This window comes from Mercenaria mercenaria, unplaced genomic scaffold, assembly GCF_021730395.1.
Source record: "Mercenaria mercenaria strain notata unplaced genomic scaffold, MADL_Memer_1 contig_3442, whole genome shotgun sequence".
Classification (NCBI taxonomy): Eukaryota; Metazoa; Mollusca; class Bivalvia; order Venerida; family Veneridae; genus Mercenaria; species Mercenaria mercenaria.
In genome coordinates, this window is record NW_026461580.1 from 1 (window position 1) to 67,177 (window position 67,177).

The 67,177-nt window shown below is 35.7% G+C and overlaps 1 protein-coding gene across 1 annotated transcript; it reads left to right on the forward strand.

Moving 5' to 3' along the window:
- The first annotated feature begins 23,247 nt into the window (after positions 1–23,247).
- LOC128553061 (uncharacterized) lies at positions 23,248–45,993 on the forward strand. The gene is made up of 4 exons (XM_053534173.1): positions 23,248–23,312; positions 32,565–33,218; positions 34,268–34,404; positions 45,853–45,993. Exons 2-4 carry the CDS (start codon positions 32,612–32,614, stop codon positions 45,991–45,993), a joined length of 885 nt encoding a protein of 294 aa, XP_053390148.1. The 5' UTR covers positions 23,248–23,312; positions 32,565–32,611.
- The last annotated feature ends 21,184 nt before the right edge of the window (positions 45,994–67,177 follow it).

Below are 67,177 nucleotides of genomic sequence, written 5' to 3' on the forward strand. Positions count from 1 at the left end.
CGCTGATGACGTCAGAGTAACGTCGGCACTTCCATGCGCTTTTATGCACATGAATAAACACATATTTTTTCATTTATTTGATCTTTAGTTTGTTATTTCTCGGATATGATAAAAAGAAAATAACAAATATTATCATTAACTTATATTTACTCGAGATTATGTTTGAGAGCTACATGTATTAGGTATTTCATGTTAACAATAGTGAACGAAAATCAGTCGCGGACAGGGTCATATCATACTATCCTAAATAAATGTGTTAATTACGCGTGATTAGCAATGGCAAACAGTCCAGTTTACCAAATTTTGTAAAAATTGTAGCAGGTGCTAAAATGGACAATAGCAAAACTATAGGTATAATTTACACTTTAGTCCATATGTACGGCGCCGTTGTCTAGTCGTAATGCTCTGTATGTCATAAACACCCTACTTTTAAATTTAAATTGGTAGTCTAATTTAACATTTTTGTATTAATTATTTGAACATTTATTTTAAATTAGTATTGATGCCTATTCACATAACATGCTGTCGAGCAAGGTAAAGGCTGCAACATATCTTATAATCATAATGTAGTGCTCTCTAAAAAAGAAGATAGAAATAGCCGACAAAAATAAACACAAATCACGTCATTCTTACCGACGTACATTTTGGCTTAGTTAAAGTTTAAACGCCGTGTTTTAACACTATTTCAGTCATAAACACGCAGTCAGTTTACCTTACCATCTCTCTAGGAAAGGACCGGTACTAGACTCACAACTTTTTTAGAGGTCCCAAGCTGTTCCTTATAAGCGAGGTTTACTGTACTGCTTCTTCTGTAAATGACTGAGCAATTAGTGGTAAAAAGGATGAAATGGACATCAAGTAAAGTAGTTAAAAATGACTGTTTTATTGTGCAGTTTAATAAATTCATGCCTGTTCACACACATAAAAGTATAAATATTCAATACACGATTATGCATAGAAAGTTGTGCTACAAAAGGAAGCAAACTGTTCCCCTTATCAGCACAGTTTGAAAAAACTCCTTAAAGGAGCTTGCAAAGCAAAATAGAATCGACAAAAAAATGTTTCATTTAATAGTTTAGTATAACGACGGCTCAATAATGGGCTCAATAATGTTGTTCAGTAAAAAAGTCAGGACAACATGTACATTTATATTCACTTCATGCTGTTGATGTATACCAAGATTCAATTCAGTTGGATGGATTTGTAGGACTTAGTTCACGATGTGACGAATTAGTTCGAGGTCAAACAGGGCAACGACCCCAGAAAAAAAGGAATTTGTAACAGATTTAGCAACATTTCCTTCCTAAGGACACATTCATTATACACACTGTACGCCAATACAGCATCTTAGCATGAACAAAATATAACAAGAGTGCCAGGATGTTAGATATATGCCCGTCATGTAGATGTTACAATTAAACATTTTCTGTACAAAACTGTAAGTTTGGTAGACAGTAAGCCAAAACAATGACATATCCAATTCTAACACCCAGGATAAAAAGTTCAAAGAATAATCATTTTATAGTAGCTACAAAGGGAAGTAAGTTTTGCTTTTTTAACTCCACAAAAAACTCCTTACCAGGAAGAGGTACCTTAAAATACACCTAAAATGTAAAAGTAACACAGGAAAATGGTCTTGATTTTCCCTACGGTCAATAGTAAAAAGTTACCATACATATATTATTTATAGTGACAACAAAGAGAAGTTAATTCAAAAAAATCTAATTCCACACGAAAGTCTTTACCAGTTAGCCAAAGGTCAAAACACATCTAAAATTGGATGTAACATGCGTCTTCTACTACAGAAAAGTGGTCCCAATTTTGCCCTAAGGCTAATTATAAATAAGTTACAATAATAGCTATTTATAGTAACAGAAAAGGAAGATAATTTTAAATTAGGGACCAGGTTCTAGTGCATGACATTCCATCTCATGATGATGAACTTTTTTACCATTTTACATCAAATGCATGAAGAAGAAATGCTCCGGACAAAGTCAGTTTTGTACCTGACTTTTGGCCTCCAAGTGCGACCTTGACCTTAGAGCTAGGGGTTTTGGTCTTGCGCATGTCAAGTCGTTTCATTATGGTGAACATGTATGCCAAGTTATCTAAAAATCCCTTCTTTGATCGCAGACTTATGGACCGGACACGGAAAAAGACTCTGTTAACCTTTGACCTCTAAGTGACATTGACTTTAGAGCAAAGGTATCTGGGTCTTACGCAAGACATGTTGACTCTTTATGGTGAACATTTATGCAAAGTTATTTCAAAATGATTTTATGGATGGCAGAGTTATGGACTAGACACGAAACAGACTCTTTTAACCTTTGACCTCTAATTGTAAACTTTACCTTGGAGCTAAGGGTCTGTGTCTAGCAAATTTACATTGAAACATCACAAGTATGAAAGAATTACATTTTTTCTACAAGACAATATAATAAAGTTACAACTTTTATGTAGAACTATTCTCAGAGAATTGTAAACAATACTGTGGCTGTAGATGATTTATCAAAATGCACGCTTCTAAACTTCCATATTCATAATGTCATTAACAGTTGTGAGGCTTCAAAGTATTTTGTAAATTAATATAAATCAATATTTTCATGCATGACAAATATTGTTTTTCCCATTTCTTGATATTTCTTTTTCTGATTCCTCCAATTTGTGTCTGGAAGTAAGATTACACATCTTGTATTATCCGTGTAGCCATGTCACAATTATTATGTAGAATAATGTAGAATTATGCTCTCAAAATTGAAGGAAAAAAAACAAAAACAATATTGTTGCACTGGACACATATTTTCCAGAAGAGTACACCTTTCTTAACTTCCATATGCATTATGCAATTAGCAATTGCGAGATTTCAATGTATTTTGCACAATACTTGATATTTCTAGTCTCTGAATCTGGAAATATGATAGTACATTCTGTTTGATCCATCAAATAGTTCAATTTTTGTTGACCAATGCTTTGAACACTTGTGGCCCAACAGATGATCATCTGAAATGAGAAAATTTAGTATAAATCTTACATGTTTTATATGTTCATAAAAACCCCAAATTTCAGAATGTAAAATCTTAGAATTATAACATTATTAGTCTGACAGACATCATGAAGAAAATGTCATTAAGAAGTGGAGAAACAGTATCCTACACAAGTAATAAAGACTTAGACCTAGCTATGAATTCTAACAGATGATATATATGTGTCTAATTGTCTTCATGCATCTTTATTTTCAACTAATTCTATGCACAGGATCAATTCATGTCCATAATGTATACTAAATTTCTTTTGAATTGTTTGAAACTGTGAGTAGGCCAACACAATGTACAAGTGTATAATTATGATATTTTAAAGGTAATAACTCAAAAAGTAACCTGAAATTTGTTCATGCCTACTTCATGTTGATAATTTCAAATCAACTTTTTTTTATTGTGACACAATATGAAAACTGTAGGAAAAAGAAATATAATATTTTAAAAGGGGGCATAACACCCCTAATTTAGATTTTAGACTAAAATAGATAAAGGCCATAACATTTATGGTTATAGTGTATTACAAGTTTTAAGGGTATTGGATGCAAAGTGTGGGAGGATCCGAGTACATGAAGGACAAAAGAAACTGTAATATTTAATTCAAAATTCTAAAATGGCCATAATTTTAGGAAAGGGTCATCAGATGTAGAATTTATTATAGTATGTGTATTTCTTAAGCTTGGCCATGAAGTATACAATGATCCATTTGAATATGATGGAATCTGCAGAAAGAGTTTTAATGCACAAGGTATGAAGGAAGCTGTGAAAGGATAATTTGACAAAAAAATGACATAATCACTGAAGAAACAAATAATTAAATTTGATAGTCCTGAAAATATGTGCATGTCCACTTCATGCTAATGTTGTATAACAAGTTTCATTTGAACTGATAATTAGCAATTACATGAAAGAATTTAATAAATGCAGCTCTAAACTATCCTGTACCTTTTGATGCCTTCTGTTCATGGTCTAGCCAAAGCTCCATAAGGCTTCATTAAGGGTTTTTTTATCCACCATATCATACTGTAACTGAAATAAAGGACCAACTTTATTTATATATACATATTTTTTTTTCTTTCACAATTAACTGTGATTCCTCTATAAATTTCAATTGCTGACACTTTATATTAAGAACAATTTAGAAGTACATAATTCTTAAATCAATTTTTACAGTTTGTAAAAAAAGTGCTGAATGCCACATCTATTTTTCAAAACACTTTTTAAACACCTACCTGTATACAATGGTGTGTAAATATGGCAGTCTTCTTCTTGGCAATTATAGCATTCATTGTCCCACTATTTCTTTGGTTCATCATATATCTTCATCTGAAATATGTACAGTATAAAAGATACTATGAGAAAACATATCGGTGCTTTTCAAAATAATGAAGCAAAAGTGTGACAACGGGGTTGAAAATTCAAACCTATTTCTTATGGTGGTCACCTATTTTTATGATACCAAATACTTCAAACTTCAAGGAAATAACTTTGGGAAAGAGTTGGGGAATACCAATCAGATAATATGTCAGCCTCTAGTGAATTTCCAGTAAGATGGGTTATACATGTTGCAGTGTTAATATGACAAGGACATATGTATAACAGTATTTTTTTTAACATATATGATAAGTAATAGGTGTATGTTTATGGTTTGAAACTTATTTAATCAAATGTTTGTGGACATTGGTTTTTAAATCGCCTTTTCTGCACAAATCTGACATGAAAATAAAATTTTACCAAGTAAAGTTGTTGCTGAATGAAATATAATTAACATATTATCATAAAACCTATTTTGATTTCTCACATTTTGCAGGTTTAAAAAACACATGCCAAATTTCAAGAATGTCAAGTGATTTTAATTTCTAAAATTTTCAACTCAAGATTGTGTTATTTTACAGATGCACATGGGACACATACTGAAAATCAAAGAAATACATGTATTCATTAATTATTAGTTTTCTGTTCAGATGTTCAGAAAAAGCTTAATGGTGATCATCAAAGCCTATGAACATTTTGTTTATTCCACAAAATAACTACATAACTTAAATTTTCACAACAAAAACATGAAAATTCAAAAGCATATAATGCTTTAAAAATAAGTGACTTTAAACATAACTAATACATTGAAATCATTTGGTTTACATGTACTGCTTATTCAGAGTAGAAAAATGACAAAATGCCATGCATGGTAAAATGAAATAGTGAAATTCATACATACTTTATGTTACTAAGAAGATGCATAGAGGACAAATTGCAGAAAAAAATATATTCATAGAATATGTTCATAGTAAGTAAAATTCTTTCAACTACATGTACATAATATTTACTAGTGAACATTTAATACATATTTAAGTAAACGTAAGAGCTTTAGAAGCAATAAAATTGATGTTTCGACTAGTCTTTTAAGGATAACATGGTGTAATAGCCATATTTCATAATTTGTAACTGAATGGTAATATTCAAATGAAATTTCGTCACTTTAAAGACATTCAAAATTAAAGACGTTTCACCGAGAGATTTTTCGAATTTTATCATTTTTAGGGGAGATAATCGGTATTGAAGTTAACATTGATGCCTATGGGAAATATATAATTTTTTGATTATGAGAATCTGAGCTTGAGTTTTGAGAAAATTACGCGGTAGAAAGCTGCATTATCTGATTCTGATACAAATATCAAAAAGAAATCTAAAATTCCCCGTAGGGAAAAGGAGAATGTTTTTTTTTTCTAGTTTTCAGGGGAGATAACTCATGAAGAACCAAAATTATCAAGGGGGGTTATCTAAAGGATATTTTTGAGAACTGTCACTGTATAACTTGTCGATATGCACCTTATTTCTATCGTTTGACATTTTCAAAGTTTACATTATCAAGTTGTATGTACGCTTTTGGTGAAATTTAGGCCTATTACGGGTAGTCATCCTTAAACCTGAAAACTAGTAACTTGGGAGAAAATACAATGAAATTTAAATTGTCCCGGGTTTCTTATATAATGCTTTATTATCAAGTAATGCCTAAATTTATCTTAAACACTGCTAAGAATATAGAACTGCCTCCACATATAACAGTATTGCTATGATAATTGATGAATGTCAAAAAAGGGTGTACAAGGGACATCACTTTCGGCTTAAAGTTTGTGGAAGTTTAGAAGTCTTTAACATGTGAATTTGAAAGCTGCTTTTGTATCCAATAAAACTCCCTTTCGAGGGAAATAAAGTAAAAAAGAAATATTTTATTTAAGGAATAAAAGAAATCTGACACTTAAAAACTGAAAAGGTGCACAGGTGAAATTGTTGGGTGTATAGACATAATTATATAAAGATTCTGAGATAGCTGATTTATAAAAAAAGAACAAAATATCATAAGGTGTTTTCACAGCTGAAAAGATAAAGATCTTAGAAAAACATTAGGACTTAAGAAAAGTAATGGGGTTATGAAATTGTAGTGTTCGCCATTTAAATTTTGTATTTTTTTCACTATTTCTTTGTGAAGAGGGTTCTATCACAAGACATGAACTAATGGTAAGAATAAGATGTAGTTAATGAAAAAAAAAAAAAAATTTACTCTAAAAATGTGCAAAGTTTAGTTTACATAAAAAGTCAAAGCTGTTACAATAAAGCTCAGTTTGAAAAAAGGTAAAACACAGTTGAAAGCTATCCTTCATGCAAAATGTCACACTTTTTCGGGTGCACATGGGACAAAATTAGCTATATAATTTAACATAACTTTAAAACTGCTTGAGCAATTCAGCTGAAATTGCACACATTTCTTGACTACATTGATATTGATAAAATTTGTCCAAAAACACATTCTAAAACTGAACTGATTTAAAGTAAATGTAAAAAAAGGAAAAGCTTATAGTATTTTGAAAACCACCCATATAAGGAACTTAGCATGGAATCTTGACAAGTGTGGATATATGTATTTCAAAACTACTCATGTAACTTCACTTCTCTAAGCTTATTCTGTTGGTCTGTAGCACAGTTGAAATACAAATGTAGTTGACAATTCATGCATACCATGAAAAAATCATTAATATACATCTATTAATTAAATCTTGGTGTAATATAGACCTACTGTATGTTATTTCATTCAACTTGTATAAGTTTGTTGATATTTTAGTGCATGACAATGCTTCATTCAGACCCTTGACCTTGTCAGCTATGCAGAGGTGTCCTTTCTTTGGCTTACTAACCGACATTGTTCATTTGTTTACAAACTTATGGTAGATTTTACATAGATTATTGACATTTACCTGTCAGTACTGTTGTTGGTCGCCATCATGTAGGCTATTCCTGTTGAATAAGAAGTGTTGACCAATGTGCACGCCTTGCACAGGTTCAGACAGGTACAAATGACATTATTTTCATGGTGCAGGTATTCTTTCATCTGAAACAAACACAAGACGAATAAAATGCACGGTCGGCCTTATTAATGTTACTTTAGAAATCTTGATGGTTTTACCGGATGTTCAGAACTTCCAATCAAACATGTTCTACGGCATACTGAGGGTTTCTGGCCGTCTAAGTTAAACTTAAGTCAATTCGACAATGCTCTATTCTGATCGATTCACTGTCTATGAAATAATGCGTTAATTCTGCATCTACCAGTAGATCTAATGATACACTCTGGTGACAGTGATGCCTGCATATGCTACTGTGCACAGTGTGTTTTCCACAGTACGTTTAAATGGTTATGACTACGCAAATCATTCCCAGATCATGAAACAGAGTCGACTGATTATTTAACTTGTCTTGAACTTTTGACAGCACAGTCATATAAACTTCCAAAGGAAATAGTCCAATTTTATTCCATTTACTTCCATAAGCGATATTATCGTGAATTATGATCATATGCATAATGTATCGCATACAGTTATTCTACAAGATGACAGATGGACAATTTAGGCCCTCCCTGAATTAATGGGTTTTCACAACTTCACCTGCAAACTTATTCAGTCATTCTCTTTTCAGTATAGAGCACTCTAGATTTATAAACATAGAATAATAACTATATGTATCTTACACTGTAAAAACAAAGTATGGTCTAAACTCACCTTAAGGGGACGCATATTGCTACATTCACAGTTCATACAGCAATGCAGAAGAGGTGCATATTCAAGAAATCGATGGTGGGAAAATAAAAAACATATTCCTAAACTGATATAATACTGATGGACACCTGTAATATTCAGTATTTTGTGGATAAGGAAGTGGTACTATGAATGTAATAGGAAAACAGAGGTCTTTGTGAAAGTACATTCAACACAAACTATTAAGCTTTTGTATAAGGAAAAAAGAGATTTTTTACAATAACAGTGTTCTAAATAATGTTGAAGGGATGAGATTTTCTTTCTAACACACCAAGTTTGCTTAAACATGTAAAAATTTAACGCCACGTCAGTTCATCTCGGGATGGACGCCATATTTCTCATTGATAAAAAATGTAAACAAAAAAGTCAGAGTGGGAATTAGCATTGCAAGGGCATAACATGACATTCTACACAATGAATACCTTAGAAAAGATATCTAAGATGCTACACAGGTCAGGCGGGTTAAATGCATAATGTCGATCACTTGAAATTCATCTTGAAAAGGTGGTTAATTTTAGTTTGTTTACATGGTTTTTAATTTTCCCACGACTTCTCGGCGATTCACTGCAAATGTATTACTGCGCCGGACGAAAGGTAACTCTAATAAACAACGGGAGACAACTTAGGTGTCAGCACGTGTACGATTTTTAAAAAAACATGTCGATGATTATAATTTCTTATCAAATAATGAATCCTATTCAGATATTCGTCTTTAATATTAGAAAATTATTAATTTCTGTGGACATTTGTCAAATAATATTACTTACAGTGGACTACTTTGCGCATCGAACTGGTTTCCGCTTCAGTTGTGAGGCACTTCCGTTATACTTTTTGACAACAATAACAAAACACAAAATGAATCAATAAAGTCACTTATAAACCGACTGCTACTTAAATCAGTGTAAGTAAAGTTGTTGTTACAACATTATACATGTTCGTCACGTTATGAGATAAAGTTTATCTTAAACTGCATAATCCATTAATTACGTTTAGAAGATATTGCATTTACAACTTATTTGACCCCGTTTTATTACGTGAATGACAGCATTCTCGTGCAACTCGTGCAAACAGAGTTATGAAAAGTATGGTGGAGAATTCAAGGACAAATTATAAATGACATTAAAGTGAGGATAACTGTATATTCGTCCAGTTTTGATCATTGACATTCCTGCTGTGTATTAGTAATTTTGTGAACAAGAATAGAATGTTGCTTTTGCACATATACACATTGATTGGACCTCTCAACCAAATTTCATACCTTATTTTAGGGATTTTTAAGACAATACATTTTCAAAAGTTTGTTGAATGTGTTTTGATATTTAAGTGCATTGTAGTTCATGAATACCAAGTTAAAAATTAATAATGGCAACATTTCTAGGCCTTTATTGTAAGCCACTAGACTTCTGTAACGATAATTGTTTAATGTATTAAGGGGAATATACTCTTTTAGTTTTGGAATGTGGCATTCCTTGACCACCGTATCTTTTCTTATGCACTACTTTGTAAACAAACTAAATAATGTGTTTTAGCTCACATATGCCAAATGAAAAGCAAGACAGTGAACTTATTTCACATTTTTTCTTTAAACTAGAATCTGTAGGACATTGATAAATGTTTGGACAAAGTGAAGCACTATTATTTTCGCACCAAAAAGTCTTAATTGTTGACTTTGAATGTACACAAGAAGTCTTATGTAATTCAACAATAACTTTCTTGTTTCAGTTTTTCTCATTTTTATTTAAGTGAGCAATCCTTTGTGTACTTATAACAGTTGAAACAGTATTCATTTCATTTACCAAAACCTTGTACTTTTTTGCAGGTAAATTTTATAATACCCCACCCACTTTTTTCTAATTTCAAAGTATGCGTCCCCTTAATACATAAAGTACTGTGCATACTAATAATATATTTAGACATTAAACATATTCACTTGACCTTAAATATATCACTGTCGATTTGTAACTAGATACTGTTATTTCCCATTTTATTCATGCATATCATGTATAATTACCATCATGGAAATACAAAAAAAAAGTGTGGCGAGTCTGTTTAAAGACCCACCACGACCTAGTGACCTACTTTTTTCGCCCACAAAATTTTCATGAAAATCATTCTTGTAATACTGGTAATATACAGCTATACTACAAGTTTTCAGGTGGACAATTTAGGCCATTCCTGAATAAATGTGTTTTCACAACTTTATCTGCAGACTTATTCAGTCAATCTCTTTTCAGCTTAGTTTTAAGAATATAGAAGAATAACTGTCTCACACTGTAGAAACAAAATGTGATTGAAATTTTTTAACTAAATACACTGATTTATGTACATATTACTACATTAATTCAATAAAATGTTAAGACATTAAACACATTGTCTTGGCCTAATATATGTCACTGTTAATTTGAAACTAAATTCTTGTATATCTCATATTTTCATGCAAATCATGTATAATTACCATCGTGGAAATACAAAAGAATACAGTTATTTTGTGGTGCCTCTTTAAAGAGCAAACGTCTAGACATGTAAAGTTAAATAAAAGTACTGTTATATGATCAAGGACATTCAAACAAAATGGGAATACATGTATCATCACACAAGTCTCGTTTTTCTCGAGGAAAATTATTATACATATACTTGTGGGAAAGTTTTCCTCGGATTTCGATGTTTAGCCGTCATTTTCTGGCGGATTTCAAAGTTTCAAAAGGAAAGAAAATAAAGTTATTTAAATGTTTTCATTTTTTGTTACATGACAGTACGGATTCCGTAATATCATAAGCTAACATAACGCTTTTTTACAGAAACTTTTTATATCTTTACAAGAATAATATTTCTATATGAATCTATAAAACAACACGATTTATATCTAAAACTGCCTACATGTTTTTCGGCGAATGCCGTTATAAGAACGAGTTGGTGACCTTGACCGACCCATGCCATGGGTGGACGGATAGGTCAGTGGTTTGCACACTGGCCTTCCAATCCTGAGGTCGGGGGTTCGATCCCCGGCAGCTACTCGGGAATTTTCAGAAACGCTTTTCAGTGTTTCCCACCCAATAGAGGTGTACTGGTCAGGAACCCAGGCAATCCTTGCGTGTATCAGTGCTATACACTGGGCACGTTAAAGAACCAGGCTATCTATTCGCAACGAGCTAGGCTAAGTTAGCCGGACAAGCCTGTATCTGATTTCCGATCTCTCTGTCGTGGGGGCTTTGTCTCACTCTGTCCCTCTGGTCAGATCGCTCTGTGTCTGTACTAGTAGATTATGCGCCCTGTGTGACTGCATTTGAACTATGTAAAGCGCCTTTGAACGTGAAATTGATCATGAAAAGGGCCCTATATAAATCTGGTATAATAATAATAATAATAATAATAATAATAATATGCCACGTGACTTCAGTTTGCAAATCAAACTACTTGATAACGCATTATAGATAATTTATCAAAATGAAAGATTTATGCAACACTCTGCCTGACTGGACGAGAGTGTCAATTTGGTTCACTCTGCTGATTGTGCTACGCTGAGTGAAATGTAGACAGAGCGTTTATCCTAAACGACGCTGTTTACAGTTTTAAAGCTAACTTTCGCTCAGTATATTTAGCAAGAATATTGTTACATCTCAAAATGATAAGTAAGTTTAATAATATGATAAAAACCTGTTCAAATACCAACATATATCAAATTAAAGAAAGAGCTGAATACGTTCTGCGTATCACATGAATAAGGGTGTGATAAGAGTCTTCTATGTAGAGAAATGCTTTTTAAAAGATTTTCATTGTTACAATTGTCGTCTGTATATGAAAAGGTTTCTTGCTTTTTTGACTTATTCAGATTGCATATTAAAGTGAGTACTTGTTTGCTTTGATATATTTATTATAAATTATTTAACTGATTTGTTATATATGAATATTTTTCTTTACTAGTATCGTATGCAAATATTGAACTCAGTTGAAATCTGCTTTATTATGTATATGCTATATAATGACTGAATATCTCATTACATTGAAATGAAGACGCTGCATACAGTTTATCTACGTGATATGGCTACGGTCAAACTTTGCTTATGAAACAGAAATATTGAATTAATTACAGTTGTATGTGTCCCTTGACCATCACTTTTTATAGGTTTGACGTCATTGTCCAAAGATTCATGAATAGCGAATATGCATTTGTTAAAGCGTGATCAGTTGGCCTATTTTAGGGGCCGCTAAAGCTAAAAATAAAAAACTTCTTTGATTGATTTTTTTCTCATGTATTCTCATCAAACTTAATTTGTAGCATCTTTATTAGGCCCGCAGACAACTTTGTTCAGTTGGGACAGTTGACCCCTTTTAGGGGCTGCTAGAGCTAAAACTAGAAATGCCTTTAGACAGCGTCTCATGAACAGCTTGATGGATCTTTGTCATACTTGGTCTGGAGCATCATTATAAGGTCCTCTTCCAAATTTATTTATATAGGAACTAAAATGTAATGGAGTTTTATCAAACTTGGTGAGTAACAATATCGTAGGGTCTCCTGCTATTTTGTTACAAATGGGGATACGGACCAATTCAGCTAAAAATATAATCACTTTTGATGACCTCTTCTCATGAACCGCTTGATGAATCTTCATCAAACTACTGCTGTAATTATTCGTCTAAGGATAAACGAAACAAAATTGCAACCCTACGAAACCTTTGTGAGAAATTAAAAGAGAACAATGTAAATTGTTAAAATGCGGTGCTTAGTTTTGCAATTTGAAAAATGTTAGATGAAAGATGAATGTTAGATGAAAATTTCATAAACTTCTTTCCTTATTACAATTCGCCGACCATCTTTTTTAAAGATATTTCTTCTTTACTTTCTATGGAGTAATATGCGAGCTTTATTTCTGTGTATTGCCCAAAGCAATATATTAAGATCAATGCAAAATCTATGACAAAAAAATATAGATTTGGATCATGAATGATACGACTTTAGCTAATGTAAGGGACACAATCCAATTTGAAAGGAATTGCTTTAACAAAGTCAATAATTAAGGGAGAGAACTATCGAAAATTTTCATTAAGGTTATATACCAATAAAAGAAATTGTTCTTTGTTTATTAAAATTCAGCTACTTCAGAACAATTTTGTTACAGTTTCTAGATTTTTACTCCGTCGTAGACCTATTTTCCACAAGATATCCATACATTTGCTTCAAGAAAACGAAAAGAAAAAGGGGTGTTGAATAGTATGCAGTGAAATGCAAGTCAACTGAAGCAAGGTACCCTCATATTGCCGCATTTCAGAAAGCGGTCCGCAGAATAAACACCCTACTTTCGTTTTCAAGTAGACAACTCCAAAACATACGAATATTAGCATGAAAAGTGTACTATTTATGTAAAATTCAGTTCACGAGTGAAATAATGCCCATTCGGCCCCCGATTTACGCGCAAATGCGCGAACAATTGAAACATTAGGACCTATTTATTAGGGACTTTTTTCGACTACACCACGGAAGCACATTTTTGACCGAATTACTGTAATATAACCTTTAAGGGGAACTATTTTATTTGATTTTCGGCAATTTTTGCATTTATTTCTCAGAAAACCTTCATAAAAGACAACCTGCGCAGTTTCATTTACAAGTAATTACCTAAAGTCGAGAAATTCGCGTTTTTCTAAGGCCACCCCATGTCCGATTTTTGGCCAAAATGTCACCTCATGTGCAAGTTTTCGCATTTTTCGAGTGTTTTACATCAGTTCAGCAAATGTTTTGATGCACAGAAGGTAAAATGAGCACTATTTTATCTAAAATGCCACGGATTTAACAAATCCATCGTGATTTCATGTCTAAATTATACAAATACGGGATTTGATCTGCATCAGATTTAGCGAAATTATCACCCCATGTGCAAACATTTGGTCAAAAATAAAAAAATAAAATAAGTCTCTGTTTTGTGCCCAAATGTCGTTAAACGTGATTAGAAATAGAATTGTGAAAGTCCGCTCTGTCTACTGGCACTTTGAGAAAAATACCTGATTTGCCACTTATAAGGGGAACTATCTTATTTAATTTCGGCAATTTTTGCATTTATTTCTCAGAAAACCTTCATTACAGACGACCTGTGCAGTTCCATTTACAAGTCATTAGCTAAAGTCGAGAAATTCGCGTTTTTCTAAGGCCACCCTATGTCGGATTTTTTGCCGAAAATGTCACCTCATGTGCAAGTTTTCGCATTTTTCGAGTGTTTTACATTAGTTCAGCAAATGTTTTGATGCACAGAAGGTAAAATGAGCACTATTTCGTCTAAAATGCCACGGATTTAACAAATCCATCGTGATTTAATGTCTAAATTGTACAAATACGGGATTTGATCTGCATCAGATTTAGCAAAATTATCACCCCATGTGCGAAAATTTGGTCAAAAATAAAAACAATCCAAAAATAAGTCTCTGTGTGCCAAATGTCGTTAAAAGTGATTAGAAATAAAATTATGAAAGTCCGCTCTGTCTTCTTGCACTTTGAGAAAAATACCTTATTTGCCACTTATACGGGGAAATATTTTATTTAATTTTCGGCAATTTTTGCATTTATTTCCCAGAAAACCTTCGTTAAAGACAACCTGCGCAGTTCCATTTACAAGTCATTAGCTAAAGTCGAGAAATTCGAGAAGTGCTCGGGCCTCTGCTTTTTAGATATACGTTAATGATATTGCTGATTCCCTTTATAGTATAACACGATTGTTTGCCGACGATAGCTCTTTAGCAGTTAGTTCACAACGATAAATACAGATTTGAATATTACAGCACGTTGGGAAAACAATGGCTAATTAAGTTTAATCCAGCAAAGACACACTTTTATCCCTTGTTGATTGCGGCACGTCGGCTACAAATTTATGCAAATTCTGTTATACCTTCATCTGTGAAGCTGGATTAGCCTTGATCGGTAGATACGCAACTTCAATTCTTCATCAGTCTTCAAGTACAAGTTAAAAGAAAAATTCAAACCACATTTAGTACCTTCTTTTTTCATTTCTGGAGAGAGATTCCCACAGATTCATCACGCACGAATAAGAAATAAATGCAGCAATCTTAATGCAGACTTATTCACAAACCACTTACGAGATAACTCAGTCTGTAAATGCTGATATATTAAGGAAGATGCAGAACATTATTTCCTTAAATGTCCAAATTTTGCGTTTCAACGTCGGCACTTGTTTCTTAACACGCGACAGTATCACCCTCTAAGTACCAAAAATTACTTTTTGGCTGGGATAATTTAACAGATGAAGTCAACGCTATAATTTTTCGTCAAGTACGTAATTATACAAAGCAAACGAAACGATTTAGCAATGACTAATATTTAAGTAATAAGTAGCTGTCGTTAACAAGTGTTAAGGGTATAACAAGCAAATATATTTATATTGCATATCAACATTGTTACATCGGGGCGTAGAGAGCGAACAAAACATACATTTCCTTTTTTATTAATTAAATTTGATATTTCATTTCATAGCTGATCTTTGTTGTTTTTTTCTTGTTTTTCTTTCCAAAAGTAAATATAAAATATTGCATATAAAACATTTACTTAGTATGTATTTATCTTGAACACAACTCTGGTAAATTTGTAACATTACTTATTTCAGGGGAGGGCCGTCATCAATGTTGGAAAAACTTGTGGCTCAACCCATTTGCTTTTTACTTAAATCATCTTCATCATATGTGCGTTTGTTTTAATGTGTTATACAATGTATTGCATGTTCTAGATTTATATTTCAGGTCAACTCTCATACACTGCGTTATCGCTAGTAATCTAGACCTCTCTTGTTATACAGGGCATTCGGTGGTGTTACATATGCTCATGATCACTAAATCTCTACTGAACAAATCCAACGCCTCGTACTTTGGAAGTTATCTGTGTTCCGGAAATAATTCGCCCGCAAAAAATACGTTGTTCCTCATATTCCTGAATTTTAGGTCGGTAATTTCTTGTTGGACTTCTTCTTATCGTGATCGCTGTTCCGACTTAATATTTCTTAATTTGGTAAGCGATGAGTAAATTTCATTTTGTTTTCTATTTACTTGCTCCAATGTATCGCTTTCATATGGTGGCTTGTCTCAATGGCCTTGATTTTGGATTGTATAGAATCTAATTGGTTAAGCCTTTTATCTATCGAGTCTTGACGTTGCATAATCATAGAAAACATGTCAGCCTGCTGTGTGTTATTAATTGCCGTTGAAGGCGTATTATTTAGATCCAGTCTTTTTCTATGATATATCCAGTTGCATGCACATTACACTAAAGACACTTAAAATCCATGTAAAATATTTTTTTCTCCTGCAAACATTTTGTTACTATCATTTTTTACTCATGCGAAATGAACATTACACACCTACACTGCACGTTTGTATAAAAATACCATAATTATTCGTATTCTCAAGATTATCTGTTATAAAGTCAGTTTTTCTCTTTGATCAACAAAAATGGACATCAAAAGTGTGGTTCCCCAATTTAGTGCATACATACCACAGCATATAGAGAACCAGAGGGTAAGTAGTTTCCGGTTAAATTTTAGATTTCATTGACATTTGAAAATTATGCGAGTTTTTTTTTGAAACAAAGGGATCCCAAAGTTTTGTTTACTTAGCGGAGGTTTGCATGTTTCATGGGAAGAAAAGTTAGAGTTGTTCCTTAGAAGTAAAATAAAGTTGAATTCTAAAAGCAACGTTGAATTCTTAAAGCAGCATTTGAAAATATTTCTAAACACATTTTGGTGTAATTATGATGGGTGTATAGCCAATTTATGTAAAGTCAATTATTGTCACTGACTAATATCATCATTATAGTGTTTACATTAATATATATATTTGTTAATGAATGTTTGTTATATCTGAAACTTAGAATGCTACCTTCAGCAATTAACCATTTATTTTGCTTGCAGACTACCTACCCTAGCATGCTGGTTGTGGCGCTTAAATCTAACATTATGACTGTAGTCTGTCTGCTATTAGCTTTAGTACTAACACATAAACTAAGCATGGCTAAAACCATCGAACTTGCACGTTTGTTTGGTCTATCAAAGGTAGCTGTGGAAAAGGCACCTACAGACTGGAAGCTGTGTATACTGTGTCGAACAAAATCAAATGAACCACTGTTAGACTATGCTAAATATTCAAAGAAGTCTTCTGATATCAATAGTTATTAAATGTTGGCAAGACGAATACAGACTTTTCTAATCTAATCTTCCCTCATATGTAGAAAGCATATGAAAGCAGACTGGATGATGGTGACCATTCCAAATTTGGAAACCAATAAAAGTAGCTATGAGGTTGTATTGTCATTCAAGAATGACATTGGTGATGCATTCTCTGTGCAAGTAGTAAACTATTGATAAGGATGCAGTCACTTTATTGGGAGCTGCTGGTATTGTTCGAAAAGAAATATTTCGAAAAAGTATTAATTCAAAGGTTCTTTGATTGATGATCAGTATCAATACTTGCCTAAATCTTTAACTATATTGGTCAAAATGACTTTTAGGGACAGATATTTGGCATGGGACTGGACCAGAATATAATCTTTAAAATGTTGCTTTTTCAATGACACAGCTGCTGGTTTTAATGCTGTAAAACGGGTGGAAAAAAGTTACAAAACGTACACGCCATCCTTTAGATAGAAAGACCATGCTGCCCTTTTACATAGGCCTCACTGTCTACAACAAGACCAGAAGAAAAAATCTTATAGACATCCTGTATGAAAAGCGGTTTTCTGTTTCATATGACCGAGTACTGCACATATCTACGTCTGTGGCTAATGCAGTTATAACCATGTTTGAAGACATCAGGGTTATATGTCCTTCAGTTTTTCAGGAAATGGCCTTTTAACAGATAATTTGGATAATATTGACCACAATACGACCTCTACAACAGCAAGTGATTCTTGCCATAGAACTGCTTCATCATTAAGTTAACATAATGCAAATGTACAAAATGAAAACACGATTTTACAGAACTAAATTAACTAAATTCCACCAATCATACAAGGTTGTTCACTGCCATCTAGCTAACATATCGGTTCTGATAGATCACAGTATAACTGGTTAAGCCATGTCAAAGAACTATATAGCCTGGACAAATTAGAAAAAAACGCAACATGTTTCATGATCAGCTCACTTTTCTAGTAAAATGTTGGAAATACCACCAGTTCCTGCTGTAACAGCTTTGTTGCGTTTGTTTCGTGACAATGCTCATTCCGTTGCAGTGATTAAACATGGAATGGATATTCAAGCAAGCAACCTAGTATAAAAATACTCTTCAGACACATAATTTAACTGTTAACCAGCCTTTGTATGTGATTGCAAAACAGATCCAGTGGTTATGGCCAGACGTATATGAGAAACATAAGTATGTAGTTATGATGGGTGGGCTTCACATTGAGATGGCATCTTTGAAAGTCCTTGGCGACTTGTTGTTTGATAGTGGATGGATAACAACAATAACCACGGCAGGTGTAACAACAGCTGTAGTGCTGATAGCATACAAAAAGGAGCAAGTACTTCAAGGGGCCAGTGGGCACGCCAGGTTATGGCAGCAGCTCTTTTTATTTTGAAGGGAAAAGCGTATTTAAATATTATACCGACAATTTACACATGTAGCAGAGAATGCTGAAAAACTGAATTTTCAGCAATGGTCATATGTCTTGGATAATGCTGATATTCATCCTCAATTTGCCTACTGGAACAAAGCAATAAACATGGAAATACTGTTTCTACAACTTATAATATCTCAGCGGGAAGCAAATTTCGACATGTATGTAGAATGTCTTGGTAAGATTGTACCATGGGTGTTTGCAATTGATCATATTCGGTGGCTAACAGTACATACACAATATTTACTTTTGCTTCAAAAAAGAAGTCCAGACGTTTATGAAGAGTTCAAATCAGGAAACTTTATAACACATAAAACAAAGCATAGATTCTCAGGACTTGCTCATGAACAAATCCATGAGCAACATAACGCTATTATAAAAGGTGATGGTGGATTTGTTGGTCTGACGACTGAAAATCCTGATACCTTTCGAAGATAGATGATGGCTGCACCGGAAACAACAAGAATTCGTACTGAGGCAAGTTACAGCGCAATTAATCAAGATAATATATAACATCTTGTGGAGACCTAGACAGTTCAAAAAAAGTTTCATTCACATATACGCTAGGTTGTTGAAAGTATAGAAGATATAGGGAATTCATTTGATGAAGACACATCTGACATGTATACACTAGACACAAAAGTCGATATGTCTCCTGAAGTAATCGCTTCAGTAAAAACAGCAGAATCAGTTGGAAAAGCCCAGTATGAATCTATGATTGTTGAACGACTAAGCACTGATTCCAAAAGCTTTTATGATACAATCTAGAAAAACTATCTTCCTCTCTTTCGAAATGGATCCAGTAAGAAGACAGTTAAGGTATCGAAGATGAAGAGCATGAAGAGCGGCACTCTTTATTTTCTATAATGTATTTTTCATTTCAGGTAAGAGATGGTGATTTTAATACTTTTTTTCGGAACATGAAAATCATGCCTGGCCTCCATCTTTTGCTGTAAACAATATGATGCGACTAGTTAGTAAAGTAGACCTGAACGAGAAGAGGAACTTCAAGAGAATTGCCCTCTTGCAGATGTCAAAATAGAAGATGGTGCTGCCATTGATAAGTCGCTTTGACGTTTGATGATTATGCACAGAAGCTGATCCTACCTTATATATCTTAGCTGTTGATACAATTGAACAGCATAGATATCACATGGGATATTTATCGATCTGATAGTCTTAAGGTACTCACTATACACAGTCGTGGAACACGATATACAATCAAAGTGTCTGGATCAACTCGAATACCAGTTAACTGGAAATCCTTCTTGAAAGTTGACGAAAACAAAACGGTTTTTCATGAGTTTCTGGCTACCCAAATTAAGCTTTCAGAGATGCCACTCGGAAAAATAGGATTAACTACATTTAGAAAGAATATTTTAGTTGCAAACTCCATTACAGACTCATGTACAACAGACCTCACCAATATCGAACCCTGCACCCATGAGGAAGCAGATTATCGTATGCATTTGCATGCAGCAGATGCATTCAAACAAGGCTACAAGCCAGTAATGCTACATGTTACTGACACGGACATTTTGGTATAATCGATTTTCTCAATTTGTCATTTTGATAGCTGTGAGTTGTACATACCAGCCTATTCCATAGCTAACCGTCTCGGTAAAGATGTGTCTTTGGGGCTTCCGTTCTTCCACGCATTATCTGGTTGTGACACTGTATCTGCTTTTGCAGGCATCGGAAAAAAGACTGTCCATCTTATACAAAGTGTTTAACGTTTGTCAAGTGCTCAACATGTTGTAATAGATTAAGACTTTACACTTTTGGAACGATACATTGGTCTGTTATACAGTAAAACATCAACATGCGAGTCAGTTAATGAAGCTAGAAAATATCTTTTGTCTCAAGGAAATAGACAGATAGAAAATATCCCACCATCCAGATGTGCACTTATCCGTAGAATGGCTTTTCAAGCTGGTCGTGTTTGGGGACAGGCATTAGCTGCGAACCCTGAATTGCCGACAAATCTTGCCGACTTGTGATGGAGCAAGAGTAACGGCACATGGGTTCCTTTTGGAGTACACACCCAGAAGCTGCTAAGAGCTGCAAGGAACTTGTATTAATGTAGTTGTAAGAATACATGTACACGTCAGGCAGATGTAAATGCATAAAAGCAAATTTACTATGTTCTCCGTTATGCAATTGCAAAGGCCATTGTGTTCGAGAATGTTATACTCTAATAACTAAAGTTGTCAAGGGTTTTGTAAACATGGATGAGTTCTCTTATATACATGCATAAATCATAGATAGTAGTGTAAAACATATAGGATTATCCAAATTATATTTGATTACTTTTAATTATTTCATTAAATTAAATCTTATATACATATACCCTTCAGGGGACTTTGAATGTAAATCTGTTTCACAAATATAATATATATACAGTAAGCATTTAATTGAAGTAAATCCAAACAAAGTAATTACATTGTTAAATTAATGTTTGTCTGTTCATGATGTGGAACAGAAATATGAACGAAGTACGAATATGCAAACGTTTGTATATAAATTGCCCGAATCGAACTTTAAAGCGTTTGTGTATTCAGGCGCTATTTTGATATATTAAATGACTGAATTTATTTTAATTAGTTGTGCTTAGCTCAAAGATATGACATTTATGATTAAAATACATTGATGTCCACCAGGAAGGTGTTGTATTGACTATTTTCCCAATTTAGGACCTAATCTTTGTCCATTTTATGCATTACATAAGAATTACATTATGTATGTATAAAATATGTTAGATAGTTAAACACTGTGTCAAGAATAATTCATTTCAATTATTCTAGTTTAGCTCAGTTGTATGACATTTACGATTAATATAAATTTACACCTACACGGAATTTTTTCGCGAAAAAAAAACTGTTACCCTGTTTGGGCCGCAGATATATCCTTTTCGTGGATTACATGCACAATATATACGAAATGTATTTAAATAAATAATGAGTCATATCTATTTTGTTTAGCTAAATGGTATAACATTTATGATTAGCATGCACTGATAATACACCAGAGTGTAGTTTTTGTTTTGTTTTAAAAATCCCCTTTGGGGCCACAGATATTTCTTTTCGTGCAAACATGTGCAAATTGCATATAAGATATTTTTAAAATGCAGCTACAAAATAATGTGTCAAGAATTATAACTGAATTATGTCATTTCATGACTGAGTTAATAGAAGTAAGCGTTCCTTTTGGGGCCTCAATTTAGGTTAATTAGGGCTGATGACTCCTTTTTGGGATTCAGAATACTTGAAAATAGTTATACAAAGTTTTATGCTTTCTTCACTAAAAGAAATAACCTTTGCCTATAACCTACCCACTAGTCCCGTCGAGTTCGAATTACGTGCGCACGTAGAGTATAAATAACATCAGCGTAGATATAAGAACGTGCGCAAGTACTAGTAGAGAAGAGCTGCGAATTCGATATGTGCGCACATAATAAGTTAAACTTGCACAGATGTTTATTATACCATTATGTGCACAGATGTTTTTAAACTACCACGTAGACACATTATAGCTAATTCGTACTTACGTTATAAGTTATATTTTCGCAGTTGTTTTTTGTATACTAATACATGCGCACGTATTAACTAATATGTGCGCACGTATAAGTATAAAACACCTCTGTGCCATCTTCCAAACCAAGGGCAAAGTGAAAAAAAAATTTTTTTGAAAGACAGTAGGGAAACAAAACTACTGAGACCTTTCTCAACTAACGTTTTGTTTCCTTTTCTTATATAAAACACATTTTCTCGCTTAACTACCAAAATATCCCCTGATTATCTCGGTGAAACAAATACCCCTCTCTCCCTCTACAACAACCTCCCCCATCCATCCTGCCTCGTAAAATCCAGGTGCACATTAATTGTATTAAAAATCTGCTAAACATAATCCAAGCATCATAACTATTCACATAAGTCAAGTTTATTGTATTTTTTTGTAAGAGAGCTTGCTTCATTAGTAATAAAATTGAATATAAATGAGGGTAGGTGATTTAAAACTTTAAACTCTTTTGTTTATACATAATTCATTTTAGGTCGATTGTGAAGGAAGTTCTACAACTTATATTAATCACTCTCGACACCTCATTCCTGATGGAATCCATCGCCATGAGGGTATGTGAAAAGAGGCCAGTTTCTGCCCTTTTAATGCTGAGCGCCAAGCAAGGGAGCCACTGGTACCATCTTTTACGTCTTTGGTATGACGCGGCCGGGGATTGAACACACGACCTCCCGCACTCGAAGCGGACGCTCTACCACTATGCTATCTTCTGTCGATCTGTGTGCACAAGAAATGTGATATGGTTAAAGTAGGTTTAAATTATTTTTAACAAACAACCGTTTATACCATTTACACGATACACGATCTTTTACATTCTATTGATTTTGAAAATGTCGTTATCTGCTCGAAATCCTTTTAAATCTGAACCTTTTAATGGAAACATGCCAACTTTATTGGTAGTAGTTTTATCAATACAGTGTACTATTGCCTTTGTTGGCTCAAGCGAGGAGGTGTATTAATAGTGTTTTGTGTTTTCCAGTTTCGGTTTCGTATATGTTACATGGAAAGGTAAGAATCTTTTATTTATTTATTTATCATTTTACTTTACGTTTTAGATATAAAAAAATACCCATAAGAAGAAACAAATGGATAGTTGCTCTTTACCTCACAGCTAAAACATTTGGAAAAGAAAGTAACAAAATAACCTGCAAAAGTAGATTTTGTGATTAAAAGCACAGTCTGCTTTCACGGAGATGTTATATAATTTTGTCTTTGTTTACATTCATATTGACCAAAATGTGAACAAATTTAAATGCATTTGTTAAATGCTCACTAGAGAAAGTAAACATTATTCACATAAATATTTGAGAGGGCCATAAAATGATACTACATATCAGTTTTGGTGATAGTCCATCAAGCGGTGTATGTGAAGAGGTCATTTAAAGGTATTTCTATTTTAAGATGTACATTTGAACAAAAACTTTGAAGAAGATGTTGAGAAGATGCTACAGACCAAGTCATTTATTCTTTGTTGTTGTAGCTCTAATGGCCGCTAAATTGATTAAAAACCTCCATTTGAACAAATTTTAAGAAACACCTTATAATAGTGCCACAGGTCAAGTTTGATAAGGAGACAATTTATTAGAGGATGTCCTTTAAAAGTATTTTAAATCATAATGGATCCAAGCCCTACCATTTGAAAATAATACTTTGGAGAAGACCTTATGATACTAATGAACTATGTTGATGAAGATCAATTATGCTGTTCATAAGGCGTCGTTTAAAGCTATTTTTAGCTCTATTAGCGGTCAAGTGCCGCCATTTGAACACACTGAAAGAGGACCTTATGATGCTGCTACAGATCAAATTTGATGAAGATCCGTCCAGCGTTTGATGGGATGAAGTTAAAATTTGATTTGGTTTTTAGCTTCAGCGGCCAGTAAAATGAGCCATACGCCCAAACAAACTCAACAGCACACCTTTTTCCTAAAATAGGAATACCTTTAAACGACTTCTGCTCATGATCTTCTTCAAATTTGGTTTGAGTTTCAGTTTGATGTCGTCTCCCAAGTTCGTTCAAATAATTCTGTTTGCTCCCTTTAAGGCCTGGTAGAGCTAATAATAGAAATAATACTTGAACTACTGAATAGGTCTTCATCAAGTTAGGTATGTCGCACCATTACAAGATTCTGAAATCTTTTCAAATAATGGCGCTTGGTTCCTTTCAGGGGCTGCTTTTGTTAGAATAGTCTAACATTTTCCCCCCATGAACTGCTCGTTAGATATTTGTCAAAATTATTGACGGATGTAGTTTATAAACTTTGGAACATTAAACATAATACTGATATCAATAAAACGTTTATCTGTAAAAAGTGTAAAAACAAGTTTATCAGAAGAGGATACAATGCGAGAGTCGTATAGCACACTGCATGTTTGGTGACTGACCCCTCTACATTTATTCGATACGTTTTCCTATTTGATGGTGCTATGGCTAATAATGAGTTAAACCACGTGATGCTTTTCTCATACATCCTATAAAAAAGGGTTGAAGTGAGCTTGCTTATTTTGCCGTTGAAAGTTAGGCTCTTAAATTGGTGCTCTGACTTCAGACATGCTGTTAAGTACATTGGTATAAATTAATTATATCTAGATTGATCATATATATATATGTGTGTGTGTGTGTTTTGCTATATATAATCTGGTATTTTGTCACTTTTGTTACAGCATTTCTCAGCGGGGAGTTATTTTATTTACATTGTCATATTAAAAATATGTTAGGGCGAGGTTGGCATGCCCAAAACGCGTTTAAACCCACAAGTTTCCTTCATAGGCCTAACTAAAGTAATGGAACAAGGGTGGGAGCCATCTGGTCTTGTCGCGTAATGGCGGACAGATTTTTGAATAGTAATTTTTCACTTTGCATAGCAACGGAGGTCTAAATTAAAGCTAGTTTCTGTTTAAACTTCATTGTGGATGTAATTTTGACATTTTGGTAGGAAAAAAGGGAGAGCAGGTTGTACTTGGTGAAGTGAAGCTCAATTTTAGTATGAGTAGTACTTCCAGATCACAGCAGTGTGATTTTGATGTGATTTTACAGTAAGCAAATGTGACCAGAGAAATCTCTCTTAGAAGATACATAACCCCTACTTTTCTCTTCATTTTATATCAGTTTTATCATAAGTCTTTAAAATTAGGTAAGGATTTGTTCTCTGAAATGGGTCTAGCTATGTTTGGTAGCTCTTCAAATAATGTCAGTTTTATATAGGATATATAGGGAAAAATATTTACCTGGTTGTGACCTATAAAAAAATGTGGGCAAAAATTGAGATTTGCAAAGATATTACTATAAATGGACTAGTTTGGTCGGATTTTGGTAAGAAAAAAGCATTTCATGAAATTTGGCTACAAAAAATGATAAAAACCAAAAAATCACATTTTCACTGTGTTGGGTGTATTTTTTTAAAACAAAATGCACTTTTACACTCTAAATTTTGCCCATCTATACCTTTCAGAGGGGACATTTGGTATATTTCAAAGTGTTAGTGTGTAATTTGCTTGCAAATTATGGTGAAAATTTATGAAATAGGGCAAAAACCAGCTCAGGCTAGAAGAACTGGTCAAAAATTATGTCGCGACATCAATTTTGAAGGAAAATTGGCGCAGAGACACACGTTACGGAAAATGCCATTAAACCTTGAAAACTAATTTAATCAAGCTGAAACTTGGTATTTTTCATGCAGATATGTTACTTATACTATACAAATAAAATTGAGACTATTACAGAAAATCAGTTTTTCTTATAGGCCTAACTAAAGTAAAGGAACCAGCGTGGGAGCCATCTGGTCTAGTCGCGTAATGGCGGACAGGTATTTGAACACTAAATTTTCACTTTGCATGGCAACAAAGGTCTAAATTAAAGCTAGTTTCTGTTTAAATTTCATTGTGGATGTATTTTTTGACATTTTGGTAGGAAAAATGGGAGAGCAGGTTGTACTTGGTGAAGTGAAGCTCAATTTTAGTATGAGTAGTATATCCAGGTCACAGCACAGTCACAGTGTGATCTTGATGTGATTTTACGGTAAACAAATGTGACCAGAGAAATCTCTCTTAGAAGATATATGACCCCTACAATTCTTTTCATTTTATATCAGTTTTATCAGAAGTCTTTAAAATGAGGTAAGAATTTGTCCACTGAAATGGGCCTAGCTATGTTTGGTAGCTCTTTAAAAATGGCGGTGCCCCGTTTTATCCGTTTTATGTGTCAATATGCCTAACGTATTGTATGTTGTTGTTGTTTCTTGCCTCACCTTTTACTATGAGTGAGGTTAGGTGCCCACTATATTTTTTCCGCGTTCGTCCCTCTGCGGTGTCTCCTGCTTGTCAGTTTGTTCTGCGTGCATGCACGCGTGCGTGTGTGTGTTTGAGAGAGAGAGAATGTCTCGTGTTCAAGCGTTTTTGGAATGTTGTGGTTTACGGTGTAGGGAGACTATTATTCTCTGTTCAATATTCACTCGTACTTTTTTTAACATTCCTCAACAACCCTTCTCTTTTATTTACCGATAAACTGTTTATGTTTTTTTGCATACTAAAATGTGCTTTTTGTTGATTTTTGAAGCAACTCGTTTTGCCGTTACATTATTTTAAAGATTGGCTCTTTGACTGTGTTTTGGGTGCTCTGTGTTTCCGAGGAATCCGCCCTTACCTTTTATTATTTTCAGTCTACAAAGGTCTAGGGACCGTAAGTGCTAAACCTGGAAATATATTTAATTGACTTCTTCTCAGAAACCGCCCGACATGTCTTCATTAAACGTGATCTGTAGCATTTTGATACATTTTTTTTGGGAGCCACTAAAACTAAAATATAAAGAAACAGCCTCTTCTCATGAAGCATTTGATGGATCTTCATCAAACTTGGTCTGTAACATTCCTATAAAACTATCCATGAATTTCATTTAGTGGAGGCAATTAGTCCCCTTTGACTGAGCTTTACAACTAGAAATAGAAATATATTTGTATTAATTCTTCCCGTTGAACTGTTTGGCAGATCTTGTCTGAAGCATCCTTGTAAGGTCCTCTCTCAGACTTTATTTTTTCAAAATGTGAACCTTGGCCTGTTATGATTCTAATAAAACACAGTTGTTACCATTCATGATTCAGTTTGGTTTGAATTAAGAATTTTCAAAACTTTTTTTAACTTCTAGCAGATATACGTGTCATCAGTTTGGTCAGGTTTGCGCCATTTTTCGTCCGAACAGGTGTTGTATTCTAGCGGTCTTAACATAAAATTTAGCCTGGTGACACATACATTTTTAGCCATTTTTATGCTCACAATACAATTATCTATACACAAGAAAAACAGGAAAAAATTCTATGAAACAGTTTTTTCAAAATTTAAAACATATTCTTCACTATGGGTATTTTTCATTGACAAAAAGTTCACAAAAGTGAATATGAAACAATATATTATTTTCATTTGTACCCACTATTGTAAGGATATAGTATTACAAATATGACTATGATATCAAATAAGTATATAATAAAATCTGTAAAAGGAATAAACCTTATTGTGCTGTCGTGATGTATATTTTGGTTGGTATTTATAACAAAAGCAGAAAATTATGAAAATGCTGAAAAATCGCTGGCTGTTTCAGCAACAGTGGGTGTGTTCAAAACAATTTTTCACGAAAACGAGCCTGGTGACCCATTGTTTTTATTTGTTCATTGTTTTCAGCACAAATATTCCTATCATATATGTGAGTTTGAAAAAATTCTATGAAAGGAAAAAAACTATAGGAATTCTCTTTAAAGGGTTTAAAAACTCTTTTTTTTCTAGTATAATTATTGAATCAGTTATCTGATACCATCACCTGTTTTCTTTGCATTTTCATTTACAATACTTGGAAAATATTGACTATGTTTTACTTTTTTCTTTCTATATTATTTGCTTTACTTTTGATAATTACTTATACTCATTTTGTTAATATAATAACCATGTTCTAGATTTTTATTTCATTTTCTGTCGGTATTCAGTTTCTAATGTTTCTATTTCTTTATTTTTAATAAGCATTGTCACATATTCTTTAAAGGTCCATTACTAAGTGAAAGTGAGTTGGCAATTTTTTTCATAGCCAGTTCATAGACTTCTGCAAGACACTAAATAATGAAGATTGGCAGGTCAAAATTTACAGAAGGTCTTTGGAACTCAAAGATATGTATGTGTATTATGTTGAAATTTCAATGAATCGACAGAATGACCCCCCAGGTCTTTTTAACTTTCTTCATACTACATAGAAAAATAATTGTACATATACTGCGATTTATTTCGAATTTCTACATACCAACTTTCATTTTCCAATAAAATGAAATAGTTTCTGTGCTTTTTAAAAGAAATTAAAATGTTCACTTTCCTTAGTATTGGACCTTTAAGTTTTACATACGTTGCGCATTATATAGTCTGATTTTGTAATTTTTATCTTTTCCCTCGCGACTTTTATTATTTTCAGTCAAGTGACATATATTTTCTATGTCGCTAATAGTTTTTCTGTATCTTTTTGTGTTTCATATTGCCCATTCCTTTTTTTTAAAATAAAGATGAAAATTCCTAAACAGTGATTTGTCGTTTTTCTATATCTTTTTGTGTTTCATATTGCCCATTCCTTTTTTTTAAATAAATATGAAAATTCCTAAACAGTGATTTGTCGTTGAATGAAATCATTGTTTGGAGTTCAGATTCAGAAATCATATCACGAGGTCGCAGCCCGAATGATATCATAATACGCATCTAAACGACAAACAATGATTTTGCTTAAGGACAAAGCACTGGTAGGGAACACATTATTTCGATTCTAATACGTTAAAGTATTATTACATGTCCACTAAATATTTGCCTGCTTGCGTGACTTTCTTTGCCAGGTCGACGCTATAATATGTATTGATTATGACATACAAACAGTAATTTATTGCATAATAACACATACTTTCAGCCTTCTTTGTTTTATAAGAAAGAAAATAGAGACATGTTAAAACAATTTTATTTCGATTACCGTATTAAGATATGATTCTAATGAGAACGCCAACTATAACTATGTTGTGTCAACATTTTTGAGGCCACTTGGTCAGAATATTCATCTTGATGATTTCTAGGCCATGTTTGAAACTGGATCATATGGGGTCAAAAACTAGGTCATCCGGTGAAAACAAAGGAAAGGCTTGTTAACACTATTGTTCATTTGATGTACATGAAACTTGGTCAGAATGTTTGTCTGCATGAAATATCAGAATAATTTTTATCTGGGTCATGTGGGGTCAAAAACAAGGTCACCAGGTCAAATCAAAGAATAAGCTTATTTACAGCCTAAAAGGGCACATTTTTTATTCTATCTTCATAAAAAAATCAGAATGGTTTTATCTAGAAATCTTGGATGATTTTAAATCATGTTTACGTGGGGACAAAAACTAGGTCACTAGGTCAAATCAAAGGAAAAGCTTGTATATACTCTAGAGACCACCTTTTGCACCAATTTTCCCGAAACTTTGTCAGAATTTTTGTTTTTATAAATTTTTAGTACGAATATGGTTCATGTGGGGTATAAAACCAGGTCACTAGGACAAATAAAAAAAAATACTTGTTTACAGTCAAGAGGCCACATTTTTTATATCAAACCTTAAATAGCTGGACAAGAGATCTCTGTTTTAGTGTAATCTGTCGGTTAGTTATTATTACACGTTCTTGCATATCACATATAAATTGCCGGTCCAGTTTGTACTATATACGTGTAACTAGTCTATTACAAATGTTTGAGTTAATAAGATAAGAAATTTAGAAATAATTTTCTGGTGTCATTTAATAAAACATTTATTGAATGGCTTACCGGACAATACTTTAGAAAGTTCATATAGTTTTGCCTATTGAACGAAAGGCCATTAAATAAGTGTATACTATTGGTCAGTTCATATTAATGATTATGATGATGATGTTGCGGTTGATGGTTTTAGTGTTGTTTTTGATAATGATTTTGATGATAATGGTGATGATTTTACTGATTGCAAAGTTTATAAATCACTTTGATGAAAGAAGCAGGATATTACTCAGCCCACTAATTGTTACCCATGTAGAGTATAAGTGCCTAGTAAGTATGTAAAAGATCTCTGTTTCAGTAATGGTGATTGCTGCATAACTGTTTATAATGTTTTTTTTATATGTAAGTGTTGCTTTTCTTGCGATAAATATCAAACCATATTTTCATGTTGCCATAAATATCCAATTATGTTTTCAATATGAAAAACAGGAGTTTTTAATACCCTTAAAGCAAACTGTTTGAATTCCTTAAATATGTTTTTTAACTTTGGCTTTATCATTATGCTTTTTGGTGTAATGGCTTATATTTCGGCTAATTTTGAACTGTGTCTCTAGGGTTTGAGTGACCAATATTTTGTTAAAATCACTGCTACCCATTTAAAGTGATGTTAACATATAAACATTTTAATCATTGGAAGTAATCTTTAACCCTGCTGACAAATGAATAATATGAATAATGCCGCGTGTAAGGTCAGGGTTCGGGCTTTTAGGATCGTTTGACATCCGTCGACGTCCGACGTTCACGAATTCTTTAAATAACATCTCTCCTAAACTACTTGACAAATTTCAACCAAACTTCACAGAAAAGTTTTTAGGTGGACCACTTTCTTCTTTCTTCAAATCTGGGTCATCCATGCAGGATTCGGTTGACATGTTAAATGAAACGAAATCCAGTAAAATTATTTTCAGAAACTGATGGATTGGTTATCAAATAATTTAAATAATAGTTTCCTTGCATTACATACTACCAAATTCTCTGGAAAAAAAAACAAAGACAAATATCAAACAGGGAATGCCACGCACCAAAAACGCAGCCTCCCCAAAACGAAACCTACAGCACGCAGACGTGCACACCACCCGCACACACACACATACACGCGCACACACACAAGGCCAATACACCACAAACACACACACACATACACGCGCACACACAAAGACAACACATTAGGACAAAACGAACAAACAAAGGAACACAGTGGGGCACCGCCTTGGAACGGTCAGTGGCAAAAACACCACTGGGGAGCTTAAACCGGTTTATGGTGCGCACCCAACCTCACTCTTACCCCCCACCATGTTCCAAAGACACGGGACAGTGTAAATAAAAGTAATCCCCTCCAGGTGAATCTCTAACAAACGTAATGGAAACAAAAAGGCATGGCATGTAACCATTTTGTTTTGTTAAAAGACTGCTCGCCGAGTGTGTGTGTGTAGGGGGGTGGGTGGTTCTTATATCGCTATATCGATAACTTATCTGAATTTCAAAACATTTCCACTGCCTTGTTCCATAAATGACCTTCAAGATAATTCTGTTTCAGTTTCACCATGTTAGTATAAGGAAAATTTTAAAAATCTTTTCTGAAATCGCTGGCTCCAGTTCAAAATAATTCGACAAAAGAGGTTATTGAGTAACCTTCTACCAGTTCCCTTCATATTACTGTTTCTTTTAAATGCATGACCTCCAGAGCGCGAGACTATTTGTTTTCCCTAGATTGATTTATGTAATTGTTAGAAAAAGCTACCCTCAATAACATCTTGCTTATTTGAAGTATAATTTCACAGAGATGTTTCTTCTGTGACCCTCGTCCATATCTCTTCAAGATCTCGCCCACATCAACCCCAACCAAAACCGCAGACCCAAACTTTTTTACTTTAAGTGTTTTTATTCTTAGTATCACATCGTCATCTCCCTGACCACATTACCCTGCTCATCCGAAAAGTCCACATCACTCCACCCACACCAAGAAAATGAAAGAAAATAAAACTGCAATTTTTTGTAGTTTGTCTAAGATTCCTGTGTGATCATTTAACGCTCACACGTATACACACTCATGAACGCACTTACGCATGCACATGCACATGTAATTACCAAACGTATTAGTCCATTGGAAACTTTAGAATAGTTCTGTCACAAAACACTGGTCTTGTTTTAAAAAAAGTAACAGGAAATTACCTTGCGTACTCTCTGCCAAAACTATTCAAGCACGCAGTGAAAGTCAGATTAGCGAGTTAAGGCAATCATTGCCCTCTTGTTATACTAAACCCAGTTGTAACTGATTCTTTCAAAAACAATTCAAAGTCAGGAGGTAAATCAAGTGGGTGACTTATAACCGTTATGTCCCTCTTTTTCATTTTCTTTCAGTAATAAAGTTATCCTCCTATAATCTCCATTCATACTGGCTAAACATTACTCTCAAGGATTTGTTAACTTCCTGGTTTAATTTTAAACTATTTATTTGAAGGATAACGATACGGGTTATAAGAAGTTTCACAGTCTAAACTTGAAAACATGTCTACAGATCTGGATGATAAAGAAGAATATTTTCTGAGGGCTTCTCTCCTGCTGCTGAAGGGAGGAGGGTTGATGTCGAAAGAAACGCTGAGCAGAGAAGTGCAGAAAGCTGGGATAAATCTCGATGTACTTCTTAAAACGAACAAGAGCATACTCAAACACAAATTTTCTAGGGAACAGAGAAATAAGCTGTGCCTTGACGGTGGAACAACTTGCGTAGATCAATGGGATCTAGCTATGCTTACAACAGTACCATTGACAGTTTTTAAGCAGTCTCTTAACGACGATGAGAAAAAGGCATTGAAGTGTATAAAGTACAAGAGGGATACAGTTTATGCTCATACGCATTCTTCTGTCCTATCTTTTGACGATTACGACGACATCCGGAAAGAACTAGAGGAGGCACTTGGTGTTCTGTCGAATGGGTTGAGCGGCAATGTGAAAGACGAGTGTGCTAAGATAATTCAACAGTGTACAACAGGACCAGTCAACCCCTCAGTAAAAGCTGAACTTTCGAAACAGTTAAAGGGTACGGAAGACTTAGTGAAAGCTGTAATGATAAAATTAACGGACACGCACAAAGCTGTGTCGAATATGAGAAATGGTATGTATCTACGTATTGTATCTGTATAATTATTATATTAAGAAATGATATTGTTTCTAATTGAACTTCTTTGCAATTTTACTCATGGCTGCTTTTTTAAATCCTTGTTTCACTACAAAAATAAATGGACGGCTATAAATACTTTTTTGCCTATGCACAGTTTTGTTAATTTCAACTGCTGGATTGAAGTCCTGAAATGCGCATGACTTAGCAGGGAAAACTTGCGAAGCATTATCCAAACTCTCTCGTCCAGAGTTTGACTTAGGAAACCGCCTGCAAGACTTCGCTCCGACATTTATGTCAGGGTTGTTTCCCTTAGCCCTTTTCTATCCCTAGTTATCCACACGGCAGTGGAACTATCTAACCCATAGCTGGGGGAATGAACAAGAATGAATACTTAAGACTCAATTTGTTGCCCACAATATTACCAATATTTTAGGCAGTAACCCTTTAACAAGTTTAATTTTTCAGAATTTCTTATATCAAAAGGCAGTAGTTCCAAAGATCCCGAGTAAGTTAAAGATTTTCTGCAAAATTCAGTTCTACGTTTTTTTGCTGATATGATCTCAATGATCTATTTTCAGTAGCAGTAAAAGGTTTTTCAATATAATGAGACCGCAGGCTGTTAAATTATTTATAAACTAATTTTTTTTTTATATTTTGACGTTCTCTGAAAATGTTCTCAAGTGTATTGGACAAGGCAGTCTTAAAGACAACTATGTCCCCGCCTCTGTTATCATCTCCCGAACAACTTGATGTATCTTCATCAAATTCGGTCTGTAGCATCATTGTAAGGCCCTCTTTGACGACTCGTTATATGGGGCACCTGCTGCATTCAGAAGCCACTAGAGCTAAAATAGAGATACCATTAAACGACATCATGTCATGAACCACTGCATACAAACAAAGCAAACGTTGTACGTAAGCAGAACGAACGATACACTCAAAGCCAGACAACCGTACAAAAGATCCGATTATTTTGTGGAAGTATCAAAACAGTAGTGAGACTTATGTTTAATATATGTTAATTCAAGCATTTTCTGTTGAAGATATTGAGGATTTGAAGCAATTAATCATTGAAGACCTCGGAAGACACCACGCAACGGAAAATAGAAGTCTAAAGAAAGTGACAGGTATGGACTTCATGTTGTTGTTTAGTCCCAGAAAACAGAAGACGTCCTTTTTGGTTGTTAAGACGTCTTTCAAAGAAGTCTTAATAACGTCTTTTTAGGTTATTTTTAAAAGGTGGGTTCACGGCTTTTAAAGATGTCTTTATCACGTCTCATAAAAGACGTCTTTGTCGTGTATCACACTGATGTCTTTATGACAAGGAAAAAAATAGACATTCTTATTCCGGATAACGAGCTAGTTTTTCATAAGCATTGATTTTCTGTTTATCTACGCTTGTAAACAGCATGTATTTTCTTCTGATCTTTATTTCGTATTTTGTATAGGTAAAAAGAACATAGTAAGTCCTAAAGGTTATATAATCAGTGAGTCTTAACTACACGCTTAAACCACTGGTCCTGGTATCTCCTGAAATATATTAAATTCGAGCTTTTCATAATAATTTTTTATCATTTTCCCTGAAATCAAATACAAATGCAAAACATGTTTTGATAAATTACTGATACGCAAATTATTGGATGCATTCAGGACTTCAGATAATATTTTTGGCCTAGGCGTAATTACTCATCATAATTCTTGTGAATGAGTAAAATACTAAAATCTGAAATTGACTAGGAGTAATTTCATCCCTGAAAAAATATAAATGAAAAAGAAAAAACAAACAAAAACAAAAAACAGAAATCAGTTTTATAAAATATTTACTTGGTGTAACACCCATGACTTATGTTTGCAGTTCAGTGCAATTGTCTTTTTTTTTTTTTCATCTCGCTTGGTTTATATTCCTGCGTGAGTCATTTCCTACTCCTATCCTTGACTACCCACTGATGTGTGGCTGGTTCAGGGCTGTACTCTGCCACTGGTATCCCATAAAAGCTCACTGTTAGCAATGATTCAAGAGAAGTCTCTTTCAGTGATGACCTGAAAAGTAAGCTTGATTAGACATTGTAATCATAGAGGTAAAATTGTATCATTTATCACTTAAAGAGGAGACTAGAAACATTTCCAATCTTGGAACCTATCTACTATAGACAAAGTATATCTAAACACAAACTTTTGTTTATTGTTACTGTTTCCACTGTCCCTGTGGGAAATAAAATTAATGTGCTCTATGAAAGCAGCTTTAAATATGATTATAAATATTGGAACTATAACTTTTTGTTGATAAAATAGTTGCAGTGAAATCCTTACATGCTCCATTTGTTTGTGCACCTGCTTTAGAATTGTTTTTACACTTCTAATGATAAGCTCAAATTTATGGAAACAAATTATGTTACCACCTTACCTGTCATAAGATTTCCTTCAACTTGTTTTACTGTTTTTTTCAACCCTATTATGTAATGCCAAACTTTTAATAGAACTTATACTGTCATCCCCAGTTACATGACGGACTGTTGATGGTTCTAGGACTTGACTCAAGCATCTAAAAATGTCACTGTCATTTTGCCTAAGTCTTCTTCTTATGTTCTTAGCTATGTTACCTAAATACTCATTTTTCACATCTGTTAGCTGATACTGAATTTCTTTACAATTTGTTTTTATTCATCTCCTTTGAAGGAAGCTTTATCATCTTTAATTTCAATGCTGTTTTACATTTCAACTAGACCATCACCGATTTCAGAATTTCAATTTTCTCCACTGTCCTGTCAATTAAAGGTGGCACATCACTGAAAATAAGGTTCTTTTGCTGCAACTCACAGCACAGGACACCAAGAACAATATGAACATCCAGCATAAATGCTAATAGTAATGTTGTTTATATGTTGCAAAGTATTGATATAATCCTAAATCAGCAGTATTCCCATCAGACATACTAGATAAAGTTGCAAGTAAGGCTCCATAGGATTCATAAACAGCTTCTAAAGCATTTTAAGACCTAACCAGAAGATAGAATAAGGTTCTTTAATAGTTAGTCTAGGCTCATCTAACAATTTCTGCATTTCTTTCAAAGTATGTGTTCTGTTTCCTGACGCAGATATAAAATGATAAAGCCTTCCAAACATCTCTTTCAACTTTTTAAGTGACTCTATTTGTTTTACCGAATCAATTATTGCTAAACTGAATTAGTGTGCAACACAGTGTGTTTTAGTTATAAATGGTGCAAATTTAGATTGAATTTGAACCCATACACCTGCCTTTTTACCCATCATGACATTGGCGCCATCCGTTGCTAATGATACACATTTTGAGAAATTAATACCACATTCACTCAAGTAATTACTCAAAGCTAAAGTTATTGTATGAGCTTTTCCATCCGGTAACTAACAATTACCAAGAAACGAAGTTTCTGCAATTCCAACAATTATATATCGAACGTAAATTGACAATCTCTTAGGAACAGTGATGTCTGTACTTTCATCAATAAGAATCGCAAAACAATCAGACTGATAAATGTTATCAACAAGATGTTTTTTTTCAAAAGTACAGCAATAATTTTCTGGATTTCTGCAATAATAGCTCAGCTTAGATTTCTATATGGCATATCTAATGAATTCAGGCGCTGAAGTTCCAAAATAGCATCAAGTTTCACAAAGGGCATTTCATTTTTCATGAGTGAATATACCGACCATATCAGATAAATATCAGAATTTTGTAGTAAAGAGGATTTTATTTCTTTACAATCAGTGTCAATCGAAATTTTACTTTCTATCATATTGTCTTTCAAAGACATTCTGGTTGCATTTTGATGGTCAGTGGAATCTCAATGCCTATCTATACTCGACTTTTCGAGGTTACTAGAACCGGTGGACGCAAAAACACTTTTCATTTTATACTTGACGCATAATGCACATTTAACTTTAGTTTGTATAGGATTGCCGCAATCAATAACGATCCCAGGATATAATTCTTTCCAAACCGCTTGCATTTTCTCCAAAACAGAAACATGCTTCGGCTTCGTACTCACTACGGTATCCAAGAAATTAATCAATATGCCTTTTATGATGGTTTTTGGATCATTTTTCGTAGGTTGAAAGAAAACGTAAAGCGTTTTTTCATCTTTAGTGAGTGAGTGAGTTGGGTTTTACGACGAATCGACACAAAATTGTCATATATCGCCGAGAAGAAGTCATATTGCAAACGCCAACTGTAAAGCATAAACATATAAATAAAAATGTAATGCATACCTAAAGTCATCCACGTAAAATGTAAAGGGGCCTCCGTGGCCGAGTGGTTAAGGTCGCTGACTTCAAATCACTTGTCCCTAAATAATGTGGGTTCGAGCCTCACTCGCGGCGTTGAATTCTTCATGTGAGGAAGCCATCCACCTGGCTTACGGAAGGTCGGTGATTCTACCCGGGTGCCCGCTCGTGATGAAATAATGCCCGAAGGGGCACCCGGGGTCTTCCTCCACCATTAAAAACTGGAAAGCCGCCATATGACCTATCATGTGTCGTTGCATTGGTCTGCTGATACGTCAAGTGTGGGGTGCTGTGTGTTGTGTGATTGTCACCTTTCACTTTCAGCCTCCACCGCTGGCTAGCCTTCTGGTGAAAAAGGAGCCGAGTTCGTAAGTCTTCCCTGCTAGTACATAGACTCTCTGCAGACAAGCCCTTTTGCAGTGCCTCCCAGTTGGCGCCTAACGGTACCTGAGCACCTTGCGGCCTCAGGCAGAACTGCGGGGGACTCGGAGGAGGTCTGCCCCAGACATGTGGCATGCCAGGCCAACCGGTGTGTGGACACGCCCTGATGCCTATGAACGGAACCCCAGCTATGGGACAAGTAGCTACTGTGTTCCCAGGGTAGGGTTTTAACTCGGAACTAAGGCTGAGGTAACCCGAAAGAAACATAGAGAGTTGAAAATAGAGGTGCTGGGCCATTGGCACTTTCTTAACGAACCACAGCACCATGCAATATCGCTTTCACTACACAGCCATCTGGTTTTCAACAATGTGGTGCTGAATCTGTGAGGTCCCTCCAGGGGGATTCAGTGCCGGGCTCTTAGCCTCGACACAGTCCAACCACAGCTACTTGGGGCTCAATCTATAACATGCAAAGAGAAGAAGGAGGAACATACCAAGGAGAAGAACCAATCCGCATCAACCTTTCATGCTGAGGCATTGGAATGTGGAGGGTGTCTTCAACAAGAAAGCTGAACTTGAGCATATCCTCAATGAGAAACTCACCTACAGCCAGAGAAATCCTTCAAAGTCAGAGGATACCAGTGTTTTCGCTGTGACAGAATTGGCAGACGAAAGGGAGGCATCATGACATTGGTCAGGAACACCATAAGCGCTGTTCAGACCAACACGCATATAGATGACTCTGAGTTCCAAGTTCTGAGCCTCAGAAAGAACGAGTTCAACTTGAAACTTGTGAATATATACTCTCCAAGCGACAAAGCTTTGTCCCTTGACAAAGTTACAACTGATGAAATCAGGTTCATTATTCACAAAGCTGGGGATATGACCACCTGGATAAACGTGGAGAGGAAGTGGAGACCTGGGAAGATGATAACAAGCTTAACCTCATCAACAAGCCAGATGATCCCCAAACTTTTTATTCCAGAAGCTGGCGAACAACATCAACCCCTGATCTCGCTTTATGTACTGATGACATACATGGACATGTCAAGCGGGAAGTCAATGAACACAACTAGGAGGTAGCGACCATCGTCCAGTCCAACTTACTATGGACCGTATAGCCTCTACTTCACCTAACATTCCCAAATGGAACTACAAGAAGGCCAGGTTGACCTTTCACCAAAGTCTGAGTGATGAGCTCTGTAAAGACATCAGAGTGGAAGGTAGAGACATCAACCGGGTTGTGAAAGACTTCAACGCCAGTATACTAAAGGCTGCTTACAGCGCCATTTCAAGGGGAGCAAGAAAGGACTATAAGCCCTACTGGAGTGATGATTTGGAGAATCTACAGGCAAAGTTATCAGAATCCAGGGAGGAAGCAGAAAATCCCTTACAAGAAAGTAACCTCTCTCTACAGCAAGCCAAGGCCAAATTCCTCAGGCACAAACGAGAAGAACAGAGGAAGAGCTGGAAAAACAAAACAACCTCGCTCAACCTAGAGCGAGATGGCCAAAAGCTGTTGAGATTGACGAGACAGCTGAACGATGAAAAAACAGGAAGAGGCTCAGTAACTTTGGAAGAGAATAGTGAACTGTTGATGGGTAGACAAGCGGCAAACACTTTTGCCTTTAACTACAAAGATGTTTCCAACATCCCCATCAACAGGGAACGGCAAAGGGAAGCCCAAAGAGAAAAAAGGGAAAGACAGACAAGCCAAGTGACACCAGAAAGCATAAAGCAGCGTCTTAAACTGCATGAGCTACAGCCAGCTCTTAGGCAGTTGACGACAAAAAAAGTCTCCTGGACCAGATGGAGTCACAAACGAAATGCTGACCCATCTAGGCACTGCAGCAATTTGCAAACTCCTGGAAATTTACAACTACAGCTGGACACAAGGACTGCTTCCACAGATATGGAAAAAGGCAGTCATGATCCCTATCCACAAGAAAGGGAAGGATCTAAAGAAGACTGCAAGCTATCGCCCAATCAGCCTAACCAGCTGTGTAGGAAAGACCATGGAGAGGATTGTGAATGCACGCCTGAAGTGGTAAATAGAGACTAACAACCTATTCGCAACGCAACAAGCTGGCTGCAGACACTGAGGACCAGACCACTTATCTATCGCAAGAGATAGAGGACGCCTTCCAAGAGCAGAAGGTCGTCCTGCAGAGGGCGTTTAACAAAGCTTTGACTGATGGACTCCTCGTCAAGCTGATGAGGACTGGAGTAGGAGGTCACATGCTGAGGTGGATTAAGTCATACCTCCACAACAGGAGAGCAAGAGCCAGTTTAGAACATGCCAGCAGTAGGAAGTTCCTGTTGCGTCATGGTGTCCCACAAGGCGGAGTCTTACCCCCAAAACTCTTCTTGCTTTTCATCAATGATCTGGTGATTGAACTACCGAAAGGAGTTACGACTGCTCCCTACGCTGACGATCTGGTCTTACGGTGTAAGGAAGAACATGCCACTTCAGCCACATACAGGATTCAAGAAGCCATCAACAAGCTTTCAGCTTGGGCTGAAGATTGGTGTGTATCGATCAATACAGAGAAATCGTCCACCACACTATTCTCCCTGTCGTCAAAGCAGAGGGCGGGTAAAATCAAGATGGGAAATACTTCGCTGATTGAAGCAGACGAGGCAAAATACCTTGGAGTGACCTTTGACAAACGGCTAACCTGGAAGCCCCACATTAGTCAAGCAGAAGGGAAGGCCCGTAGGAAGCTTGCCATGATGCGCAAACTTTCTGGAACAACGTGGGGAGCAAATGAGCAAATACTCAAGACAGTATATCAGGGAACAGTGAGACACCATTTAGAGTATAGCTCAACTGCCTGGTCCATTACTGCCAAAACTAACCAAGAGGCTTTAGACATAGTTTAGAACCAAGCATTTTTTTGCGGATCATGACAGGTGCTACAAAGTCTACACCAATCTCCTTCATGGAGAATCTTACAGGCACACAGCCGATACAAGACAGAAAAAACATGCAAAGGTTCTGCTTCACGCAGAGAAGTTCAGGTCTTTTCAAGATCATCCCATGAAAGCCAAGCTAGATGGCTACACAACAAATCGGCTCAAATGTAGCAGCTTCGTACATGAGGAAAAGAAACTCAACTGAGAGTTCAAAACTGAAATGAGCATACCAACGACTCCCCTAGGTAGTGAAGACATTATAAACCCACTAGCGAACGATCTATCCTCACTCAGTGACTGTGAGACTTGCTGTTCATCGTCTTAACCCAGGGAAGCAAGAGGATGAAGGCATTTGGAAGAGCTTCACACTTGCTATACAAATACAAATACATGGCATTTATATAGCGCAAAAATTATAAAATATTCTATTGCGCTTTACAATTACATAACACACATTTAAAATATATACATACAAAATATGAACAGGATTCTAGACCTCCCCTATGATCAATGAAGACTAACCTCCGGAATCAAGGACTCATGACTATGCAGACGGATCAGCCACATGCGCCGTCAAAGATGGAGGAGCATGAAGGCCGTCTCAATGGTTGAAGACTCGGCAGAAGAAAGCCCCTCAGTCGTTTTTCTCACAGATGCACTGTCTGTCATGGAAGCTCTGATCAACATTAAAGCTCCGCAGCTAGCCAGGAGAATGCAGAGCCTGAGTATAACCTGCAAAGTAGTACTTCTATGGCTTCCATCCCATTGTGGACTTGCAGGCAATGAAGAGGCAGACTAACTGGCTAAGATAGGAGCTCAGTCAGAACAACCAACAGAACCTGAGAGTTACAAGGAGAAAGTCACCATCATCAGGGCACTTACGAGACCAAGGATGGAGGAAGATGCTTTTCATCTCCTTGATCGGTCTGAACAAGTGATGATGGTCAGGCTCCGCTCAGGGCACAGCAAGCTCAATGCTCACATGTACAAGAAATACAGACTGGCATCATCGCCAACTTGTCCATGTGGTAAAGAAGATCAGACTGCGGAGCATATACTTCAGAGATGTAAAAGGCATGACAAGGAGCGAGCTGCGACTTGGCCGATAGATACCTCAATCCACCAGAAACTGTATGGAGGCATTAAGGATCTGCGGAAAACCACAACTTTCATCGAGGCTGCTGGTCCGACAGTGTAGTCGCGAACGACAAGAAGAAAGAAGAAGATGTGTCGGTGCGACGTTAAATCCAACAAAAAATGTAAAAAAAGAAGCAAATAATTTCATTAGTCAAAATCAGTTTAACAAAAAACAAATGTTTAATTAAGAGTACATAATGAATGTATGATACTTTGATCCGGACTAAAGAATTTATTTTGAATGGAATATGCTAACTGTAATAAGCTTAGCTTTTGAAATTAAATGAAGTTAATTGAAATGTGAGCTTGAAGTTTAACTTGAACGAAATATTGTCTTTGAGTGGTTTGGCACCAAGCGTTGCTGTTTAACATGTACATTTAAACTTAAAAGATTAGATGTCCTTAAGTCAAATAAGATATCTTGAACATGGCTGGGGGCAAGGTTGGTGCAGTTACAACTTAACATGTTGAAGGTCTGAACATTAAATGAAAAAATGAATGGAAATATATATGTGTATATATATAAATATATGTTTATATATTTTTTATAGGGAGAGGGCGTGGGGACGGGGGTGTGATTGGGTGAGGAAACAAAACTTCACATGTTGATAATAAATATTGATGGAAAATTAAAGATGAAAAAAGGGGGAAAGGGGGCAGAGGATGCATTATTGGTGGTGGGCATGAGAACACAATCAAATAAGATATCTTGAACATGGCTGGGGGCAAGGTTGGTGCAGTTACAACTTAACATGTTGAAGGTCTGAACATTAAATGAAAAAATGAATGGAAATATATATGTGTATATATATAAATATATGTTTATATATTTTTTATAGAGAGAGGGCGTGGGGACGGGGATGTGATTGGGTGAGGAAACAAAACTTCACATGTTGATAATAAATATTGATGGAAAATTAAAGATGAAAAAAGGGGGAAAGGGGGCAGATGATGCATTATTGGTGGTGGGCATGACTGGGTGGAGGAGCGAGGTGGGGGAATGGTACAACGTGCATGTTGATAAATATTCAAGGCAGGTTTGAAAAAAATTTAAGATAAGGAATGATTTTTTTGTGGGAGGGGGAGGGGGGAGGGGACCAAGGCAAAGGGGTGACCAGGTGTGTGTGCACAACTTCACATGTTTATAATAAATGTTCATGGAAAAGAATGAAAGAAATTTAATAAAACTCTACAAAGTGTAAGTTTGTTATGTACAAATATGTGGATTTCTATACAATTAAAGGGCAATAACTCTAAAGTTACAAAAGAAATCCGAACGAAATTGTGTGTGCACAACCACATTATGGTGCTCTAAATTCTGTTTAAGTTTCATAGTTCAAGGTCAAATATATTGTAAGGACCTACCCCCTGGGTAGTTGCACATCCTTATTAACGGATACCGATCTACTTAGTAAAAAACTGGTTTTTGCAAAAATCAACATTACCCTTGATAAAGCATGCAAATACAAGTGTATGTTGCGATTAACACCAGATGCGTTGAAAATATACCGGGGGGACAAACCTCTTTGGATGCGGCGATATTGGAAAATCTCTGTAGATGCGTCAATATATATATCATATACTTTGGGAATACCTTTTCGGTCCTATCTAGTCCAGGATATCGGACAATAATGATAACCGTAACATACATCACCATCAGTTAAGATGAAGTGCATATTACGGTAACTCCTTTCTGGTTTACACATCAATACCTTCAAATTACCACAGGAACTCGGATGGAAGGGTTTAAAAAAATTTAGCTCTTTAATATTGCGACATTCATAATAATCGTGGTAACGCTTGTAAACATAACACAAAAGTTACGTTCTAGAAGTTGAAAATATGGCATCGTAGAAATGTATTACAACCGTAGAAAATAAATACATCGTCATAGATTAACAATGGAGGCCCTAGGCCTATGCAATGGGATCTTCTTCAGTCAAAAGCAGTTTATAATATGAATCTACAGCAGTACAAAGCATTATAATATGTGAATAAAAGTAGAATACGGAGACCAATGCATCTCTTTGGTTCTGCCATAACGTGGTTTAGTTCGACTAGGAAATACTGCAAGGTTGGGTTTTTACATGGTTTTTGAAATTTATTCATAATAATGTTGTTGTTGTTGTTGTTCTGTAAGGCTAAAGTGCCTATTCTATGAATTTGACTTTTTTGCTCTTTAAAAATAAAGTTAAGATTTGCCTAAGTGTTTATTTTACCTTGCTAAAGACTTTTTTGTATTTCTTAATAGAAAATGTATTTATGAATAGAAATGTCTCGTCTTGAGTTTTACCTCTCAAGGTTTTACGGTTGAGAAGAATATACCGACTGAACGCAGACACCCGTATTTGTAGCCTTTGGAGTGCCAATGGCAACGGCTTTAAACCAATAAAATCCCGGCTTAAGACTAGGTAATGTGATACGCCCAAAGAACATTTAACAATGAGAAAAATAAAAGTGCATTACATTTCAGGCTCGAGTTACTACAAGCCGGCTTAAAAGAAAAGCCACATAATATAAAATGATATACATTATGAAATAACATATTGACAAACAGCCGGAGCATTATACGCTGAGCGTAGTGATACATGCAGACAAAAATTTGTTACGCTAACAATATATAGTACATACATAGTAAAATGTTAAAATTGATGGGAAATATCCGGCTTACATCAGGCTTTAAGTTTTTAAGCATAAATATGAATCCCTAAAAGTTTCTTTTTATAACAAAGATACATTCCGAAAAGCCGGACCCTAAAAATGTAGAAGTAGTCCAAAGTTCCGTGTCCGCCATTTTTTAAATACCGTAAAGGGCCCACAAGGCAGCATCGTCAAAAAAATGTTCCAAATACGTCTGTAGATAGTCTGTGGGTTAAAAATCCTCTTTCTGTACGTGTCGGGGAGTAATTAATTTATTCGCTAGAAAACCATTTTGCTTCCTGTGCTAATTATGAACAAGAGTTACGTATCCTATGTAGAGTACTCTCCACAAGGAGAAATGTCAACAACGATGACATTCTAATTTTTATGAAAATCTTTGTAGGAAACGTCCATCTGAAGGAAATTTACTTGGGTATGACGTATATAAACACTTTAAATATTGAAAACAGTCTTTGTATTAAGTTAAATTACTCTACTTCAGCAGTTACTTGTATGCAAAATGTTTATTTTTTCACATAATTTCATGACGTTAAATTTTGTAAGGGAAATTCCTTTAAAACCCAACCCGCTCCCCACCTTAAAGAATTAGATACTCCTGTATCTGACAAAGTCCATAATTATAATATTTGATAATGTAACTACGTAATAAGTTACGGTCAATTTTTAAACTTTTATTTCAGGCGAAAATGTTCATATTCGAACTGGAATTTTGGCTCAAGCTGGCAAGGAAGTCGCGATTAGGTCCTGGGCTGTGCGCTGAAACTTTTTGGGGATATCCTGACTCGGTAGATAGCGATAAGAAGAAGGGATCCAGTGACGAGTTTCTTCTGAGGACATTTTAAATTAAAATTTGGAGAAGTTTGCATGACGAAGCGGGAATTCAGCTGAAGTAAGATCAGGACTCCTTCGTTCCTGGAAGGGCGAGAAACTGGAAGGCATCCATGATGAAGCTTCGGTCAAAAAGGCATGTCCCTTTGGGGAAAAAACAGCTAATGATGTAGAAACAGTCTGCCACATAAGGGGAAGGCGGTTGTCAGGTGAGAGGGTTCTCCGCGGGGCAGGTACCCAAGGTTTTCTTAGTGGTCCTGTATTGGTAAGTTGATGGATTGGTGTCCATTTGTCCCATCACGTGGGGGAAAGGAGGGAAAAGCGGCATCTCCCCCAGAAAGAAGAAGAAGGATTGGCTAACTCAGCAGTAGATATCTCACCGTCGGAATCTGTGGTAGTAGGATGGCAGTATAAATTTCTGGTTCCTTCGTCACATCATTTGGTAGAAAACTGAGGAGATAATCTTGGCGGAGAGACATTTAGGAAGGAAAAGTCCTGAAGCGCTGTCCATGGAAGAAATGACTTCGGTCTTCTTCCCAGAAACAGATGATGATGAAACGGTGGAGGTTACAGACTCTGTCTACTGATGAAGTACGGGTGTTGTTCCAGATGATGAAGAAGAGCACACGGTTGCTGTAGTAGTAAACTGTAGAAGTAGCTGGGTCAGTACCCAGTAGTAACCAGAATTGAGAAGACGGCAGTATAAGATGAACAAACAGAAGGAGACCGTTGTACATAAGAGGGACTGAGTGGTTTCCAGAAGGATGATGGATGTAGTTGATGGAGAAGACATCGTCATACTTGAAGAAGTTGTTCTGAGTGAGCAGTCCCTTGAAGTGCTTGAAGTAGAGACGGATGAACACACGAAGACGTTAAAAAAAAGATGACTGTGTGGTTCCAGATGATGATGGGGACGAAGCTGATGAAGAAGACATTGTCGTACCTGTGGCAGTTGTTCGTGTGAGAGCTGTAGTTATAGTACAAGATGTAGTGATGGATGAAGTGTTGGTTGCTGTAGAGATCGTAGTAGTGGCATCAGGAGACTCTGACTCACTGAAACTGTAAGTCCAGGTCCGGCTCATGCAAAAGGAGAACGAAGAGGCGGCATAGACAGCATTGGTGATGTGAAGGAAAATGCAGGTGATAACGCTAGCCTTTTTCGAGGTGGGCTTGAGCTCAAGTCTGCTGACTTCCATCTGTTGACCTCAGTTTTTATCACCGTCATCCCATCTAGTCCAATCGCCTTAAGGATCTTGCCCACTTCTGGTGTAACCTAAAGATGTTGGACCACTGCTTGGGCTGGAGGTTTGGTATTCTCCCTGAAAACTCCCATAACTCTCATCGTCTGTCCCGGCACCTTTGCTCCACACTTTCCAGGGTAAGACGATGATCAGTCCATTTTCCACCGTACGCAACTACCTTGGAAACGAAGCCTCCAATTTCCACTGACTGGACCGTCCAAATCTCAGGCTTTGTTGGAGAGTAAGATCCAGCCTCTGGCTTACTGACTTCATTTGGTGCTGTAACTTACTGTAGAGTGGGGACCTTTGCCTTTTCCCAACCTCGCTGCCACTCGTCAGGTGTTCGGGCTTTTTACCCTTCAAAAGTTTGCTCCTTTTTATAAATCAGGACGCTTGGAGACTCGACAGGGACTCCTTTCATACATTCCGGAAGGCCCTAGGTTTCAACCGCTGCGTAGAAGGCTTCTCCAACAGACGGAAATTTCATTCCCATGCTCTTTCGTCACAGCTCGATGCTTGGTGCAGCAGATTTTATCGGTCTTCTAATTCTGGCAGAGCACCACGCACAACGACCTCCAAAAAGCGATGAGGCTTACTCATAAAGTGGTTCCTCAAGCGATCCTTTTTTGGGGAAACCCTTGGGCCCAAGACCAGCAGTTGAGAAACCATACTGAAAATATAGTGGTAAAAGAACTTTGTTACTTGGGCCATCCTTTACTCATTAAAGGATCCACATTGCATAGGCCATTGTGGTCACTGACTCTGTCATCCAAATGGTTTAGATTGGTATTATTGTTATGGATTCGCTGGAATTTTATTGACTGAAGTGTGCTACCGAAGCAATTTCGCAAGAAACGAAAAATACGCGTCGCCTATAAACGTCGAAAATATATCCGCTGCTATAACTAATGATGTTAAGACTTGTATATATCATCTAAGAGTTTATGGTTACCTCTCTACCCAACCTATTAAACAACCGTGAGGTAAGTTAACAGTCTTACTTTTGCGCAACAATAAAGACAAAACACAATGTATATTTCCCAATATACATAAATGACACAGACCCACCCTGGGCTCTGTTACTCATTTTATTCCAAATATATGAATCCAAAATCCAGCCTTTAAATCACCGTACGCTACCAAGCGTATGAAACATAGGCGAGTTAAACCATATCATTTTGAGCAAAATTTTTAAGAAAAATATAAGGCAACTAAAGCTTGAAACAGTAAATATCATCATTTTTCTTCTGCCTCATGTCTGTTCAAGTAAATCTGTTTCAATCTGGGGAATCTACCGTGGTAGATTTGTGCCCGGTAGGGAAGAAGTTCTGTCAATGTGTACCGCCTTGGGTACCATTTAGTTGAAGTGCGAATTAGGTTACGTCAAGCCCGTCTCACCACTAGATACGGACCTCTCCAATTGTTTGTCAGTTTTTGTTACACACACCTGGCTTCCTATTTTGTATCATGCAACCAGACAGGTTGGTTTTCTTCTAGTCTCTGGATTTGGCTTTGGAATCATAGTATTTCTTCCTGTATTTTGCTTGTTTTTTATTTTTTTCTTTTGCTAAGTTGTGACAATCACGAAGTGGTGTCCTGTAGATCAGATACATATTCATTGCTATCTAATTCATCTATTTTTTCCATATCTGGTCTCCCAATAACAGCTTGGCTGGGTAAAATGACATTGCGTCCCAGTACCATCTATTGGTGAAATATTGTAGTAGAAGCCCAGAGCTCGGTAAGCCATCTTACCTGTGGAAGATGAACGTCCATAGCTTTTGGTACGACTGGCAGTATGCTGCCAACATAGTTGTAAGAGTTCTATTGAACCGTTCGACTGTACCATTGGCTTGGGGTCTGAAGTTTGTTGTTCTTGTCTTATGAATTTAACAGGTCACAATCTTTTTTAAATAGGTTGGACTAAAAGTTCCTGCTTTGGTCTGTATTGAAGTTGTAACGGTGTTCCAACCTGCATATGATTTGGGTTAACAAACGCTTTTGCTACTGTAAGAGCTTCTTGATCTGGTAGAGTACGGCCTCTGTCCATTTTGTGAATTCATCACACATCACCAAGACATACCTGTTTCCTTTCTCTGATATTACAAATGGACCCAGTATGTCCATTGACACCTTTTCCATTGGACCACCTGTGATGCTCTTACCGAGAGGAGCCTTGTTTGATGCTCTCTTGGTTTTTTTTTGCACTACATATGCAAAAGCTTTTGACATGTTTTGAACGTCTGTTTTCATTTCTGGCCAAAAGAAGTCTTGTTGTACTCTCTTCAGTGTAGGCTTTGTCCTAAATGGTGCAGTAGGTATGTCATGGTTGAGTGAAATGACTTCATTTCTATACTTTTCAGGTACTATCAGCTGTATAGATTTCCTCTGAGCAGTTTCTATTGTACGGTATAACATACCTGCATTGATTGAAGTCGTTCCATTGCCCCTCATAATATTTTGGGTTTTGGGGGGAAGCGTCTATTGTCCCGCCAGGCAGGCTTGTCTTGTTGACTCTTTATTAAGTTGTAGATTGGACAAATGTCGTCATCATTGATCTGTTCCTGTCGTAGGTTTGAGAATCCCACCATCTAACAAATTTTGGCTATGTTTTGATTCTGTCCCGTGATCTAGTGACTATCCTCAGATGATTGCTGCCAAAGCATGGAAAAACTGAGTTATTTGAGCTTGCTCGAGTTCTTCAGTTTCTTTAATCAGCATACGTCGACACACCTTTCTTTGGGTTTCCCCCGATAGAGCATCGGCGTTTGAATGTTTCTTTCCTTCCTGTGAACTATGTAAGGTCATAAACACCAGCTCTGAATCCATCTTCCATTTGTCCTGTAGGTGTCTTCAAGCTTTTCAAACCAGCTTACAGCCGAATTGTCAGTACGCAAAAAGAACCTTCTGACCGTAAAGGTATGTATGAAAATTTTTTGAGTGCTACTACAACTGCAGCAATTCCTTTCTTTTTACGCAATATGCCCTTTCTGAATATTCAGACTTTTGCTCATATATGCATTTACTCCTCGGTCCCATCATTACTCTTGTGACACACGGCTCCTGATGCAAATTTCACTAGAATCAGTGTCTTAAAAATAAATGGTTGTCCCCAAGTTTTGGATATGCTAATACAGGAGAAGTTGTAAGTGTGCTTTCAGTCTTCTAAATGCTTCTTCAGCCTCATCTGACCATTGGTACTTTACATTCTTTTCACAGAGTTTGTGCAAAGGTCTGGCAATTGAAGCAAAGTCATGTACAAAACGTCTATAATATGAACATAAACCGAGAAAAAATTCTCCTTGCTTTTGCTTATCGGCGACTCCAGTTTCCCTTTACAGCTTAAGTTTGTCAGGATCTGTCTCAACACCATTCTCGAAAAAATTTCTACATGACCAAAGAAAATTGACACTTTTTCTAAAGAACACGCCCTTTTGATGGTTTAAGCTTTAACTGGCCTCTTCAAGTCTGTGGAAAACATGTTTCAACCTTTCTAATTCCTCTTCAAATGTTTGTGCTAGAACAATGATATCGTCCATATATACCAAACCTCCTCCCAGTGAAGGCCTCTGAGAACGTTTCCATCAGACGTCAAAAAGTAGATGGCGAGTTGGCTAATCCGAATGGCATAACTTACAATCCAAGGGATGTAGAAAATGCTGTTTTGTGCTATCACAGGGTCTAAACCAACCTGCCAAAAAACACTATTCAAATCCATGCAACTGTACCACTTGGAACCCGAAAAAGCATCTAAACATTCATCAACACGGGGTATAGGGTACGCATCTTTAACGATGACGTCATTCAGTTTTCTATAATCGACTCGATAACGCCTCTTTCTAACATTTTATTTACTTCTTGCTTTTCTATTTCTCTTTTGTCTAATGGTTGACGTCTTGGTGGTTGGCGTTAGGCGTCGCTGAACCTGGTTAATTCTATGCTGTTTCAGATGTGTTTTATTATTAAGTAAACAGATGATTTTGCAAAAATATGTTGGTACCTTTCAGTAAGTCAGCAAGTTCTCAGCCTGTTCTCCGTCATTCTGTTTTACTTCTGTCGAAAAGATCTTGAAGGTACTCCGGCATTTTGTCTGATCCTGTCTTTTCTTTGTCATTTGATTTATTTTCTGTTGTTATATTTGGGTAACTCCTTTGTCCCCTAGTATGATTCACAGATGCCAACAGGTACATTCTTTGGTATTCTAATTTCTGTGTCACTCGTATTTACCAGGAAAACACTTGGAAATTTTTAGTATGGGCTGTAGAACTCCTTCAACAGCTATGGTTGACTTCCCGTTTACCAGAGACTTAGATGCACACATAATAGCTAGATCAGCTAAAGTACTGGCATTCGCTATTTCCACTGGTGCCTTGACAAGTGATGACGGTGGTATTGTGACTTCTTGGTACGTTATTACTCTGCATCGTGCTTCAGCTTGTACACCTAAACCAACAGCTAGTGGGCGGGTTTTATCTGTGTATATAGTTGATTTCCTGTAATCAATATTGGAAGCATTGCGCAGAAGAAAATCTTGTCCAAGAATACCGTCTGGGACTATATCACATACAATAATAGATGCCTGAAACCTGCCTTGATCAACTCAAGCGTTCATTAATTTTTCCAAAAATTTCAATACCATGGCCATTTGCACCTTGCATAGTGTTGTTTATCTGTCTAAGCTCTGGCCTCTTTCCAGACTCTATTGACATGTATACACATTTGAAAGCAACGTAGCGATGAACCATTATCAACCAACATATTAATTTGTTACCAAACACAGAACAACATGTATAAAGACCATTGTCCCATATACCCGAATCAAGCAAATGTCCAACTCTCTTTTCTTTGTCTGTATACAAATTTATTAATCATTTGCCTTACATCATCCACTAACCATTGGCCCCTCAAGCTAGCGGTCGGAAGTTTTCCGACTTCTGTCCACGTTTTGGGCAATCCCTTGCATAATGGTCCATCCCCTTTCATAAGAAACACCCAGAAAACTTTCGTCCATAACGGTACCCTGCGTCTGTCATCTTTTCATTTATACCACCCTTCTTATCTTTGTTCCATTTTGTCAAGTCGATCAGGGTGTTTTGCATTTGGTTTCATTATCTCAACCTTCTATAGTAAATTTGCTATTTTGAAAAAGTACTTGGCTTGCCGTGTTTGGAATATTACGTACAGTTGACCTCTTTTGTCATCAACCCTAAGATTGATTCTATCTTTTCTACAATTTCTACGGCTTGTCAATTGTGTTACAATTTCTGTCCATACATCTATACTTCAGTTCAGGCTTATATTCTTGTAAAGCTGATGAAGGGCAAGGGACTCTTGTGCCTCCCGTTCCCAAAGGGCGGGGTAAGCTCTTCGTGCAAAAGTCCCCAAATCATCTCCGTAGATGCGACAGTTTCTCCTAGATTACGCTTTCTAGTTTTAAATTTGTTAAATATCTGGTCTGTTGTCTAGTACTTCCAAATCTTTCTGATAGTTTCTGCACCAAAGACTTTCATATTTTTGCTCTCTTGTTCGCAGTCCTTAAATAAAACGTTCTGCTGAACCCCTTTAAACAAGATGCTAAGTAGAGCTTTTTCTTCATCTGACCATTTACCAAGGTCGGCAAAAATTTAAGAAAAGTGAAAAATAACTTTCCCAATCTTCGTACCATCATATATTCCAGGTTTAATTACAGAAAGATGTGACCTGTTTCTCTTTGAATTTTCTTTGCGGATAAGAACATCATTTTCTCTATCTGGTTCATAACCGTCATTGAAACCTCTGTAGTTACCTTCTTCAATGTTACTAGGACCACGTTTTACCTTTTGTTGTTGATTCATTCTAAATGGTCTCCGTAAAGCCTTGCCATCGTCATCTTCATTTTCGTCAGAGTCAGAAATTGCTGTCGGTTTTTTTGTAACCTTGATGTGGTCCCACGCTTCTCTGTCTTCTGTCAAGTCCAACTGTTTTTGTATCGTCAATAACGTTAAAGTTGTCATCATGTTTATCAAAGTTTACTTTTGCGTCTAGTTCTGGGGGTTTTCAACATTACTCAGTCGGGTGTATTATGTACTGCTCATCATCTGGTTATATCTCCATTCCAGCTTTGTTACTATTGACATTGTTATCTTGCGGAACATTACCACCATTTCCTTGTCTAGTTAAATCTTTTACCTCTCATCTACGTCTGTATCTGATGGGACGGCATAGTATAGTAGGCCACTTGGTCCACTCATTGCCTGTCATCATTCTGTGCACGATCAGGTATATCGTCCCAATTCCTCAGGTATTGAACTGTACTTCGGTATCGGAATCAGTCAGTTTGCTATTTACAAATATAAAAGAAAAAAATAGATTAGTAGTCTGTGTCAAGGGTTTCCCATGATACAGACAAAATAAAAAACTACCATTGCATAGGGCTTCGATTGCCAAACTAGTGTATCTGCATATGATCCATCTTCATATGTCTAAAAGTAAAAAGGTATAGTTTTAAAATACATCTTGAACTCCTATGGATTCGTGTTCAATGCTTTGACTATCTGGTATTCGCTCCATACCACCAGGATGGTGTTCGTCTCAGGATACCTTTAAAAAGGTATTCCACTTTTGACACCAAATTGTAAGGACCTACCTCTGGGTATCCTTATTTAAACAGGATACCGATCTACTTAGTAAATAACTGGTATTTGCAAAATCAACATCTACCATTGATAAAGCATGCAAAAAACAAGTGTATGTTTCGATTAACACCAGATGCGTTGAAATATATACCTGGGACAACCTCTTTGGATGCGTAGATATTTGGGCAAACTCTGTAGATGCGTCAATATATATTCATATACCCTTGGATACCTTTTCGGTCCTATCTAGTCAGGATATCGGACCATAATGATAACCGCTATACATACATCACCATCAGTTAAGATGAGTGCATATATACAGGTACTCCTTTCTGGTTTACAAACAATACCTTTAAATTACCACAGGAACTCGGATGAACGGTTAAAAAAAGCTCTTAATATTGCGACATCATAATAATCGTGTAACGCTTGTAAAAACATAACAAAAAAGTACGTTCCAGAAGTTGACAATATGGCATCGTAGAAATGATATTACACCGTAGAAATAATACAATCGTCATAGATTAACAATGGAGGACCTAGGCCTATGCAATGGGATCTTCTTCAATCAAAGCAGTTATATATAGAATCTACATCAGTACAAAGCATTATAATATGTGAAATAAGTAGAAAAACGGAGACCAAAGCATCTCTTTGGTTCTGCCATAACGTGGTAGTTCAGACTAGGGATACTGCAAGGTTCGGTTTTACATGGTTTGTATTTACTTCATAATATTATTGTTGTTGTTCTGTAAGGCTAAAAGTGCCTATTCTATGAATTTGACTTTCTGCTCTTAAAATAAAGTTAAACTGCCTAATAGTGTTTCTTTTACCTTGCTAAAGAGCTTTTTATGTATTTCTTAATAGAAAATGTATTTCTGAATAGAAATGTCTCGTCTGTGAGTTTTACTTCTCAAGGTTTTACGGTTGAGAAAAAGATACCGACTGAACGCAGAACCCGTATATATAGCCTTTGGAGTGCCAATGGCACGGCTTTTAAACCCAAAGAAAATCCCCCGGCTTAAGACAAGGTAAATGTGATAAAGCCCCCAAAACAAACTTTAACAATGAGAACAATAAAAGTGCATTACATTTCAGGCTCGAGTACTACAAGCACGGCTTAAAAGAAAAGCCACATAATTATACATGATATACATTATGAAATAACATATTGACAAAAAGCCGGAGCATTATACCGCTGAGCGTAGTGATACATGCAGACGAAATTTGTTACGCTAACAATATATAGTACATACAAGTAAAATGTTTAAAATTGATGTGAAATTCCGGCTTTCATCAGGCTTTAAGTTTTTTTAAGCATAAATATGAATCCCTAAAAGTTTCATTCATAACAAAGATACATTTACGAAAAGCCGGACCCTAAAAATGTAGAAATAGTCCAAAGTTCCGTGTCTGCCATTTTAAATACCGTAAATGGCACAAGGCAGCATCGTCAGAAATGTTCCAATACGTCTGTAGATAGTCTGATGTGGTAAAAATCTCTTCCTGTACGTGTCGGGGAGTAATTAATTTATTCGCTAGAAGAACCATCTGCCTCCTGTACTAATTTTGACAAGAGTTAAGTATCCTAATGTAGAGTACTCTCTCACAAGGGGAATGTCAACAACGATGACATTCTAATTTTTTATGAAGAATCTTTGTAGGAAAAGTCCATTTGAAGGAAAGTTACTTAGGTATGACGTTATAAACACTAAATATTGAAAAAAAGTCTTTGTATTAAGTTAAATTACTCTAGTTCAGCAGTTACTTGTATGCTAAATGTTATTTGTCACATAATTTATGACGTTCATTTTGTAAGGGAGAATTCCATTACAATATCGAAAGTTATGATGCAGAAATTGCCATATTTATAGTACCCTATATAGTTAAAACTAGAAACTTCTAAGGGCCATAACTCTGATGTTACTTGGGCAATTTGACTGAAACTTAACGGGCATCATAACCTTATAGTGGTGGACATGTATATGAAGTTTGTTTGAAAAAAGTCTAAAATAAGATTTTTGTGTGTGTGTGTGTGTGGGGGTTGGGGGGGGGGGGGGGGGAGGGGAGAGGAACGAGGGTGGGGGGTGTGACCAAGGTTAAGGGGGTACCAGGTGTGGGTACACAACTTCACATTTCTTACAATAAAAAGTTCATGGAAAAGAATGACAAAAATTTAAAATGAAATTCTACGAATAGTAAGTTTGTTATGTACAAATATGTGGATTTTTATACAAATAAAGGACAATAATTCTGAAGTTACATAATAAATCCAAACAAAATTGTGTGTGCACAACCACATTATGGTTATCTAAACTCTGTTTAAGTTTCATAGTTCTAGGTCAAATATATCAACAGTTATGATGCAGAAATTGCCATATTTATAGTACCCTTTATAGTTAACACTAGAAACTTCTAAGGGCATAACTCTAATGTTACTTGGGCAATCTGACAGAAACTTGACGGGCCGCATAAACTCATAATGGTGAACATGTAGATGAAGTTTTATAACAATATTCACAACCACTTCCTAGATATGGCTCCGGACGGGCGGACGGAAGGCCGGACGGACGGACAACGCCAAAACTATATCCCCCCCTACCAAAATACGATAGACTTTATTAAAAGATAGTTCATGAACCCTGAGAAAAATGGTTTGAGTGAAATGATTTTCCATATTTCGGTTATGAATTGACTGTAAAACAGAAAACGAGTCGGAAAAGATAATAAATTTTTCTTCAATATTTCTTATAAAAAAAATTAGGGCTAAAAGCTTTTGCCTCGACCGAAAATATTGTTGCATTATTTGGCAAACGTAATTTTGACTCATGAAGGTGGCTGACAGCAGCACAGACAACCTTTGATTCATGTTTTGGACCGTCCGTGTAAATTGCAAAATGATCCTTGTAAGTTAGACTTGAATTTTTCAGGGTTTGTTTCAGACATTTTAAAGGCTGTTTTCAAATCGAAAAGAACTGTAGGGACATTAAGGGTCAATGGTGGTGTATCTGGAATTGAATTTTCTTTAATACAATCGAATTCAAAGTCAGTTTCATTCATAGAACATTTTATGCAAAATCCAAACGGTTTGATTTTTTTTTTGTTTTTTTTTCCCATATGAATCTAAGTAATTGGGCTGAAAAATAATTTTATGATCGAGATTAGATTTGTTGGCAGCCACTCTCGAAGCATATTGCAATGAAAGTTTTTCTCGGCGTGTGTAAAGAGAGAGTTCGTTTGCTTCAGCATATAAGCTTTCAACTGGCGATGTTCGGAATGCACCAAGAGCAATACGGAGACCTTGATTATGGATGGTATCTAACATTTGTAAATAACATTTCCTTGCTGAACCATAAACAACACAATCTTAGCTTAGATCTAATTAAAGCCCTAAAAAGTCTTAATAAAACCTTACGATCGGCTCTGCAATCCTAATCAGTATTTGAAATTACTTTTAAAAGTTTCAATGACTCAGACATTTGGCTTTCAAGTATTTTATATGTGGTATAAAAGAAAGTTTTTATCAAAGATAACACCAAGAAATTTTGCTTCGTCAACAACGGGTATTTTTGTACCATTAAGAAAAAGCTCAGGGTCAAACTATGTTTCTGTAACTGACAAAAGTGGACACACTGAGTTTTCGATTGGGAAATTTAAACCCATTTTGCATGGCCCAAGTTTGAACTTTATTCAAACACTGTTGTAATTGGCGTTCAATCGTTCGCATATTCTTTGAACGATAACATAATTAAAAAATCGTCAACATACATTGAACAGTCTATCCCTGGTAACAAACATTTCACTATATTATTTTTGATGCTAAAAAGTGTAACAGATAAAACAAAACCTTGTGGAACTCCCTGTTCTTGCTCAAAAGAGTCAGAAAGGGTAGAACCAACACGTACTTTAAAACTTCGATCAGATACAAAAATGTGATATAAATGTTGGCAGACGACCTTTTAAACCTAAGTCGTTAAGATCATCCATAATACCATATTTCCATGTAGTGTCATAAGCTTTTTCTAAAACGAAAATGACAGACAAATGCATCACGAAAAAAATTTCAAGTCGAACAAAATAATCAGTTTTGCTGCGTTGTTTTCGAAAGCCGCTTTGTAAGTTCTTAAATAATCTTTGCGATTCGTGATACCAAACTAGTCTAGAATTGATCATACGTTCTAGAGTTTTACATAAACAGTTAGTAAGGGCTATCGGTCTATAATTGCTTGGGTTCGTGCTATCTTTTCCGGGTTTTTGTATGGGAATAATAATAGATTCTCTCCAAGAGTCTGGAAAAATACCCGTTTTCCGTGTAATATTGTAGATTTCAAGGAGAAGATCTAATGTGTTTTAAAAGTAGGTAATGTATTTGGTCTGGATCAGCCGCAGTGTCATGACATTTGTCTAGGGAGTCAAGTAACTCTGTGATCGAAAAAAGTTTATTATAATCTTCCTCATTCAGAGGTTTGCTTTCTTTAGTTAATTTAATGCTTTGGAAATTTTGATCATAATTATGTGATGAAGAGTTTTTTGAAAAAGTTTCACCAAGTGTATTAGCAATGTCCTCTTTGGTAGATTCAATAGACTGGTCTGATTGTTTAAGATAAGAAACATTTGAAGTTTGTCCTTTTTCACTTATTTTACGATTCATTTCCCAGAAATTTTTTAACCGATAACCTAGAATTAAGGTTAGAAACGTATGAAGGCCAGGACTTTTTCTTTGCTTGTTTTGTCTTTTGTCGGTCAGATATTAAATGTTTCAACGGCCGCTCTACGTTTTCGATTAGCGGTCTTACAATCATCATAATGCCATTGTTAATTTTTGAATTACCATTTCTTGAAGTGTTTTGGAATGGACTTGTCTGCAATATCTGATAAAATAACAGAAAACCGGTCAATAAGATAAAAAAAATGGTGAAATTCTCCAAAGACAACTCATTTTTGCACAAAGTCTGATATTGCTGCCAGCCAGCTATATTAAATTTAAACTAAGAGGGATCATCTGACGTTTGTTGAACAATATAAGATAAGATAATCGGGAAATTATCACTCCCATGTAGTCATCCAACTCCCTCCATTTGAAGTCAAGAAAAAGGCTTTGTTGGCAGATTGACAGATCAAGAGAAGAGTAGTGTCCTTTAGCAGGATGTAGATATGTTTTGGATTTATCATTCAGTAAGCAGAGAGAATTTCTTTTAATAAAGGTTTCAATAATTTGACCTCAAGTAATGCTTTCAGAATAGCCCCAAAACTCGTGATGACCATTAAAATCTCCAAACAGAATAAAAGGCTGCGGTAGTTGATTGATAAGGTGGCCAAGGTATTCAAGATTAAGTTTCATTTGAGGAGGTATATATATTGAACAAAATGTAATAGGTCGACCAATAGTAATATGTAATGCAACTGACTGAATATAAGTATTGAAAACAATTTCTCTATGCGGACATGCACCTTTAGCATTCTTTGAAAAGAGACATTTTGTTTATTGTTTACTTCGCCTTGGAACTTGAATATTTAAATCGACATCGCTTTGAAACACACTACAGTATCATCAATATTAATTTACGCACGCAGTGAGTGTATAGTTTAACCTAGGTTTAAAGAGATCATTTGATGCGTGTGTACTTTCAATGTGGGAGAATTAATGGCGATCGGCTCTGGTACGTAAAGCACCCACACGATTAAGATTGTGTTAGTAAATATCATTGTGTAAGTTTCTGTAATTTCACACACGTTTTAAACGCTAAAAACCTATTAGACATACGTATATGCATTATTTCAAAGCGCAATTTACGCTAATACGCATCTTTTCTGGAGCCCTTGATGCATTTTTAATGTTATAAACATTTTCTGATTAAAACCAACGATCTGACTTTGTTAATATGTGATGGCTTTAGAAAAATGCTAATAAGAAAAGGTATAGTTGTTAAAACAGTTTATAAATGTTTACATAAGTCTTATAAATATAGTCTTATTGATGAATATAATCATAAAGATATAATAAGTTGAAGTGTCGTATTCACTTCGTTTAGGTCACCCTTTTGTACATCAGTGTACATGATCTTAAACTTGTTGTGTCTTTACAGCTCAACCCAATCAAATAAAGTTTATACCAATACCAGTATACAGGCGTGACTAACAGATAACATGTGTAAAGAGACAGACCTTTTGTTACCATTGTAACAGTTACAAAAATGTGTTATAAATGTTTTTTTTAATGAATGCCAGTTTATCAAAATATCATTTACAAGTCAGAACTTTAATCAAGGACGCTAGTAAAAAAACATTATAGTATTATATTGAAAATACAATAAAAATGTTATATCCGCCCGTTTTGTCATGAAGTATTATATCTAATATCACTTTTTCTAATTGTTTATGTGGTAGATGTTGTTTTTTTTGCAGTTTAGAAGAATGTAAGCTTGAATTTTGTCATAGAAAATGACATCATTGTAACGGCTTTGAAACGTCTTTCTTAAGACGTGCTCATTTGGTACATATAGCGACATGAACAAGAGCTGTCAGACGACAGCAACGCTCGACTAAACAACTAGACATTAGAAATGAAAACAAATGAATACCTAACATCAGAAGAAAGAAGTTATTATTAACTTAAAAGAAACATTTTATTACCTGGCATGTTCAGAATTGACAAATTGTCCATCTATTACAATACGTTTTGTCACTACACTAAGACTCAGTGGTTCTAAACAGTGATCACAAATCTATCTTTTTGAAGTTGTTTGTAATGATCACACTGTTCGTTTATTTGTTTGCACATTGTTATATGTTCCAGCATAGCAAGTAGCTTGATGTTCCTAGAATATGTACATGCTATATTGTGTCGAACAATTCATACTTTACTTTGATATAAACTGTTGTCCTGAGATTGTGTTTACTATTACAATATAGTAAAATTGTAACTTGCAGACATTGGGACAACCATAATATTTTTCACTGTCATCCTTGAAGAATAGCCGCTAGCCCGAACATTTGTAATATTGCGTGACTTTGTAAAAAGTATTCAAAGATCTTCTAAGACTGGTAAGGAAACAGCCATTGGGCTGACTTGCAAACTGCAGCTGTAGTTATGTAATGAATAATACTGATCTGTTACTGTAAACAGGTCATTTCTTACTCCATTTTCAAAATAGAAAACAAGTTTAACTTGGATATTTCATTGTTGTTCTCATTTAATGCTTATAATTTAATGCTGAGATAATTGTGGTCTAGAAGTGAAGCATGGTCTGTTATTCCTTCTTAAATTATTTGACTGCACTGAGGAATGTCCATAATAAAATGTTGCTGAATGTTAAGCAAATCAACATTCCGATCTCCTGTGATGATGTAAGGATGTTGTTTTTTGTATAAGGATATCAACTAGTTTACACAAATGACGTTTTACTTCTTCTTTTGTTGTCTTTGGTGAAACATATACCAGCAACAGATATCAGTGGAATGTCCGAAAGTCCTGTTTCTGCACCCATCATTACCATCTCTATATATCCAGATGTATGCCGAGTACACTGATGAATTATACTCTGATTAATATCATTCCTTTAATACACAACTAACCTATAGGCCCTATTCTCTGTACTGTCATACATGTGCATGAAGAAGTCTTGCATCTGATATAGATCTGAGAGATTGCAAATTTGGTTTCTGCTTGTTTTTAGATCTCTTATGACATTACGTCAGGAAAGCGAAGAGACCTAACATTTTGGAACAAAATACTGAATGTGTCGTTGATGTTGTCATCGTCAAGAGAATTTGATATTAATACTGGTGAACTTCTCAGTCTTTTCATTCCTATTTCAGCCCGCCCGCTTAGCTCAGTAGGTAAGAGCATTGGTCTACGGATCGCGGGGTCGCGAGTTCTATCCTCGGGCGGGGCGTATGTTCTCCGTGACTATTTGATAAACGACATTGTGTCTGAAATCATTAGTCCTCCACCTCCGATAATTCATGTGGGGAAGTTGGCAGTTACTTGCGGAGAACAGGTTTGTACTGGTACAGAATCCAGGAACACTGGTTAGGTTAACTGCCCGCCGTTACATGACTGAAATACTGTTGAAAAATGGCGTTAAAACCAAAACAAAACAATTCCTATTTCAACAATTTGTCAACTTTCAGGTTTTCTTTTTTCAAACATCCTATACTTAGATTTTCCAAACTCTCGTCAGTCCAACATAATTTGCATGCGCGTTTGTTTTTTTTTTTTTTTTTTTTGCAAGAAGTGTCAACAACTAATGATTCCATTGTGTCATCTTGACTTCTATGACATGTCTTCGCAGCAGCACAGCGTGTGGGAATTGGTCCCATCTTAACTTTTGCAGCATTGTACTTTCCCACAGAAAACTTTTTTACTGTCATTAGAGGTGTCCACCCTGGATTTATAGTCTTAATTTGAAATGTCTTAATATTATCTTTTCTACATTTTTGACCCATACTTTAATCTTCAGACTGAACCCACCAATGTCTGTATCTTCCTGTTTAGTCTCTTGGACCAACTGCAGTAAGTATACATGGTGCACCATTGGCCATGCATCTCCACAATGCATGAAAGTTCATTTCTTAAACCAAGTGCTGTCTCAACTTTTGAACTCAAATTCGTTGATTTAGATGTGTTTTTAGGGATATTCAAAATAATGTTTAAACTCATTTCAGGTGTTACATCTCCTAGAACAACTACTAGAGATTCCTTTGAAATCTTTCTTGCCTGTTGGTTCTCACATACAACCATGTTGTGGGTATCAGCATTTTTCCGTGTCAAATAGATATGAGGACTCTGTATAGGATATGTCGGATGAGTAATGTCTGTTCCAATTCTTCTTTTTTCTAAAAGTTTTATATCTGCTGCTCTTGCCTTTATTCCCTGAACCTATTAAGGAGCTCTGCAATGTCCTTTGAGTCTCTTTGGTGCATGATCTTAATCAACTCAAACATAGAAAAGTTTTCCAACCAGAGGTTTGTTGATAAAGGTCCATGATCATCATTCCTGTTTGAGAAAATCCATCCATCAAAAACCGGTTTCAGTTTATAGTGATATCCAACTGCTAATATGGAAATTCCACCAAACACTTGTGTACAACCCATGATGTGCTGAAGACGTTGGTTGTTGAAGGAAAACATGCGATTCCCTACCATTGACACTTCACCAATAATGATAAATTTAACCTGGAAGAAATTTGATCTCAATGTATTAAGCTTGTCACTTGCCAGAGGTGTATATGAAAAGCCCTGATTCGCAGGTATCGCAAAGAGTGAGTGGAGGGTTTTACCTTTAATAAGATATGCTGCCTTTCCAGTCTGTGCAGCCAGTAACGGTAAATTGTTCTGACTATAACTGTTTTGCTCACTCCAGCACCTCCACTTAAAATCACGTAAATGGGGTTTTCACTTGTTTTAACCAGATACAAAATATACAGGAAGAATTTTCTTTGATCTACGTTTAAAATTTGACATTGTTTGAGGTATTTCTCATCCGGAACTGAGTTTTTGATGGATTCAAGTTAAGAAACAGACACATCATTGGAGAAATCAGAACACTGTTGCATCTCTTCTGCAGATGGACCTAATGCCGCATACACTTGATTGTCTTTTTCACCTTCATTTTCATCTTCTTCTTCATGCGACTGTGTCTGTAGTGCTATTATGTTCCATCCAGCTATCAACTCTTTTCTCAGTAAACTGCTTGCATCTTCCATTGCTTTTTCAATTTCACTACAGTCATGATTATATTTTTTCATCTTTGTTTCAATGTTACTGTTTATGTGTATGGAAAGGTAGCGGCTTATGTATGAATCACTGTCTCAAATTATCAAACTTTCTTACCTCCAATGATAAAATGACAGTAAAATTTCCCTGGAGTAATTTTCTTGGTAATGTGATTGTTGATATCTTACATACCTTGGAATAATGGATCTTTTACTTTTTTATAAGGATTTTACCATCAGATAGTTTATAATTCAATACAATCAATTCTTTCTGATTGTCATCATCACCATGATCATGATCATGATCATGATCATCACACTGTCCCTTTTCTAGAATTTTCCCCTTATGTACAATTTTGTAATGTGAGCAAAAATTTGCTAAACACATTTTCTAGCCCTTTTGGTCTTTCTTCAAACTTTTTTAAGGAGATTTTTTGTTCCAATGTCAGTGGAATCATCAGGCATATTCTTTATCACATGCAGACTCTTTAGCATGATCACTCTTTCCTCAGGCGGTGATGTATAAACATCTCTAGATGATGGCTTCAATGGCATTTGTAAGATGAAATATACTGCTTCCTGAGCAGAAACTTCAACAGGATTGAGGAGCTTGAGTCCAAGTGAGCGTACTTGTTTACTGAGATTGTTTTTTCCACCCCTAGCCTCCTGCGCAGCATAATATAACAGGTTTGACATTCCACGTTGTGACTTGGCAATATATGTTACAATATAAACAGCACAAGAGTTAATCTAAAACGAACTGAAAATCAATATTTGCTCTTCAGCATTGTCTTAACGTTTTGTTGTAGGCACTGAGTCTGGTTTCATTAACATTTCTCTTCAGGCATATCTTTTTATAATGCGCTGAAGAGCGTACTGCATTGATATAGCATTCTTCAATCATTTGTAATGTTTCAAGAAATTCATGCTAGATTGTTTTGTAGCTGTTCAGCTTTGTTAAGGTTGTACTTCAGTTTGACACTTTTCGAGTTCCATAGTTGTTCACAAGTACATATATAGGATAGGCCATTCTGTACTGATGTATCAATTTCCATCAACTTTTATGAATTTTACTGTAAACGTCGTCTGCGATTTTTCACTACTGTAATTGAAGAATGTCATTTTTGACTTTTAATAGGGCGGTATCGGTTGAGTGGAATTTCTTATAAGCAGATTGATTGACTTAATGGAGTTCATTGTTCTTGAGATGATTTTGCAATTCGAACATCTACCACTTTTTCTAAGATTTTAGACAGAAACGGAAGGTTTGACACAGGTTTTTAGGACATTAGAATTTATGCTTGGCTTTTTAGAAGAGGTATTATTCTTGAATGTTTGAACTGGGCACACACGCAGCATCTAGTGATGCATTTATAATTTTTGTTATCACTGGTGTTAGTTCGTCAAGACATTCTTTTATGTTCCGTGTTGGGATAGGATCTAGTTCACAAGGTTTGTTCGCTGACTTTTTTAATAATTGATTTCACTTCATCTTCTGAGGTTTGAGTAAACTTAACGTAATTGACACCTTCAGTTTCTATGTCATCTAAATTAGATACAGATTGTGTTTGCGATGTTATATTGTTTCTGATTGTTTCGATCTTTTCAATAAAAAAGTCACTGAAATCTTGTGCGAGATGCAGTGGAGATGAATGTGATGGTAAAATCACCTCATTTGTATCGCCAAGAAGATTTTTGGTAATCTTAGATTAAATCTTATAGTCATTCCCACATGAATCAATTTTGCCTGTTATAACATTCAACACGAGCTAGTTTTAGCATCTTATTCATTTGTGCACACTGTGTTCGGTAAATTTGGTGATCGATTGTGAGTTTACTTTCACGCCATTTCCGTTCTAATTTTCGTTTCTGATGTTTTGCTTCGTGGAGTTGCTCGGTATACCAAGGACATGAAGGTCTTAACACAAAAGTCTTGGCTGTCAAAGGGGCGTGTTTGTCTACTATAGAAATTAACTGATTTGAATATTCCTCCACAAATTCATCAATATCAGTATCAGATGGAGTGCACTGAGTGTGAAAGAAATCTATTCTTCGTTTATCTTCTCGGGATGAGTCAATGTCGATCGAACGTAATATCCTGTACGACACAGTTTTTCGTACTTGGGAAATGTGTTCAAACCGTTTTCTTTGGAAGAGGGTGGTCTGTATATAATGGCAAGCCATAGGTTTGGAAGCTTTAGCGTCAAATATCACAGAAAAATGATCAGGTCACAGAGAGTCCCGGATGTATGACCTCGATATTTGAAACCGTGACATCATTATCTATGGTCATCACTACATCGAACGTATGCCCAGCAACATGTGTTGATTCTAGTACATGTTGACTTATGCAACATGCATCTAGACTGTTTGTAAACTTTTTTGTGTCACTATTTTCCGGTAAATCAAGATGGAAGTTAAGGTCCCCCACAATGATGCTGGTCTTGTCAGTTGTAGAATATTTAGTTAAGATATTGGGTCATTATTGCTCTAGGAAAATGTGTTCAAACCGTTTTCTTTGGAAGAGGGTGGTCTGTATATAATGGCAAGCCATAGGCCTATGGGGTGTCCGCCTGTAACTACATTGCTGTCCATATACTCAAATTGGGATTATTCATTGTCTTTGCTTGATATGACAATGTTAACTTGTATGGCTACCTTGTGAATGATCGCTACGCCCCCGCCTACCACTACGAGGGACATGTTTCATTTTGTAACCGTCGGGCACGAGTTCGCCGATGCACGTTTTGTCAACAGAGCTACCGAGCTATGTTTCCGATATGGCACAAATGTCAAATTCATTTGTAACGATGTAGTCACATATGGAAAGTGTTTTGTTTTTCACTGGTCGTGTATTGACGGAGCAAATTTTGATGTTATTTTCTGCCCCTTAACTAATGTACAGTTTTCAGGTTTTATCCTTATCAAGTTGTTATCATTTACCCCATTGTCAGTGTCCCATGCTAGTCTAATCTGATTTTTCCTACCTCGAGTCCCTCTATATTGCATTAATCAAAACTCTTTCAATCTTTTGATAATCATGGGATTAGGTATCTTTTGTGCACTTGGTAATTGTCCAATATTGTGCAGCTCTGATCTTTTATAAATTACCCTCGGTGACATTCTCTCACTAACACACGTTATTGCTGCCTGCTATGCTGATATATGAAAGTTTTGAAATTGAATTGTAATGGTGTGTTTTTTTAAATCAAAATATCTTCAAAATCACAATTATGATTCACATTAAATTTACAACACTCTAATCACGACAAAATGATATCTAAGATATCCAATTTTCAGAATTTTGAACCAAGTATAAATGTCAAAAAACTATCAATATTTGAGAGCACTGAAAAATGTAGCCTACACCTGGCGCATATCAGTATATCAATATTAATGTTAATGAAAAAACAAAATCTGCATACCTTGCAGGTTACATGACAGTTATCATTTGGTTGCAAAACAGTAATCATTTGTTAACTGCATTGTTAGTGCAATAAACATAGATATTGTTGCAGTAAAGCTCCGACAAACCTATGACCCAATTATATAAAAGAATTGCTAAACTTTTCCAGTAATAACGCATATAGCCTTAGATTTATTTTAAATAGCAATTTAATAAGACCTAATTAAATAACGAAGTAATTATATGAAAGCTTCTTTTTCATATATCTGTGCATACTACTGGAATACCACTTCTACAAATATCCGTTCCCTAACATCTCTAAACTCATTTAAAATGTCAATGGAATCTTATTTGTTTCACAAATATACTAACCAAATTTCGAAATTATATGAAGTCTTTGACTTTTATTTTTGTTTTGTTTTGTTTTTATGTTATAAAAGGCCATGTTTGAAGTAAGATGCTGTAAATCTTTTATTTGCATGTCTGTACATATTACCTTCAGAAAATAAAGACGTTATTATTATTATTATTATTATAAGCTAATAGGTAATCAATTGAGATTCAAGCAACAATCATATCTAAATTTAATTATAATTTAAAAACTATAAACTTACATACAAACCATTTCTTGTTTGCACCTGGAATATATAATTTATTACTCCATTCCCCTTAGTTGGTACTCAGATACCAGCTTACATATGAAGCCTTAACCAAAAGCTGCTAAGTCGAAAAAGGGGCATAATTTGTAAAATAGCAAAGTAGAGTTATGGAACCTATGCATTGCATGTCCGATC

Coding starts and splice junctions, on each gene's coding strand:
- LOC128553061 (XM_053534173.1), top strand. CDS start 32,612: ATGTCTACAGATCTGGATGATAAAGAAGAATATTTTCTGAGGGCTTCT. Junction 33,219..34,267: donor TGTGTCGAATATGAGAAATG/GTATGTATCTAC, acceptor TTTCTGTTGAAG/ATATTGAGGATTTGAAGCAA. Junction 34,405..45,852: donor AACAGAAGACGTCCTTTTTG/GTTGTTAAGACG, acceptor ATCATTTGGTAG/AAAACTGAGGAGATAATCTT.